At 46.3% G+C, this 72,089-nt stretch overlaps 1 pseudogene; it reads left to right on the top strand.

The window, feature by feature from the left end:
- Nucleotides 1-22,844: 22,844 nt before the first annotated feature.
- Nucleotides 22,845-40,544, top strand: LOC123158062 (GDSL esterase/lipase At1g20120-like; annotated as a pseudogene).
- Nucleotides 40,545-72,089: the final 31,545 nt, after the last annotated feature.

Raw genomic sequence — 72,089 nt, 5'->3', positions numbered from 1 at the left:
GGTGAAGAAGACACGCCGACCTTGAGAGGAACCCAAGGTGAGGAAGAGGATGCCCAAGGCGAGGAGTAAAAGCGAGGGAGGGTTGGGGATGCGGGGCGGATGTTACTGATGGAGGGAGGGGGAGAGGCGGGGGTGGAGAAGCGGAAGGAGTTATTGTTTCTGGATATCACGAAGGGAGGAGCCAGACTGACGATTCGTTGGAAAAAATAAGAAAAATAATTACTTAGTTGGCAGGTGTTATGACATGGAGTCTGCATGTTAGATGTGATAGGTTGCTGATGTGGATAGCTTGCATGTTAAGAGAAATAGGATAGTGGGGATGAACTATTTAGGTATTATAGATAAGTCTTTTAAGGTATTTTAATATAGACTATATACAGATGCATATAGACGTAGTTTAGAGTGTAGATTCACTCGTTTTGATCCGTATGTAGTTTATATTGAAATCTCTAAAAAAACTTATATTTAGGAATGGAGGAGTAGATCACGACATCGCACATGCGTGCTTTGTAACAAGCGTTTTGCGAGAGGTATCAACACAACACACATTTTCTTGTCATATAACCAAAATGTTCTATTACCAAAAGGACTTTTGCTCCATTTTATATATAAAGCAACAACCATCGACAATCCGATACAAACACACGCCACCCCAACACACGCATAGACCCAAGGTCAGATGCATAAGCTGAACGCAGCAACACCACCCCCTACCATTACAAGAGCTACTAGGGTCCTCGGCCATGAGCACGCCACTGTGAGGAGACGAAGCCGCATACGACGAATTGTGAGCTCCAAGGCGGCGCCTTCAGGAAGGTCACGACACCGGAGCGCAGCCACCGCCTGATCCGAGGATCAAGGTTTCCCCTGGAGCAACATGACGGGCAACGAGAACCGCGACGCCGCCTTGAAGAAGGGGATGAAAATAGCCGTCATTGGTTTGCCTAATACATAACAAGCTTTCACCTTGGCCACCGCTCACCGCAACCAGCATATTGTACAAACGCCGCACCACTGGCACCGGCCATGGCCACCGGGCAGCACCTGAGACACGGGTTCCGCCCACGAGCCCGCTCTGCCACCATCAGAGCCTCTGTCCCGACATCCAAGACCGCCTCACCACCCGCACCATGATCCACCGATGTTGCCCGGCCGGCCGGATCGGGGGAGGGAAAGGCCAAAGGCAGTTGCCGACTGAGGGAGACCGGGATTAAGGGGTCCTCGGGCGGCCCGCCTATTGACATAGGGCGGACTGATGGGCTGTGAAGATACAAGATCAAAAACTCTCACATGTGTCCGGATGGGACTCTGCTTGGCGTGGAAGGCAAGCTTGGCGCACGGATATGAAGATTCTTTTCTCTGTAACCGACTTTGTACAACCCTAGTGCCCTTCGGTGTCTATATAAACCGGAGGTCTTAGTCCGTAGAGACAATCATAATCATACATGCTAGACTTCTAGGGTTTACAATCTCATGGTAGATCAACTCTTGTAATACACATATTCATCAAGATCAATCAAGCAGGAAGTAGGGCATTGCCTTCATAGAGAGGGCCCGAACCTGGGTAAACATCGTGTCCCCCGCCTCCTGTTACCATCAACCTTAGACGCATAGTTTGGGAACCCCTACCCGAGATCCGCCGGTTTTGACACCGACATTGGTGCTTCCATTGAGAGCTCCACTGCGTCATCATCAAAAGGTTTGATGGCGCCGTCAATCATCTACAACAATGCAGTCCAGGGGGAGGTTTTCCTCCCCGAACAGATCTTCGTATTCGGTGGCTTCACACTGCGGGCCAACTCGCTTGGCCATTTAGAGCAGATCGATAACTACGCTCCTGGCCATCAGGTCGGGTTTGGAAGCTTGAATTATGTTGCCGATATTCGCGGAGACTTGACCTTCGCCGGATTCAAGCCCACGACAACCGCTCCCTATCACCACGATGAACATGACCTAAATCTGTCATCGTACTGTGCCTAGGAGATAGCGCCTGTAACTGCTCTGGCCCTAGATCCGGAGCAGATTGCGTTGTCCGAGGAGGGGAAGCTCAAGCCCGTCGCGGAAGCCGCGGACTCAGCGGCGTTAGAGCCGCACACAAATCTATCCTCGAGCGGGGCCTGTGTCACTGGAACCTTGGATTCGTCTCCGGCCATAGGTTCCGAACCATGTGCATCCACGCCCATCGAACCTGATCAGGCGCCGATCGTTGAATTCAGTTCCGCGGACATCTTCTGGCACTCACCTTTAGGCGATGTACTAAACTCATTAAAAGCCCTCTCCTTATCAGGGGACTCTCAGTCGAACTATATCCGGTTTGGATTGAAGGCTGATGACGGAGAATTCCGCTTCCCGCCCACCACCCACTTCATAGCCACTGTCGAGGACTTAACCAACATGCTCGATTACGACTCCGAAGACATCGACGGTATGGACAACAATGCCGGAGAGGAGCAGGCACAAAAACCACCGCTTACAGGGCGCCGGACAGCCACTTCCTCGTACGACCTATACATGGTGGATATACCCAAAGAGAACAATGGTGACAATGAGAAGGATCCAGTCGAGGATAAACCTCCTGAGATACAGCCAAAGCGCCAACGTCAGCGGCGCCACTCTAAACCACACCGTGGAAAAAACAGCAATATCGACACAGGAAAAATAATACTCCGGACGATGCCGAAGACAATGAAGACCCCGTTGAGCCAAGCTCCGAACAGGATGAACGGGAAGATGGGCGAGTTAACCCTGACGAACAGGCCATGAATGAAGACTCGGTGGACGGTAACTACCTTCCGCTCTCCGAGGACGAGTTGAGCCTTGGCGACAAAGACTTTATCGTGCCTGAGGAGCCCGTCGATCAGGAGCGCTTTAAGCGCCAGCTAATAGCCACTGCAAGGAGCCTGAAAAAGAAGCAGCAGCAGCTTCAAGCTGATCAAGATCTGCTCAATGATAAATTGACTAATGTCCTAGTAGCCGAAGAATACGGCCTCGAGCGCCCAACCAAAAGTTATCCGAAACGCAAATTGTTACCCTAATTCGATGACGAGGCGCTGGAGCCATCCTACCAGCGCATAATGCGGCTGACCGACCACCACGTGGCCGAGACAAAACGTCAACTCAAGCCGAACACCAGCCCGCACTACCTTGCCATAAAAACAGAGGCACAACAGCTCGGGGATATACATATGACCTACGGCATGAACTGGAAAACAGAGCAGGTCAGACCAGATCGATCTATGGATCGCGGCGGCGTGCCCTGATGCGCGATGATGGCCACCCATCCGAACCTGACAAATATAACCACGTCCGGGCCGAAACCCACAGACGAACTCCATACGAGCTACGTCACAACTTGGCTCGATATAGAGGCGCCACACACCCCCTCTGCTTCACTGATGAAGTAATGGAACATGAATTCCCGGAAGGGTTTTAACCCGTGAACATCGAATCATATGATGGGAAAATAGACCCCGCGGTATGGATTGAGGATATCCTTCTCCATATTCACATGGCCCGCGGTGATGATCTTCACACCATCAAATACCTCCCGCTGAAACTCAAGGGACCAGCTCGACACTGGTTGAACAGTCTACCCAAAAACTCCATGGGCAGCTGTGAGGACTTGGAAGATGCCTTCGTCGACAACTTAGAAGGTACATATGTCCGACCGCCGGATGCTGATGACTTAAGCACATAGTTCAACAGCCCGGAGAGTCAGCCAAGAAATTCTGGACTAGGTTCCTAACTAAAAAGAACTAGATCGTTGATTGTCCGGATGCCGAAGCCCTAGCGGCCTTTAAACATAGCATCTGTGACGAATGGCTCATCCGACACCTCGGCCAAGAAAAGCTGAAGTCCATGGCAGCCCTTACGATGCTTATGACCCGCTTCTGCACGGGTGAGGATAGCTAGCTAGCCCATAGCAATAACAATACAAGCGAACCTGTCACTTCTGAAGCCAGAAACAGCAATGACAAGCCCCGACGCAACAGGCACAAGCGTCGAAGCAACTGTGACAACACCGAAGACACGACGGTCAACGTCGGATTCAGTGGCTCTAAGTCCGGTCAGTAGAAGAAGCCATATAAAAGAAACAATCCGGGCTCGTCCAGCTTGGACCGCATACTCGATTGTCCATGTCAGATCCACGACACTCCTGATAAACCTGTTGGGGAACGTTGCAGAAAATAAAAAATTTCCTACGGTTTCACCAAGATCCATCTATGAGTTCATCTAAGCAACGAGTGATAGGAGTGCATCTACATACCTTTGTATATCACGAGCGGAAGCGTTCAAGAGAACGGGGATGATGGAGTCGTACTCGTCGTGATCCAAATCACCGATGACCAAGTGCCGAACGGACAGCACCTCCGTGTTCAACACACGTACGGAGCGGATGACGTCTCCTCCTTCTTGATCCAGCAAGGGGGAAGGAGAGGTTGATGAAGATCCAGCAGCACGACGGCATGGTGGTGGATGCAGCAGAGTTCCGGCAGGGCTTCGCCAAGCAACTATGGGAGGAGGAGGTGTAGCAAGGGGAGAGGGAGGCGCCAAAACTTTAGGTGCGGCTGCCCTCCCTCCCCCCTCCTTTATATAGGCCCCCAGGGGGGAGCTGGCCCTAGAGATGGGATCTCTAGGGGGGCGGCGGCCAAGGGGGGTGGAGTGCCCCCCAAGGCAAGTGGAGGCGCCCCCTCCCCTAGGGTTCCCAACCCTAGGCGCAGAGCGGGGCCCAAGGGGGGGCGCATCAGCCCACCAGGGGCTGGTTCCCCTCCCACTTCAGCCCAGGGGGCCCTCCGGGATAGGTGGCCCCACCCGGTGGACCCCCGGGACCCTTCCGGTGGTCCCGGTACAATACCGATGACCCCCGAAACTTTCCCGGTGGCCGAAACTGCACTTCCTATATATAATTCTTTCCCTCCGGACCATTCCGGAACTCCTCGTGACGTTCGGGATCTCATCCGAGACTCCGAACAACTTTCGGTTTGCTGCATACTCATATTCATACAACCCTAGCATCACCGAACCTTAAGTGTGTAGACCCTACGGGTTTGGGAGACACGTAGACATGACCGAGACGGCTCTCCGGTCAATAACCAATAGCGGGGTCTGGATACCCATGTTGGCTCCCACATGCTCCTCGATGATCTCATCGGATAAACCACGATGTCGAGGATTCAATCAACCCCGTATACAATTCCGTTTGTCAATCGGTACGTTACTTGCCCGAGACTTGATCGTCGGTATCCCAATACCTCGTTCAGTCTCGTTACCGGCAAGTCACTTTACTCGTACCGTAATGCATGATCCCGTGACCAGACACTTGGTCACTTTGAGCTCATTATGATGATGCATTACCGAGTGGGCCCAGAGATACCTCTCCGTCATACGGAGTGACAAATCCCAGTCTCGATCCGTGTCAACCCAACAGACACTTTCGGAGATACCTGTAGTGCACCTTTATAGTCACCCAGTTACGTTGTGACGTTTGATACACCCAAAGCATTCCTACGGTACCTGGGAGTTACACAATCTCATGGTCTAAGGAAAAGATACTTGACATTGGAAAAGCTCTAGCAAAACGAACTACACGATCTTGTGTTATGCTTAGGATTGGGTCTTGTCCATCACATCATTCTCCTAATGATGTGATCCCGTTATCAACGACATCTAATGTGCATAGTCAGGAAACCATGACTATCTATTGATCAACGAGCTAGTCAACTAGAGGGTCACTAGGGACATATTATGGTCTATATATTCACACGTGTATTACGATTTCCGGATAATACAATTATAGCATGAATAAAGACAATTATCATGAACAAGGAAATATAGTAATAATCCTTTTATTATTGCCTCTAGGGCATATTTCCAACAGTCTCCCACTTGCACTAGAGTCAATAATCTAGTTACATTGTGATGAATCGAACACCCATAGAGTTCTGGTGTTGATCATGTTTTTCTCGTGAAAGAGGGTTAGTCAACGGATCTGCGACATTCAGATCCGTATGTACTTTGCAAATATCTATGTCTCCATCTTGAACATTTTCATGGATGGAGTTGAAACGATGCTTGATGTGTCTGGTCTTCTTGTGAAACCTGGGCTCCTTGGCAAGGGCAATAGCTCCAGTGTTGTCACAGAAGAGTTTGATCGGCCCCAAGCATTAGGTATGACTCCTAGGTCGGTGATGAACTCCTTCACCCAAATTGCTTCATGCGCTGCCTCCGAGGCTGCCATGTACTCCGCTTCACATGTAGATCCCGCCACGATGCTCTGCTTGCAGCTGCACCAGCTTACTGCTCCACCATTCAACATATACATGTATCCGGTTTGTGACTTAGAGTCATCCAGATCTGTGTCGAAGCTAGCGTCGACGTAACCCTTTACGACGAGCTCTTCGTCACCTCCATAAACGAGAAACATGTCCTTTGTCCTTTTCAGGTACTTCAGGATATTCTTGACCGCTGTCTAGTGTTCCTTGTCGGGATTACTTTGGTACCTTCCTACCAAACTTACGGCAAGGTTTACATCAGGTCTCGTACATAGCATGGCATACATAATAGATCCTACGGCTGAAGCATAGGGGATGACACTCATCTCTTCTTTATCTTTTGCCGTTGTCGGGCATTGAGCCGAGCTCAATCTCACACCTTGCAATATAGGCAAGAACCCTTTCTTGGATTGATCCATTTTGAACTTCTTCAAAATCTTATCAAGGTATGTGCTTTGTGAAAGACCTATGAGGCGTCTCGATCTATCCCTATAGATCTTGATGCCTAATATGTAAGCAGCTTCTCCAAGGTCCTTCATTGAAAAACACTTATTCAAGTAGGCCTTAATGTTGTCCAAAAGTTCTATATCATTTCCCATCAAAAGTATGTCATCTACATATAATATGAGAAATGCTACATAGCTCCCACTCACTTTCTTGTAAACGCAGGCTTCTCCATAAGTCTGCATAAACCCAAACGCTTTGATCATCTCATCAAAGCGAATGTTCCAACTCCGAGATGCTTGCACCAGCCCATAAATGGATCGCTGGAGCTTGCATACCTTGTTAGCATTCTTAGGATCGACAAAACCCTCCGTCTACATCATATACAGTTCTTCCTTAAGATGTCCGTTAAGGAATGCCGTTTTGACGTCCATCTGCCATATCTCATAATCATAGTATGCGGCAATTGCTAACATGATTCGGACGGACTTCAGCTTAGCTACGGGAGAGAAAGTCTCATCGTAGTCAACCCCTTGAACTTGTCGATAACCCTTAGCGACAAGTCGAGCTTTATAGATGGTAATATTACCATCCGCGTCCGTCTTCTTCTTAAAGATCCATTTATTTTCTATCGCTCGCCGATCATCGGGCAAGTCTGTCAAAGTCCATACTTTGTTTTAATACATGGATTCTATCTCGGATTGCATGGCTTCAAGCCATTTGTTGGAATCTGGGCCCGCCATCGCTTCTTCATAATTCGAAGGTTCACCGCTGTCTAACAACATGATTTCCAGGACAGGGTTGCCATACCACTCTGGTGTGGAACGTGTCCTTGTGGACCTACGAAGTTCAGTAGCAACTTGATCCGAAGTGCCTTGATCATCATCATTAATTTCCTCTCCAGTTGGTGTAGGCACCACAGGAACATTTTCCTGAGCTGCACTACTTTCTGGTTCAAGAGGTAGTACTTCATCGAGTTCTACTTTCCTCCCACTTACTTCTTTCGAGAGAAACTCTTTTTCTAGAAAGGATCCGTTCTTGGCAACAAAGATCTTGCCCTCGGATCTTAAGTAGAAGGTATACCCAATGGTTTCCTTAGGGTATCCTATGAAGACGCATTTTTCCGACTTGGTTTCGAGCTTTTCAGGTTGAAGTTTCTTGACATAAGCATAGCATCCCCAAACTTTTAGAAACGACAGCTTAGGTTTCTTCCCAAACCATAATTCATACGGTGTCGTCTCAATGGATTTAGACGGAGCCCTATTTAAAGTGAATGTAGCTGTCTCTAGAGCGTATCCCCAAAATGATAGCGGTAAATCGGTAAGAGACATCATAGGCCGCACCATATCCAATAGAGTGCGATTACGACGTTCGGACACACCGTTACGCTGAGGTGTTCCAGGCGGCGTGAGTTGTGAAACGATTCCACATTTCCTTAAGTGTGTTCCAAATTCGTGACTTAAGTATTCTCCTCCACGATCTGATCGTAGGAACTTTATCTTTCGATCACGTTGATTCTCTACCTCATTATGAAATTCCTTGAACTTTTCAAAGGTCTCAGACTTGTGTTTCATGAAGTAGACATACCCATATCTACTCAAGTCATCAGTGGGAGTGAGAACATAGCGATATCCTCCGCGAGCCTCAACGCTCATTGGACCGCACACATCGGTATGTATGATTTCCAATAAGTTGGTTGCTCGCCCCATAGTTCCGGAGAACGGAGTCTTGGTCATTTTGCCCATGAGGCATGGTTCGCATGTGTCAAATGATTCATAATCGAGAGACTCTAAAAGTCCATCAGCATGGAGCTTCTTCATGCGCTTGACACCAATGTGACCAAGGCGGCAGTGCCACAAGTATGTGGGACTATCGTTATCAACTTTACATCTTTTGGTATTCACACTATGAATATGTGTAACATTACGTTCGAGATTCATTAAGAATAAACCATTGACCATCAGGGCATGACCATAAAACATATCTCTCATATAAATAGAACAACCATTATTCTCGGATTTAAATGAGTAGCCATCTCGTATCAAACGAGATCCAGATACAATGTTCATGCTCAAACTTGGCACTAAATAACAATTATTGAGGTTTAAAACTAATCCTTTAGGTAAATGTAGAGGTAGCGTGCCGACGGCGATCACATCGACCTTGGAACCATTCCCGACGCGCATCGTCACCTCGTCCTTTGCCAGTCTCTGCTTATTCCGCAGCTCCTGCTGGGAGTTACAAATATGAGCAAGGGCACTGCTATCGAATACCCAGGAGTTACTACAATTACTGGTAAGGTACACATCAATTACATGTATATCAAATATACCTTTAGTGTTGCTGGCCTTCTTGTCCGCTAAGTATTTGGGGCAGTTCCGCTTCCAGTGACCCTTCCCTCTGCAATAAAAGCACTCAGTCTCAGGCTTGGGTCCATTCTTTGACTTCTTCCCGGCAACTGGCTTACCGGGCGCGGCAACATCCTTGTCATCCTTCTTGAAGTTCTTCTTGCCCTTGCCCTTCTTGAACTTGGTGGTTTTATTGACCATCAACACTTGATGTTCTTTCTTGATTTCTACCTCTGCCGACTTCAGCATTGAAAATACTTCATCACAAAGCTCTTGTAGCTCGGTGGGAGCGACTGAAGGATTCTGTCAATGACCGCCTCGTCCGGGAGGTTAATGTCCAGCTGGTACAGGCGGTTGTGCAACCTAGACATTTTGAGTATGTGCTCACTAACAGAACTATTTTCCTCCATCTTACAATTGTAGAACTTGTCGGAGACTTCATATCTCTCGACCCGGGGATGAGCTTGGAAAACCATTTTCAGCTCCCCGAACATCTCATATACTCCGTGTTGCTCAAAACGCTTTTGGAGCCCCGGTTCTAAGCTGTAAAGCATGCCGCACTAAACGAGGGAGTAATCATCAGCACGTGACTGCCAAGCGTTCATAACGTCTTGGTTCTCTGGGATGGGTGCTTCACCTAGCGGTCCTTCTAGGACATATGCTTTCTTGGCAGCTATGAGGATGATCCTCAGGTTCCGGACCCAGTCCGTATAGTTGCTGCCATCATCTTTCAGCTTGGTTTTCTCTAGGAACGCATTGAAGTTCATCTTGACATGAGCGTTGGCCATTTGATCTACAAGACATATTTGCAAAAGTTTTAGACTAGGTTCATGATAATTAAGTTCATCTAATCAAATTATTTAATGAACTCCCACTTAGATTAGACATCCCTCTAGTCATCTAAGTGTTACACGATCCGAGTCGACTAGGCCGTGTCCGATCATCACGTGAGACAGACTAGTCATCATCGGTGAACATCTCCATGTTGATCGTATCTTCCATACGACTCATGTTCGACCATTCGGTCTCTGTGTTCCGAGTCCATGTCTGTACATGCTAGGCTCGTCAAGTTAACCCTAAGTGTTTTGCATGTGTAAAACTGTCTTACACCCGTTGTATGTGAACGTAAGAATCTATCACACCCGATCATCACGTGGTGCTTCGAAACGACGAACTTTAGCAACGGCGCACAGTTAGGGGAGAACACTTTCTTGAAATTGTTATAAGGGATCATCTTATTTACTACCGTCGTTCTAAGTAAACAAGATGCATAAACATAATAAACATCACATGCAATTATATAATAGTGACATGATATGGCCAATATCATATAGCTCCTTTGATCTCCATCTTCGGGGCTCCATGATCATCTTCGTCACCGGCATGACACCATGATCTCCATCATCGTGTCTTCATGAAGTTGTCGCGCCAACGACTACTTCTACTTCTATGGCTAACACGTTTAGCAATAAAGTAAAGTAATTTACATGGCGTTCTTCAATGACACGCAGGTCATACAAAAAATAAAGACAAGTCCTATGGCTCCTGCCGGTTGTCATACTCATCGACATGCAAGTCGTGATTCCTATTACAAGAACATGATCTCATACATCACAATATATCATTCATCATTCATCACAACTTTTGGCCATATCATATCACAAGACAATTGCTGCAAAAACAAGTTAGACGTCCTCTAATTGTTGTTGCATCTTTTACGTGGCTGCAATTGGGTTCTAGCAAGAACGTTTTCTTACCTACGAATAACCACAACGTGATTTTGTCAACTTCTATTTACCTTTCATAAGGACCCTTTTCATCGAATCCGCTCCAACTAAAGTGGGAGAGACAGACACCCGCTAGCCACCTTATGCAACTAGTGCATGTCAGTCGGTGGAACCTGTCTCACGTAAGCGTACGTGTAAGGTCGGTCTGGGCCGCTTCATCCCACAATACCACTGAAGAAAAATAAGACTAGTAGCAGCAAGCAAGTTGACAAGACCTACGCCCACAACAGTTTTGTGTTCTACTCGTGCAATAGAGAACTACGCATAGACCTAGCTCATGATGCCACTGTTGGGGAACGTTGCAGAAAATAAAAAATTTCCTACGGTTTCACCAAGATCCATCTATGAGTTCATCTAAGCAACGAGTGATAGGAGTGCATCTACATACCTTTGTAGATCGCGAGCGGAAGCGTTCAAGAGAACGGGGATGATGGAGTCGTACTCGCCGTGATCCAAATCACCGATGACCAAGTGCCGAACGGACAGCACCTCCACGTTCAACACACGTACGGAGCGGATGACGTCTCCTCCTTCTTGATCCAGCAAGGGGGAAGGAGAGGTTGATGAAGATCCAGCAGCACGACGGCGTGGTGGTGGATGCAGCAGAGTTCCGGCAGGGCTTCGCCAAGCAACTACGGGAGGAGGAGGTGTAGCAAGGGGAGAGGGAGGCGCCAAAACTTCAGGTGCGGCTGCCCTCCCTCCCCCCTCCTTTATATAGGCCCCCAGGGGGGGCGCCGGCCCTAGAGATGGGATCTCTAGGGGGGCGGCGGCCAAGGGGGGTGGAGTGCCCCCCAAGGCAAGTGGAGGCGCCCCCTCCCCTAGGGTTCCCAACCCTAGGCGCAGAGGGGGGCCCAGGGGGGGGCGCACCAGCCCACCAGGGGCTGGTTCCCCTCCCACTTCAGCCCATGGGGCCCTCCGGGATAGGTGGCCCCACCCGGTGGACCCCCGGGACCCTTCCGGTGGTCCCGGTACAATACCGGTGACCCCCGAAACTTTCCCGGTGGCCGAAACTGCACTTCCTATATATAATTCTTTACCTCCGAACCATTCCGGAACTCCTCGTGACGTCCGAGATCTCATCCGGGACTTCGAACAACTTTCGGTTTGCTGCATACTCATATTCATACAACCCTAGCGTCACCGAACCTTAAGTGTGTAGACCCTACGGGTTCGGGAGACACGTAGACATGACCGAGACGGCTCTCCGGTCAATAACCAACAGCGGGATCTGGATACCCATGTTGGCTCCCACATGCTCCTCGATGATCTCATCGGATGAACCACGATGTCGAGGATTCAATCAACCCCGTATACAATTCCCTTTGTCAATCGGTACGTTACTTGCCCGAGACTCGATCGTCGGTATCCCAATACCTCGTTCAGTCTCTTTACCGGCAAGTCACTTTACTCGTACCGTAATGCATGATCCCGTGACCAGACACTTGGTCACTTTGAGCTCATTATGATGATGCATTACCGAGTGGGCCCAGAGATACCACTCCGTCATACGGAGTGACAAATCTCAGTCTCGATCCGTGTCAACCCAACAGACACTTTCGGAGATACCTGTAGTGCACCTTTATAGTCACCCAGTTACGTTGTGATGTTTGATACACCCAAAGCATTCCTACGGTACCCGGGAGTTACACGATCTCATGGTCTAAGGAAAAGATACTTGACATTGGAAAAGCTCTAGCAAAACAAACTACACAATCTTGTGCTATGCTTAGGATTGTGTCTTGTCCATCACATCATTCTCTTAATGAGGTGATCCCGTTATCAACGACATCTAATGTCCATAGTCAGGAAACCATGACTATCTGTTGATCAACGAGCTAGTCAACAAGAGGCTCACTAGGGACATATTATGGTCTATGTATTCACACGTGTATTACGATTTTCGGATAATACAATTATAGCATGAATAAAGAAAATTATCATGAACAAGGAAATATAATAATAATCCTTTTATTATTGCCTCTAGGGCATATTTCCAACAAAACCAACCTATCATACCAAGAAAGAGTGTTGGGTTTTTAAACAGGCCGGCAAGCTAAATGTCGAGCATAAGGAGAAGGGGTCGCAAAGCGAGGACGATGATGAGGAGCCCCGGCCACTGAACATAGGGAGACAAAAGAAGTCCCCTCCCCAAGTTAAAACGGTGAACATGATATACGGTACCCATATCCCCAAGAGGGAGCGCAAGCGCGTGCTCAGGGACGTCTACGCGATGGAGCCAGTCGCTCCAAAGTTCAACCCATGATCGTCCTGCCAGATCACCTTCGAGCGCAGGGATCATCCGACCAGTATCTATCATGGCGGTTCGGCCGCACTGGTCCTTGACCCAATCATTGATGGATTCCATCTGACGCGAGTCCTCATGGACGGCGGCAGCAGCCTGAACCTGCTCTATCAGGATATAGTGTGCAAAATGGGTATTGATCCCTCAAGGATCAAGCCCACAAAACCACCTTTAAAGGTGTCATACCAGGTGTAGAGGCCCGCTGTACGGGCTCAATCACACTGGAGGTGGTCTTCGGATCCCCGGACAACTTCCGAAGCGAAGAGTTGATCTTCGATATCGTCCCCTTCCGCAGTGGCTATCACGCACTGCCCGGACGAACCGCATTCGTTCGATTCAATGCGGTGCTACACTACGCTTATCTCAAGCTCAAGATGCCCGGACCACGCGGTGTCATAACAGTCCATGGAAACACGGAACGCTCCCTCCGTACCGAGGAGCACACCGCTGCCCTCGCAACAGAAGCACAGAGTGGCCTTTTCAGGCAGAACCTTAATTCGGCGGCCAAGCTCCCGGACACTGGCAAACGAGTCCGAACTACTCTGCAGCAGGACAGTCCAACTCGTCAAGAGCTTGACTAGCAATTCAGCCTCCGTCCCAGTCCCGACCAAACGACGACATTCGTACCGCGCGTACATAACTACGCACTAAAAATACCATGGGCATAGACGGAGGCACAACTAGATCATGGTCCATAATACGGCTCAACTTGTCTGGGACCCACATACTTTTACTTTTTCTTTTTCTTTTCAAGTTTCTTTTTTTCCAGGCCTTTCCTGGTGGCCTGATTGTCGGACCTATCAAGGGACAGATACACCAAGACAGCAAGAAGCATTGACGTATAAGGGAATTTCCAGGTGGTCTCTTTAAACGATCGTTATGCCTGTTTTAAGGACCCGCACGCAGCTCTCCCTTGGTTGTGGCATGTTAAATAGACATGTTGCTTATCGCACTACTTGTACGAATATGCTTTGACATATCAATCAAACTATAGTAGATAATAGTTTGCGGCCCAATTTCTGCGGCATTAGCCTATTACTTCATTTTTCTTGATATTTTTATCAGTTGCACCCTTACACTCTGGTACGCCTTAATTCGCTAGGGGCTTCATTATGCTACGGCAACAAAGTCCGAACACTTTTTTATAGTACAGTTCGGCACCCCGAACTTTAGCATTATATGCATCGACTCCGAATCATGTCTTTGGTCAATAGTTGGGTTGTCCGGCTCCTGTGCTTACTACCTTATGTTCCGCTATATCAGCTAGGGTAGTAAAGGGAGAACTGCTGCGATTGTGTCCTGGTTTATCCGGATGAGCACCTCGGTAGAGAAAGCCGAAAACTGACTGCCATGATGCGGCATGAGCCGGTCAACTGTTCGAGAGGTCTTAAATCTTTCGCTATTTTTTCTGCATTATGTGATGAATCGGTTTTATCCGATCAGGTGTTTATAGCATCCCAAGTTCGGGCTTACGAATACTAGGGGCTGCGCCTAAATTTTTATTGTCAAACTTCTATGGCTAAGTGAGGGTGATAAAGACACATAGTCCGATTGCCTGGTTCATTGCGCTAAACAATCAGAACATCTACGGGCACCAAATTTCTATTTGCAACAATGAGAACATCATTGATCCTTCCCATTGGCTTTTTAATAGTGGAATCCGCAAGGTGCAAATTTAAAGAGCAATCATCAAGATCATGGAAACCTAGAATATCACATAAAGTGGTCGATTCCCCCTCTGGCAAAGCGCCGGTGAAGGCTCCAAGATGGGATCTTGCGGATACAGAAGGTTACAACGGTGGAAATAGTATTTTGTTGGCTCCCTGGATGTTTTCGGGGTACGTAGGCTTATATAGGAGGAAGAAGTATGTCGGTGGCCACCCGAGGGGCCCACGAGACAGGGGGCGCGCCCTATAGGGTGGGGCGCCCTACCCTCTCGTGGCCACCTCGGCTGCTTCTTGACTTGCACTCCAAGTCCTCTGGATCACGTTCGTTCCAAAAATCACGCTCCCGAAGGTTTCATTCCGTTTGGACTCCATTGGATATTCCTTTTCTTCGAAATACTGAAATAGGCAAAAAAACAGCAATACGGGTTGGGCCTCCGGTTAGTAGGTTAGTCCCAAAAATGATATAAATGTGTATAATAAAGCCCATAAACATCCAAAAGGGGTAATATAATAGCATGGAGCAATCAAAAATTATAGATACGTTGGAGACGTATCAACCAGCTGTTTTAGCTGATTGCTAAAGAGCATCGGATGTTCTGGCGCAAGGTATTGCGACCAAAACAACTTCTCCGTAGAGCTCCCCTCTTTGGCTTGGAAGAACTCCGCAGCGTATGAAACGCTGCGCGGCAGATCCGCAAATGCCTCTGGAGAACTCCAAATCCGGGTCAGTAAGAGGAACATTTTCTTCACATATTTGCTCTGCATAATAAAGTCCTTAGCCACCGCAATTTTTCTGGCCCCCTGGATTTCCTGGAGGGTGCCCTGGGCTTCAACCCGGGCATCGTGTGTGCTTTGGCAGGCCTTGGCAAGTCCGGACTCTTGATTCGTAATGTTGCGCTCCAAGGACTCGCATTTCTTGACGGTGTCCTGGAGCTCTTGCTGGACCTCACTGACCCTGGCCTCATGCTTTTCACGGGCGGCTTGTTCCTTGGCCGCTCTCTCCTCGGCCTCGGCCAGTGCCTACTTGAGATCCTCCACCTCGGTCGCCGCTCCTACAAATAAAATGGCACTATGGTCATTACAAATCATTCATCCTTCCTGAAAATTGACAAGGTTTTTGCATACCTTGATTGTCTTCCAACTATTTTTTCACACGGCCGAGCTCTTCCTCGGCCCGCTCCAAACTCTGCTTCAGTCCGGAAAACTCAGCAATATGAGAGGTCGCGGCTAGTAATGACGCGTGCTTGTTCACATTGACTCATCTGGTTAATCTCCTGTGAAACTTGTTTGATCCTCTGTCCGGCTTTTCTTTTCAAACACCGGACAGTGTCTCAGGGGCTACTGTCTATACTATGACATTCTTTTTACATAATTGCGTTGCTTACCTCAAAGCCTATTAGAAGGCTTGTGCAGGCTTCGGTCAGTCCGCTCTTCGCGGACTGGATCCTCTCAACCACCGTACCCATAAGGGTATGGTATCCCTCAACAATGGAAGCGCCTCGCAGCGCTTCCAGCAAATTATCCGGTACCTCTGGATGGACAAAGGTCACTGGTGGAATAGGCGCACCTCATTCTTTCAAAAGAGGCTACTTGCCTGATTCCGGAGCCGTATGGGTCTCCGGAATTGTATTCGGCTGGGGCCGAATTGGATATGGCTCCCATCGCCAGTATCCATGGGGATTTACTCCCCCATGTGTCCGGCGACCAAGGTTTCACCCTCTGGCACCGCCTTGACGGCCTCCTGAGTCTCTCCCTGGCCTGGGATCCTTCGGGACAACACCTCGGTGTCATCCAGGGCCTTGGGAGAGGAGACCGCCGGAAGGGACTCGCTGTCCATCGCCTTCTGGTCCAGCAAACCCCTCGAAGATGAGGATCGCTCGAGGTCGGACCGAGCCGGACCGCAAATGCATGACTCAACATGTTAAGACTATGAAGTAGAGAGGCCGGATATATGAATGCGTCTGGGTTTTTGAGTACTCATGATCTAGCCAGGGGCTTGTCCCTGGGGCGCCATTCCGAGTGCTGTCGGTGGCTGCCATGGAGTTGTTCGGGAGGGAAGCTTTCCCCTTCTTGGACGCCTCTGCCTCCAGATTTGTGGAGGCTGCCCTCTTCTTCCTTCCCCCCTCCGGGGGAGAGTTGCTTTCCTCCTCCTCTTCATCCTCGGCGGCGAAGGAGTGAGTCTTGGTGTCTTCGGACACCATGTCCGAAGCACCCTTGCGACGGAGGCCACCTCTGGTCCCCTTGGCCTTCTTCTCCGGCGCCTGATAGGGCGCCGGAACCAGCATCTTCGTCAGAAATGGAATTTCGGTGTCTTCGGGCAGCGGAGCCGGACAGTGAATCCGCTCCGCCTTCTTTGTCCAGCCCTGAGAGAATCAGTAGGGAAGCTTAGGCATCTTCCTTGAGTATGCAAGTAAAGGATATACCTTGAAAACATGAAAAAACTTACCGGACTAGCGGTATGGGCCAAGTCGTGCCCACGGTCCTCGGTCATAGCCGGCCACGTCTCATTGGACTTGAAAAGCACCTTCCAGATGTCTTCATGCGTAGTGCCGAAGAACTGCAGCAAGGTCTGGTGTTTGGCCGGATCGTACTCCCATAAATGGCAAGTACGGCTTTGGCATGGAAGGATCCGGCAAATTAGCATCACCTGGATCACGTCGACAAGCTTGATATTCTTGTCTATCATGCTCTTGATGCGCGTCTGAAGCACTGTTAGCTCGTTCGACGAAGACCAGTCTAGGCCTTTCTCTGGTCAGGAGGTGAGCCACATCGGGGCTTCAGACCGGAATTCGGGAGTCGCGGCCCAGGTGGTGTCGCGCGGCTCTGTGACGTAGAACCACTTCTGTTGCCACCCTTTGACAGTCTCCACGAAGGAGCCTTCGGGCCATGTCACGTTGGGCATCTTGCTCACCATGGCGCCTCTGCACTCTGCGTGTTGGCCACTCACCACCTTCGGCTTTACATTGAAGATCTTTAACCACAATCCGAAGTGGGGTGGGATGCGGAGGAAAGCCTCGCACACGACAATGAATGCCGAGATGTTGAGGAATGAATTTGGGGCTAGATCATGGAAATCCAGCCCGTAGTAGAACACGAGTCCACAGACGAATGGGTGGAGAGGAAATCCCAGCCCACAGAGGAAGTGAGGGATGAACACCACCCTCTCATGGGGGTCTGGGGTAGGGACGATCTGTCCCTTGGCCGGAAGCCGGTGGGCGATTTCCTTGGCCAGATACTCGGCCTCCTGGAGCTTCGTAATGTCCTTCTCCTTGATGAAGGAGACCATCCACTTGCCCTGCGCTCCGGATCCGGACATGGTTGGAGTCCTTTCTTGGGGTGGAAAAGATGAGAACTTTGGCGCTGGAGCTTGAGAATGGGGGAGGCAGAGAGAGAAGGAATGGGTGAAAGGGGTAAATCCTTATCTCTTTATAAAGGCAGTGAATATCAAGCCCCTCCCCACTCGCCTTAAAACTCGCCTATGCCCCAAGGGCCGTGCAGGCGGCATGGTTGGGTTACCCACGCCCGTATTGATGAGAATCCCGCAATAAGGGGACACGATCTCTGCTTTGACAAGACGTGCCAATGAAACCGCATCTCGAAATATGGAGCGGCAGGCTAAAAAATGGTTTGAATAATGGCGGGCGGCGACGTGATGTCATGCTACAAAAAGTTGTCAGCGGATTGGGCTCATGAAATATTATACTCTCTACGGTTGTGTGTGGTACTTGTTTTGCAGAGCCGAACATGTTTTCTATGTTCGAAGACTATTTTGGAGAATTCGGAGAAGGAACCCGCCTTGCAATGTCAAACACAATCTGCGCGCCGGACACCTCGTCATTGAAGCCTGGTTCAAGGGCTACTGAGGGAGTCCGGGATTAAGGGGTCCTTGGGCGGCCGACCTATTGACATGGGCTGGACTGATGGGTTGTGAAGATACAAGACCGAAGAATCTCACCTGTGTCCGGATGGGACTCTCCTTAGCGTGGAAGGCAAGCTTGGCGCCCGGATATGGAGATTCTTTTCTCTGTAACCGACTTTGTACAACCCTAGTCCCCTCCGATGTCTATATAAATGGAGGGCTTAGTCCGTAGAGACAATCATAATCATACAGGCTAGAGTTCTAGGGTTTTAGCCATTACGATCTCGTGGTAGATCAACTCTTGTAATACTCATATTCATCAAGATCAATCAAGCAGGAAGTAGGGTATTGCCTCCATAGAGAGGACCCGAACCTGGGTAAACATCGTGTCCCCGCCTCCTGTTACCATCAACCTTAGACGCACAGTTCGGGACCCCCTACCCGAGATCTGTCGGTTTTGACACCGATGCCGACCAAGTCGCAGCCACCGCGCCATTTGTCGAATCGGGTCCGGGCCGCCATCACCACCCCAGGCGACAGCAAGACCCGTATAGGCACCCCTGCCATCTCCCCGGAGCGCCCATGTCCCCATGGCCAGCCAAAGACGAAACACGTCGAGCCACTGTGCACCACCCATTGGGCCTGCCTCCAACCGCAGAACCGAGCACCCCATGAGGCAGGAGGAGAGGGTCGAACCTCTGCCACTTCGCCACCACCCCGACCAACCAAGATGGCCCGGTTGAGGCAGCCACCCGCGACTCATGCCGCCGCGAGGTCGGATCTGGCCGGGCCGCTGCGGCGCCGTCCCCGACCCCGGCCCGCACAGCCACCTCCCACCTCCACTAGCCAAAGAAGGCCATGGAAGAGGTGACTGCTTGCAGACCGCGCCGCCCACGGGCCAGATCCGCCTAAGGTTACCACATCCAGCCCCCGAGCATGCTCTGCCGCCTCACCCCGTCACACACCAGTCAGCTCTGCACCATCACTGCATCGCCCAGTCGCCGTGTCACCACGCCACACGCCTGCACGGCATCCCGGCCCGTCGACTCTAGCCCTTCCGAGCGAGAAGACAAGGAAGCCCCGCTGGTGTCGACCGGGCTTTGCCTGGCCGTGCCCTCTGGTGGCGGCAAGTGAGGAGGGGGGAAGGAGGAGAGGCCCGGCGGCGAGATCTAAGGATTCCTCCATGGCGGAGGATAATTCTTTTAAGGTGTGGCGAAGTCTGAAGCAAAGAATATTTTGATAAAAACCAAAAGAGTCAATACACACTAACAATGCACCGTGCAAATGAATAACCAAATAAAATGAAAATGTAGGCATCTTTCAATAAAAAAAGAACCTAAAACATATCGATAATGAAGCTTTTAATTGCGTGGCATGTGTCGAAACATTGACACTTTCGCGGGTGCTTGGATTGGAGTTGCTGGCACTACCAAGTACTTCAAAGTATCTTGTCGAATATGCAATTCACAACATTAATTTGTGACTAAAATCTGCTTGATTTCGAGCTGCTGTTGAAATTGCTACTAAAATTTAGGGGGAAAATGAGAGATATACCTCTCACCCTTTTCCATTGGCTCTGCTAGGCCCCCCCTCCCTTCTTTCCATCTTCTGGTGGGACATTGGAACGCCGACACGCTGGAACTGCGCCAGACTAAGGCCTCCTTTGGTTTGGAGGAATTTTATAGGATTTTCATAGGATGGGATTTCTATAGGAAAAATTCCTTCAGAGCTCTTTGGTTTGTAGGAATGAAATCCTATTCCTATGGAGGAATTCTTCCTATCCTCCACATTTCATAGGAAAACAAACATTAGCCTAGACTCAATGGAAAAAATCCTATGGTGTGAATCAAAGGGCATCTCTTTTTCTATTCCTATGCATAGGATTTGAGATGCATGTCATCTCATTTCCTATGACTTTCCTATTCCTATGATTTTCCAATCCTATGAACCAAAGGAGGCCTAAGCCCTATTGCCGTCGTCGGTCGCCCGCCTCCTGGCGACCTGGCCAGCTGCCGCGCTAGCTTAGGGTTGCTGGGCTTCGCGCGCGTGCGTGTGTACTTCTGTCTAGTGCGTGGGTGCTCGAAGCGTAGGCGACTGGTTTCTTGGCCCAACCAGACTGCGTCAAAGTTTGTGGCTGTGTGCATGTGCCGGCCCATTAGGCCAACCTAATAACCAGCGAGAACCAGACTCCCTTTAGCATTTTCTACCAGCGGTAAAAATGAGCGACACAACACACGCATAGGTATAATGCTCGGAATGAAGGTATGGCAGCCGCCATATTTTGGGAGTCATCTGCCTGTAACCACGCAGGGGCGACGGGAGGGGGGGGGGGGTTGTGTGTGTGTGTGTGTTTACATTTCAAGAAGGCAATTACCGCAACATGTTCTATTTTTTATATTTAATCTGTGTACCACCTCATCGCATGTGTTTCTTCTGTAGCATGTGCAAGGGCACCCTCCACTAGTAGAAAAGAGGGCTTTGGTCCAGGCTGGGTTAGCCCATTAGTTCCGGTTCAATCCAGAACCGAGACTAATGGGGGCATTAGTCCCGGTTCGTGAGCCCAGGGGTCCGGCCGGGCCACGTGGGCCATTTGTCCCGGTTCGTTTGAACCTTTTAGTCCCGTTGGTGCCACGAACCGGGACTAAAGGGTGCGATGCCCATTAGTACCGGTTTGTGGCACCAACCGATACTAAAGGTTAGACTTTTAGTCCCGGTTCGAGCCACCAACCGGTACTAATGGGGTTTGAGGCATTAGTACCGGTTCATGGCACGAATCGGTACTAAAGGTCCCATTTTTAAACTCTACCCCCCCTCTGTGGATCGCCTTTTCAGTTTAAAAAAAATAAAAAAAATGATGAAAATGTCAAAAAAAATAAAAGAAAATAAGTTTCCCATGTGATATATGGTCTAGTTATTGGGAAAATTTACAAATATGAATTTCGACTTTATTTGCAAAATCTCTCTAGAATTTAGTAAAATGGGCATAACTTTTGCATACGAACTCGGATTAAAAAGTTTTTTATATGAAAAATCATCTACTCGAGAAGTTACATCCAAATTTACCTGGGGAAATCCCGTTAAACATTTTCAAAATCCTCAAAAACCTAACATAAAAAAATTTACGGGGCTTTTAAGATCTGGAGGCAAAAAAATTCATCAAATTTCAGTTTTTTTTATTTTTGTTCAAGAAGTATTAGTGTTACTAAATAATTATTTCAGTTTTTTTGAATTTTGGTCAAATCTGGTCAAGCTATGGTCAAACAATGGTCAAACTAATTATTCAAGAAATATTAGTGTTACTAAATATTAGTGTTGTTTTTTAGACCAATAGTTCTAAACTCAAACAGTGAAATATGTGACTTCTTGCTCAAGCTAAATTCCTGAGGTTAATAGGATTGACATCTTACTATTGTTAGGAAAACAACAAGTGCAGACTTGAAAACGAGGGAGAATAGAACCCGGAAGTTAAGCGTGCTCAGGCTGGAGTAGTGAGAGGATGGGTGACCGTCCGGAAAGTTAGATGATGAGGGGTGATTAGAGATTAAATTGAGCAGTGATGATGGGTGATTAGAGATGAGAGGTTAAAATAATTCAGAAATTTAAAAATAAAAAAAATTCAAAATAAATTTCAAAAATAAATCATAAAAATTCCTTTAGTACAACCGGGACTAAAGGTGGGCCTCGAGGCAGCGGCCACGTGAAGAGCCTTTAGTCCCGGTTCGTATAAGAACCGGGACTAAAGGGGAAGGCTTTAGTAATGACCCTTTAGTCCCGGTTCACAGAACCGGGACTAAAGACCCTTATGAACCGGGACTAAAAGCCCTTTTTCTACTGGTGCTCCCCTTATCGCAGACCGACACAAGCTGACCGCTGAAGCGAGTCTCGCCGCACTAGTAGGCGCAGGTGGGCCATGGAAGGCGCTACGTGCACATGATCACAAAGAAGCCAGACTCGGACCTCCCATAATCAATCTTACGCCAGCGCGCGCACATTTAATCGGCAGCGAAACGGTGTATTCGGTGCATGCAACTAGCAACCAACCATCTGCATGATGTTCTGTATACCTTGCTATAAAACTTCCCCCTGCGTGATCCATGCTTCACCTTGTAGGCACTATACCGCTATAGCTGATAGGTGCACAGAACTATTAGTACGGAGCTAAGCAATGGCGTCTCTTTACCGGGGCGTCCTCGCTGGCCTCGCGCTTCTATTCATGAACCTGCTGCTGATACTGATGGCGCGTCCCCCATCCGCCGATGGATCAAGCACGGCGAAAAGCAAAATCTCTGCAGTGTTTGTGTTCGGCGATTCGATCGTCGATCCCGGCAACAACAACCACCGCTGACGGAGGCGAAGGCCGACTTCCCGCCTTACGGGCAGGACTTCCCTGGCGCAACGCCACCGGGAGGTTCTCAAATGGGAAGGTTCCCGGGGACATGCTAGGTACGTATGTAGCGACCGGCGACTGACTTTGCTGTTGCTTTTTTTAACCATCCTATATATTTTGATACAGAGGAAGTATTACGTAGTAGTAAAACTGATGGAGTGGCTTCTTTTACTACGTTTTATACTATGGAACTTTAGTTACACCAAGCTGAGAATATTTACGGAAATGTCTAGTTGAAGGCTAACTTTACCGCACCTAACACGTAAGGTAAGGAAAATGTGGCTTGCTAGAAAGTGTGGCCAAGGAAATCAGCGCCACGGCCCACACATGCAGCAAACTTGGGCAAGAAGCTCAATGGAAGCTGGTGATCAGTGCAACACACATACCTAAAACATTGCGACGAGCGACGTTCCTAAGACCAGCTGGGTCAAACTTAGATTTGGAGCCAAACGACCCGTAGTATCATTTTGCTTTTGGAGGGGGTAATTCCGTTGGAAGCTCCTCAAGTATTGATGCACGAGACATTTTGGCATCCAAATCAAAACACTGTACATGTCATGTAACATGTCCATGTAGGGAAAATATTAACATGGAAATCTAATGCCGGGAACATAGGAGCTGATAATGAAATGCAGTTAGCCTGCCTAAGAGAAACTCTGCTAGAGTTGCCATATCGGGCCTATCGGTATAATAATAATCCATTCGCACAAAAAGGTATAATAATAATCCATTCGCAAAAAGAGGTATAATAATAATCAATATTGTGATTTTGACCGAAAAGTCCATTCTAATAGACTCGCCATATGCCCTTTTGCCTGCAGATCTATGGAGTGCGCTTCATATCCAACCCGTGAGCCTTTATATTTTTGAGGTTGTGGGTGTTGGTTTGAAGTGCGCACCATCGGTCAACCACTCGTGTACGAAGGAAGTTCTGATGGCGCTGTCGCCTGTATGGCTGCCGATCCCACTGTCGTGGTTCTAAGTCTGACAGTAGAATGGGGGGTAAGTATGAGAAGGCAAGGTCCTAGCTATGGAGCAGTTGTACACGCGAGTGTTTAACGAGTTCAGGCCCTTCTCTGAGGAAGTAACAGCCCTACGTCTTGGAGCCCGGAGGCGGTCGACTGATCTCTGTGTATATGAGTTACAGGGGTGCGAACCCTTCTACCAGTGGAGGGGGGTGGCTTATATAGAGGACGCCAGGACCCCAGCCAGCCCACGTAGAGGAGGGTTAAAGTACATTAAGGCTGGGCGTTACTGGTAACGCCCTACATAAAGTGTCATCATGACCATTAAGACTATTTAATTACAGACCGTTTGGATGCAGAGTAGATCCTGAACTTCTGATAGTCGAGTGCATCTTCATGGTCGAGTGTCTTCTAGCCAGTCGAGCGGAGTCTCCCTTGGTCGAGTGGAACTTCTCTTGGTCGACTGGAAGGTAGCTTCGTATGATGATGTTCTTGGGCATGGTATCCTAGATAGGTCCATGACCCTACCCTAGGTACATAACCTCATCATTAGCCCCCGAATGGATCGAGGTTCGAGTGAGGAAGGAGTTGACGATTTTCTCCGACTTATTTACTGTACTTTGATTATGTCGTATCTTGGATCAGCGGTTCTTCTTTCGGCGTTGGCGTCGACTTTTACTTCAGTCGCCTTGATCCATTCTTAACTTTTGTCGAGTGAACTTTTGAACTCCGGTGGACTTCCGAGCGACAGATCGCGGGAAGGATATCGTCTGACAGATCGATCTGCTGTTAGCGGATTTTGCGGGATCTGAAATTTGGGAAGCGCGCGAAGCGGGGTGATGCGCGGCAATCGGGCGGGATAAGGCGTGGACGCCTCAATTTCCGTGCCGCCTTTTTCGCCACGTATCGTACGTGTGCGAATGTTTCGGGATGTGACAGATCTGCCCGGACCCACTCGTCAGCCACTCGGAAGCGCCTTTATATAAAGCGTTGGAGAAGAGTTTTTGAACAGTGCCTCCCCATTCTCCTCTCTTCCCTCTCTGCCTCCGCCCACGGCGTCCGCCCCTACCTCCGCCTTATCCACCTCTCGAGCGCTTCGCCGGCGATAATGGTGAAGGAGAAGACGGCGGCTCTAGAGCGCGCGAAGAAGGCGACGGCGACGGGGCAAGCGAAGGGGAGACCGTCCAGTCGGGGCGGATCTTCGTCGAGGTCCCGCCTGCCGAAGGGTTGGGTCCAAGGGGATTGGATCCGCTCGACCATCACTTGGAAGGACCTCGACGACCTGGCCGATGAGGGACTGATCCCCCATGGGTCAGCGAGGCTCCCGGGGTCTGAGTGTCAACCGCAGCCGCAGGAGGGTGAGTGCGTTCTCTTAGCCACTCACGTAGATCGTGGTTTTTCCCTGCCGCCGAGTGTGTTCTTCCGTGGGTTTCTGAATTTCTTTGGGTCGCAACTCCACCATTTCAATCCCAATTCCATCGCCTATCTTGCTGCCTTTGTGTCCATGTGCGAGAACTTCCTGGGTTGTCGACCGCACTGGGGTCTCTTCAAGCACATATTCACCTGTCGGTCGCAGACAGTAAAAAAGGCGAGTCCGGGTGATGAGAGGACCAAGGTTATACAGATGTGCGGGGGTCTTGGGATTCAGTTGAGGAATAAGAGGGTGGCAGTCGACTTGGTTCTACTGCCAAGACGAGTCGATGCCGGGGCAGTCGACTGGTCTTCCTCCGTTCTCCATGGTCCGAGTGGACAAGCCGTCTTCTCTGAAGGTGCTTCCTGAGGAGAAAGCCGAGGTAAAAATGTTGGTGGAGCGCGTGGTCCAACTCATTCGGGACGGAGTGGCGGGCATGGATCTTCTAGAAGTCTTCCTTAGGCAGCGTATCCAACCACTTCAGTACCGAGGTCACCCGATGTGGCTGTACTGCGGTACTAAAGATACCACTCGGGTCCATCCAGAGGCGGTCGACGACGCCACGCTGGAGAGGTGGGTGGCCGCCATCACAGGGAACAAGGACAACCCTCGAGGGGCGAGGAGGATCCCGCCACTCGACTGTACCTATACACCGGACAAGGTATGGCTGCTTATCTCCGAGTGTAAATTTGTTTTATCCATTCTGCTTTGCCGCGAATTGGTCGGTTGATCTTCATTTTGCTTTATTGCTTGTCTGACAGGCCACCACTGAATTGTACTCGATGCCCAATGGGGCGCAGACGCCGACTGAGGAGGGGGAAGGAAGTGGGGGCGAAAGCCCGGAGGAGTGGGATTCGGATGCTGACGACGACGACGAGGGTGACGACTCTGGTGAGGAGGAAGAAGAGGAGGAGGAGGAGGAAGTTGTACCTCCCCGCTCGGAAAGACGCTCGAAGCTTGTCCATGATCCAGCGACTGAGCGGGGTAAAGGGGTCGCAACCGCTTCCCAGTCGACCAAGCGCCCTCGGACCACTTCTCCGGCGCTGACTGAGAAGGCTCCGAAGCAATCTCGAGTGGTACCGTCGAAGCCCGCAAAGGTCTTGCCGAAGATGAAGATGGTGATCCCCACTATCTCAGGGTAATGGTAGTTTCGAGCTTTCCCTGCTTCAGGAACTTGTTCTTGGTCGACTCATGGGCCCATCGACTGACTTTTGGAACTGCAGCACTGCTACTTCTGATACTTCGGCCAAGGCTGAAGACCACGAGATGGAGGATGCTGCTACCTCGCAACCTGGTATGATTCTTGTGATGCCGTTCTCAGTCGACTGACTTATTGCCTCTAATTTTGATTCTTTCTGCAGCTTCATCTAACATTGTTATTGACCTTCCTAACAACGACAACGAAGAACCACCGAGGCAAAGGAGGAGCAAGAAAACGCCTGCTGGCAAGGTGACTCGGGATGTGCCAGCACTTGAGACGTTGGTCGTGGAGGGAGACAATGTCACTCGACCCACCGTAACCTTCGCGGTGCCGTTGATGAGTGCTCGCCCTTCGTCGTCGCGTGCTGCTCAACCCTCGCTTTTCTCCACCTACCCGTTCCAGAAGACCAAGCCAGTGTTGCTAGAGAAGCGATACGCCAAGCGGGGGTCATGATGGAGCAAGTGAAGGCAATTCGAGAAGCCAGCCAGGCAGCCTATGACGCCAGTTCGGCACTCCAGAGTAATGTTCAGGTCAGTCGGTCACTGCCTGTTCTTCTTTCTGAAATTCCTAGAGTCTGTCCTACACCCACTGGGTGTGTGTCGATTGAAATTCCGGGTTAGTGGGGGCACGCCGAGTGCACCCACTGGGTGTAGTCCCCAAGGCTATGGTGGACTGCTGGCAGTCGACCATAGTCTTTATGCTTTTGAGTTTTTCTTTACTCGACAAGGTCGAATAGATTCATAGACCGGTGGGGGCACGCTGAGTGCACCCACTGGGTGTAGTCCCCGAGACTGTGGTCGACTGCTGGCAGTCGACTATAGTCTAAAGAACATTGCCTCTTTTTTTTTGTTGGTCGACTGGTCGACTCTTGATGAAACTAGTGGGGGCACGCTGAGTGCACCCACTGGGTGTAGTCCCCGAGACTATGGTCGAATGTTTGCATTCGGCCGTAGTCTTAGAAACGCTATGATTTTTCCTTACTCACTCGGAAGTGAATTGACGTCTGTCGATTGGTTCTTCGTAGAAATCCTGTGACCTTGCGGCTCGTTATACTGAGTTGGAGAACAAACACATTCAGCTCGAGCTCGATCTGAAACTGGCCCAAGAGAACTTGACGAAGGCGAAGGAGGAAGCTAAAGGTATGCTTGGTGAGGCCTTTGACGACTGCCTTTGCCTCTCACTTGTTTCCGAATCTAATCTTACTGTAACTTTGTAGGCAAAGTGAGGGACGCCCTGAAGAAACAAGAGCTTGACTTGGCTGAGATGCAAAAAACTGCCTTAGAGAAGACCAGGCTAGCGGATGAGAAGCTGGCTTCAGTGACTAAGCTTGAAGAAGAAAACACCAATCTGAAAGCTGCTCTAGATGCTGCCAACCAGGAGGTCACTCGACTGAAAAGCGACAAGACCACCCTGAATGACAAGGCCAGCGAGTTGGAGAGAAAGAAGAATGATCTAGAGGCTTATCTGGGTGGACTCGCCAAGAAGTTGTTCCTCATGCTTGAAGGTAATCCTTTGTATCAAACAAATATTTCAATTGTAACCTTTGACTGTTTGTCTTGACTCGGTGGTTGTGCTTGCAGAATTTTGTCAGAACTTTGAAGAGGAGACTGGTCGACTGGAAGTAAACCTGGACCCCATCAACTCTCCTGTGAAAGATGAAGTCGCCATGAACGTGCTCCGACTTGAATCTCGTGTTGCTGCCGTCATCGATTATCTCGCAAGGCTGAAGGTCGCAACTTCCCGCATCGACACAACACTCTGGCCAAGAGAGACACTCCGGAACGACCTCGAGTCTCTGATGACTCGACTGAACGAGGTCCCAAGTCGAGTGCAAGAGTGGAAGAAGTCTTCGGCCAGGAGCGGCGCGGATGTTGCTCTGTCTCTGGTCCGCGTTCACTGCAAGGATGCATGAGAGGACAAGCTGGTGGCTCTCAGGGTGGCCAACACCAAGAAGCACGATTTCAGATCTTTCATGGAGACCTTCATCACCGCTGCCACTCGGATTGCAGATGGAATTGATCTGGACGAGTTTGTGGCACCTTCTAGCCCTCCACAGGAGGGGTAAAAAACTTCTGAACTTGATACTTTAAATTTGCCTCGGTATGCCGAGTGGGTTTTGTAACCGATAAACCTTAGCAGGCTCAGCGCCTGAGCACTTTTGGTTCCGTTAGGTATTATCCGAACTTGGGTTCGTCACTGAACATGCTTGCCTTTGGTTTGAGGCATCCTTTGCAGGTTGAAGCAAAGCGCTTATTGCCATCGGCTTGCATCCTAGTTCACTTAGGCGAGTACTGGCCTGTAGCTAAGTCCCCGAGTGAGAGGTTTGTCCTCCACTCGGTAGGATTTTAGATACTTAGGGGAGCACTGGGCTGCAGCTAAGCTCCCCGAGTGGGAGGTCTGCTCTCCAGTCGGTAGGGTTTCAGATACTTAGGCAAGCACTGGGCTGCAGCTAAGCCCCCGAGTGAGAGGTCTGCTCTTCACTCGGTAGGATTTCAGATACTTAGGCGAGCACTGGGCTGCAGCTAAGCCCCCGAGTGAGAGGTCTGCTCTTCACTCGGTAGGATTTCAGAGACTTAGGCGAGCACTGGGCTGCAGCTAAGCCCCCGAGTGAGAGGTCTGCTCTTCACACGGTAGGATTTCAGATACTTAGGCGAACACTGGGTTGCAGCTAAGCCCCCGAGTGAGAGGTTTGCTCTTCACTCAGTAGGATTTCAGATACTTAGGCGAGCACTGGGCTGCAGCTAAGCCCCCGAGTGAGAGGTCTGCTCTTCACTCGGTAGGATTTCAGATACTTAGGCGAACATTGGGTTGCAGCTAAGCCCCCGAGTGAGAGGTTTGCTCTTCACTCAGTAGGATTTCAGATACTTAGGCGAGCATTGGGCTGCAGCTAAGCCCCCGAGTGAGAGGTCTACTCTTCACTCGGTAGGATTTCAGATACTTAGGCGAACACTGGGTTGCAGCTAAGCCCCCGAGTGAGAGGTCTGCTCTTCACTCAGTAGGATTTTTGAATTGGTGGCGTAGCTCGGAAGGAGAGGGTAGCAGTCGACCTGCACCTCGTCCTCCTTGCGGAACGCATGTTGTACTTGTTCTTAGGCAAGTACTTGGACTGCAGCTAAGCCTCCGAGTGGGAGGCTGGCTTACCACTCGGTAGGATTTTATTTATCTTAGGCGAGTACTTGGACTGCAGCTAAGCCTCCGAGTGGAAGGCTGGCTTAACACTCGGTAGGATTTTATTTATCTTAGGCGAGTACTTGGACTGCAGCTAAGCCTCCGAGTGGAAGGCTGGCTTACCACTCGGTAGGATTTTATTTATCTTAGGCGAGTACTTGGACTGCAGCTAAGCCTCCGAGTGGAAGGCTGGCTTACCACTCGGTAGGATTTTATTTATCTTAGGCGAGTACTTGGACTGCAGCTAAGCCTCCGAGTGGAAGGCTGGCTTACCACTCGGTAGGATTTTATTTATCTTAGGCGAAACTGGATTTCGCAGCTAAGCCTCGAGTGGAAGGCTGCTTACCACTCGGTTAGGATTTTATTTATCTTAGGCGAAACGGATTTCGCAGCTAAGCCTTCGTGTGGGAGACTGACTCACCACTCGGTTAGGATTTGTTTTTACAGACTTAGGCGAATCGGATTCGCAGCTAAGCCACCCACTGGGGGATTGTTTTATATGGACAAAAGTAATAACAATCACTGGGAAAACTATAAAGCTCTTGTCTTTGATAAATAAACTACAGGAGTACTTTTATTACAACTCATCCGAGTGAATACTTAAGTGTAAAAGGGGCGGAGAAGCTCCGCGTTCCAAGCTCGGGGCTCGTCGATCTGATGCTCGACATTGTAAAGACGGTATGCTCCATTGTGGAGAACCTTGGTGACGATGAAGGGACCTTCCCAAGAAGGAGCAAGCTTGTGTGGTTTCTGCTGGTCCACTCGGAGAACTAAATCTCCTTCCTGGAAGGCTCGACTCTTCACGTTTTTGGCGTGGAAGCGACGCAAGTCTTGTTGATAAATGGTCGATCTGATCAGAGCCATCTCTCTTTCTTCCTCTAAAAGGTCGACTGCGTCCTGCCGCGCTTGTTCTGCTTCAGCTTCGGTGTAGAGCTCGACTCGGGGAGCGTTGTGGAGAAGATCACTCGGCAAGACTGCTTCAGCTCCGTAGACCAAGAAGAATGGAGTTCTTCCAGTCGACCGGTTGGGTGTGGTCCTTAACCCCCAAAGCACCGAGGGAAGTTCGTCAACCCATGCACCAGCCGCATGCTTGAGATCACGCATCAAACGGGGCTTCAACCCTTTGAGAATCAAACCGTTGGCTCGTTCTGCCTGTCCATTCGTCTGCGGATGGGCGACTGAAGCATAGTCGACTCGCGTGCCTTGAGACGTGCAGAAAGCTCTGAATTCTTCAGAATCGAAGTTTGACCCGTTATCAGTGATGATGCTGTGCGGGACTCCATATCTGAATATCAGTTCTCGGATGAAGCTGACAGCGGTACCAGCATCGAGGTTCTTGATGGGTTTGGCCTCAATCCACTTGGTAAACTTGTCGACTGCTACCAGCACATGTGTGAAACCGCTTCTTCCTGTTCTCAACGGGCCAACCATATCCAAACCCCATACAGCAAAGGGCCAGACGAGTGGTATAGTCTTCAAAGCTGACGCGGGCTTGTGTGACATATTGGAGTAAAATTGACATCCCTCACACTTGTCGACTATCTCCTTCGCCATTTCATTCGCTCTGGGCCAATAAAAACCAGCTCGGTATGCTTTGGCCACGATGGTCCGAGAAGACGCATGATGGCCACAGGTCCCCGAGTGGATGTCGTTGAGAATCATTCGACCTTCCTCTGGTGTTATACATTTCTGGCTGACTCCAGTCGCACTTTCTCTGTATAATTGACCTCTCATGACGGTGAAGGCTTTGGACCGGCGGACGATCTCTCGAGCTTCTTCTTCATTCTCGGGGAGTTCCTTCCTCAAAATATAGGCGATGTAGGGCACTGTCCAATCGGGAGTGATGACCAAACTTCCATGATCAAGTCGACCACCGCTGGGACCTCGACTTCAGTCGGATCTGTGGCGCTTTTAGGCTGCGGGGCTTCTTCAGTGAAAGGATCCTCTTGAACCGATGGTGTGTAGACATGTTCCAAAAACACGCCACTCGGAATGGCTTCCCTCTTGGAACCTATCTTCGCCAAGTCATCGGCCGCTTGATTTTTCAGTCGGGGAACGTGATGGAGTTCTAACCCTTCGAATTTCTTTTCAAGCTTCCTCACTGCATTGCAGTATCCAGTCATGGCTGGGCTTCTCACGTCCCACTCCTTCATCACCTGATTGACCACCAAATCTGAGTCGCCGTAAACCATAAGGCGACGGACGCCGAGTGAAATGGCCATGCGCAACCCATACAACAGTGCTTCATATTCTGCTTCATTGTTGGAGGAATCAAAGTGGATCTGGAGCACATATCTGAGCTTATCTCCTCGGGGAGAAACCAAAACTACCCCAGCACCAGAACCATTTAACATCTTAGAGCCATCAAAGAACATGGTCCAATGCTCCGAGTGAACTTGAGTCGGCTGCTGCTGTTCAATCCACTCGGCAAGGAAATCTGCTATAGCCTGGGACTTAATGGCTTTCTTTGCCTCAAATTTGATATCAAGGGGAAGGAGTTCAATCGCCCATTTAGCCACTCGACCAGTTGCATCTCTGTTGTGCAGAATCTCTGACAATGGTGCGTCGCTGACGACTGTAATGTCATGATCAGAGAAATAATGGGCAACCTTCTTCATGGTCATGTAGATCCCATATACGAGCTTCTGATAATGAGGATATCTTTGCTTCGATGGGGTCAAAACTTCAGAGAGATAATACACTGGGCGCTGAACTTTGAAGGCTTTCCCTTCTTCTTCCCGCTCGACCGTAAGTACTGTACTGACGACTTGTCCTGTGGCTGCAATATAAAGCAACAGAGGCTCTTTGCTGATTGGAGCAGCAAGCACCGGCTGGGTGGAGAGCAGAGTTTTTAACTCGGCAAACGCTGCATCAGCTTCTGGAGTCCACTCGAACTTGTCTGCCTTCTTCATCAGTCGGTAAAGGGGCAACGCCTTTTCACCGAGGCGAGAGATGAATCGACTTAACGCGGCCAAGCATCCAGTAAGCTTCTGGACATCGTGCACACGCACAGGGCGTTTCATTCGGAGTATGGTGCCAACTTTTTCTGGGTTAGCATCGATTCCTCGTTCGGAAACGAGAAAACCGAGTAACTTCCCGCCAGGTACTCCGAATGTGCACTTTGAAGGATTGAGCTTGATATCATACCTCCTGAGATTGGCAAATGTTTCAGCTAAGTCAGTCAACAGGTCGGAACCCTTTCGCGACTTGACCACGATATCATCCATGTATGCTTCCACATTCCGACTGATTTGAGTGAGTAAACACTTTTGAATCATTCTCATGAACGTGGCTCCGGCATTCTTGAGGCCGAATGGCATGGTGATATAGCAGAAGCACCCGAATGGGGTGATGAAAGCTGTTTTGATTTCGTCGGGCCCATACAGACGGATCTGATGATACCCGGAATAAGCATCTAGAAAAGACAATCTCTCGCACCCTGCGGTCGAGTCGACAATTTGGTCGATGCGAGGGAGAGGAAAATGATCTTTCGGGCAGGCCCGATTGATATGTTTGAAATCAATGCACATACGAAGGGAATTGTCCTTTTTGGGAACCATAACGACATTGGCGAGCCACTCGGAGTGGTATATCTCTCGGATGAACTCTGCTGCAAGGAGTCGAGCCACCTCTTCGCCAATGGCCTTTTTCTTCTGAACGGCGGACCGTCGAAGATGTTCTTTAACAGGTTTTGCCTTCGAATCGACTCTAAGGCGATGCTCAGCCAGTCCCCTGGGAACACCTGGCATGTCAGCTGGCTTCCATGCGAAGATGTCCCAGTTCTCACGGAGGAACTGGATGAGCGCTTCTTCCTATTTAGAGTCGAGTGTAGTGGAAATATGGGTCGGAGCTGCATTGGGGTCAGTCGGGTGGATGTGAACTGGCTTCGTCTCACCGGACGACTGAAATGCTGATTCTGTGGCGGGTTTCTTGGCCCGCAGTAAATCACTCGGATCTGCGTTCTTCTTGTATTCCTCTAGCTCTATCACTGTTATCTGGTCATCCGCAATCTTTGAGCCTTTCTGGAAACACTCTTCTGCTTTCTTCCGGTTACCAGTGACGGTGATCACGCCTTTGGGGCCAGGCATCTTTAACTTGAGGTACACGTAACACGGCCGAGCCATGAAGCGGGCATAGGCTGGTCTGCCCAAGATAGCGTGGTAGGCGCTCTGGAAATCCACGACTTCAAATGTCAGCTTCTCTTTGCGGAAATGCTTCGAGTCGCCGAACACCACATCCAGAGCTATTTGGCCGAGTGACTCAGCCTTCTTTCCTGGGATGACTCCGTGAAAACTCATGTTGCTGGAACTGAGCCTGGACATCGGAATGCCCATTCCCTTGAGCGTCTCAGCATACAGAATGTTCAACCCGCTGCCGCCGTCCATCAATACCTTCGTCAGTCGAGTGCCTTCGACGACCGGGTCGACCACCAGTGCTTGCCTCCCAGGGGTGGCAATATGAGTAGGATGGTCCGACTGGTCGAAAGTAATGGGAGTTTGCGACCATCTCAGATAGTTTGGTGTTGCCGGTGCGACCATGTTGACTTCACGGTTGATCACTTTCAGTCGACTTTTGCTCTCTACATCAGCAAAAATCATCAGAGTGGAGTTGACATGAGGGTACTCTCCATCACTGTCCTGCTTGTCCTCAGCCTTGTCCGACTCCTTCTCTTTGTCCTTCGGCTGTTTCCCTTGGAACTGTTGGATTAAGAGCCGGCACTGGCGAGTGGTATGCTTTGGGTTGATGAAGTTACCCTCTTCGTCTTTCTTTGTGTGGATATGACACGGCAGGTCCATCACATCATTACCCTCCTTATCTTTTATTTTCTTGGGGTTCCAAGATCCTTTGGGTTTCCCTTTAAATTTACCCTGTGTCACGGCCAGAGCCTCTCCAGGAGCTGCTGGCTCGGCCTTCCGCTTTTGCTTCCGACTGGAGTTTCCTTTATCCGACTGACTCGGCTTGTACTTGCTGCTCCAGAGTCGATCCTCTCCTTCTCCGTTGGCCTTGGTGGCTATTTCCATCATCTGACTCAGGGTCATGTCTCCGGTTCGACCAAACTTCAGGCTCAACTCTCTGTTCTTGACGCCCTCTTTGAAGGCGCAGACCGCTTGATGGTCCGACACATTCTCTACAGTGTGATGCAAAGTGATCCACCTCTGGATGTAATCCCTCAGTGTTTCACTCGACTTTTGTACACAAACTTGTAGCTCAGTCAGTCCAGCAGGTCGCTTGCAAGTTCCCTCAAACGTCCTGACGAACACTCGAGAAAGATCTTCCCAGGTGTAAATGCTGCTGGGAGCTAACTGATTCAACCATGCCCTGGCTGAACCTCCTAACATAAGTGGCAAATGTTTCATGGCCACTTCATCATTACCGCCACCAATCTGAACAGCCACTCGGTAGTCTTCGAGCCAAGTTTCAGGCTTAGACTCTCCGGTGAACTTATTCACCCCAGTCGCCAACCTGAAGTTGGGGGGTATCATTGCGGTTCTGATCGCTCTGCTAAAACATTCTGGACCTGAAACATGGACTCGGCTGCTTGTGGGCACATCTCTGTCATGACCACCTCTATGAGCTCTGTTTCGGTCGACCAAACCTTGCACGATGATGGATCTCGCGTCAAAGCCTGGCCCTCTGGGGTCGGTTGGAGCTCTCCGCCCGACACTGAGCTGGCGTCTGTCATCTTGCTGCCGATGGGCGTTAGACCCACTTCTCGGAGGAGGAGTGGGCACTCGACGCCGGTCATCGCGATCAAATCGGTCATCATAGTGGTCCCGCCGGCCTTCACGTCCCATGCGCCTCGGAGGCGACCTTGGACTGTGAGCCGACTGAACAGTATTCGCAGCGACAGATCGACTGTGAATCCTGTTACGTGACTGCGACACAGCTGAATTCTGATCTCCTGCCGCCCGGAGCAAATCTCTGATCTGCATCAGGCCTCTTCCAGCCTCTGACTGAGAGGGCTGAATCGACTCCGCTATGCGGGTTGCAGCTGCCAAATTCTGAATTGGGGTTCGATATACCTGAGTTGGTTGCGGAAAGAGCTGACGTCGATTGGAGTTAGTCGCTCGCTGACGCGCACGCTCGTCGAGTGCTCGCTGAAGATTCTCCAGTCGAGTGCGTTCAGCCAGGTTGGCTAAACGCGCCTCTTCCAGGGCGCGAGCCTCGGGTGTTTCTCCTGCAATGGGAGTATGCAGAGCATCCATGTTCCGGCGGCGAAGTTCTTCCCTCTGCTGGGAAGTGAGCGGCTCGGGTTGGTACTCTTCATGGGCTTGAGCAGGGTCGTCCTCGTCGTCCACCCCGTCGCCGCGGGGGAAACCGGGAGGACTACGGGGCCCGTTGACCATCAGGACTTCCGCCGCCGGATCACTGCTATCGCACTCGGATGCAGTCTCTACGGAGCCAGTCGACAGGTCGAACAGGCCGTAGAGAGATTCGTCGGGCTCGATCGCCGCGACTTGGGTGGTGGCCGATTGGCGAGCCACTGCGTGTCTCACCCATCGCTGGAGCCTCGACCGACCGGAGCGCTTGCGCTGGCGGGAGACAGGGAGGGAGGATGGCGCAGGAGTCGACCGGTACGGGGTCGACGGTTGTCGCAGCAAGACGCCGCGGACACACGCCCGAAAGTGCGTCGCCCCGCGGACGGGGAGCGCGTCGATGTCGAGTGGTGCCTCCTGGAGCCAAGCGGAGTCGTCGGCGATGAAAGTGAGCGCACCGAGACGGATCTCGCGGCCCTCGACCTGAGCTCCACCGAAAACCATGATGAAGGCGCTCGGACAAATTGCAACTTCTCCAAAAAAGTCGCTAAGACACCAGCCCCACGGTGGGCGCCAACTGTCGTGGTTCTAAGTCTGACAGTATAATGGGGGTAAGTATGAGAAGGCAAGGTCCTAGCTATGGAGCAGTTGTACACGCGAGTGTTTAACGAGTTCAGACCCTTCTCTGAGGAAGTAACAGACCTACGTCTCGGAGCCCGGAGGCGGTCGACTGATCTCTGTGTATATGAGTTACAGGGGTGCGAACCCTTCTACCAGTGGAGGGGGGTGGCTTATATAAAGGACGCCAGGACCCCAGCCAGCCCACGTAGAGGAGGGTTAAAGTACATTAAGGCTGGGCGTTACTGGTAACGCCCTACATAAAGTGTCATCATGACCATTAAGACTATTTAATTACAGACCGTTTGGATGCAGAGTAGATCCTGAACTTCTGATAGTCGAGTGCATCTTCATGGTCGAGTGTCTTCTAGCCAGTCGAGCGGAGTCTCCCTTGATCGAGTGGAACTTCTCTTGGTCGACTGGAAGGTAGCTTCGTATGATGATGTCCTTGGGCATGGTATCCTAGATAGGTCCATGACCCTACCCTATGTACATAACCTCATCACCCACCACTACCAATGTTGCGCCCGCTTATCCAATTGAAAGAGTGTCAAATAAAGGTCGCCGAGTCTTTCGTATTTGTTTCCCATCGCATGCAGCAAATCCACCCTCGTTTCCTGTCGGTATGTGCCCATTATGGGTATATACCCATATACCATTCACCATTGCCACCACATTCTCCCTCTCTCCCTCATCTCCATCACTAGCGCACTCTATCCTAATCAGCCACCTCGGACGGCCGCCACCCCCTCCCCCCATCTTCCCACTTCGTCGTTGCCATAACCCCATCGACCATGTCGGTGCAGCTACGCCCTCTCCGTGGACCTTCCGACGGCAAGACCAAAGATAACCATGCAATTAGTACTTTGTGTTAGATAAGTAGTCAAAATGGATGAAAGTGTCACAAAAGGAACAAAATTTAGACTTTGTGTTAGATAAAGAAGAAAAAGTTTTCCAGTGTCGAATAAGGAAAGAAAATTTAAGACAGTGTTAAATAAGGAATTCTCTCTTGATTAAGCCGTTGGTCACGATCGCCTACCAACCACCCTTGAATACTTCGATCACATGTTGATGGCTGCCATGGCAAAAATGAGCGTCGCTCTCACGCCGACCTTTAAGACTGTGGCCTTATCCCGCATCCAGGATGCACAGACGTTTGTCGACCGCGTGACCGCGGAAGTCGAAGCCTCCAACACTTGCGCGGTCACTTCAAATAGGAGAAAAATACTGCGATTCAATTAGGACAGAATCTTATTATTGATGTCGTTTAAATTGTATTTGTAATCCTTACTGAAATTCATTTTGTAAATAGGTGTTGAAATCCAAGTACGGAAAAACTTTCATTGTTGAGGTGAGGAAGGGAAATCTTATAGCTACTGATAAACAGTCTCACATTGGAAAAAGTTTTTAGAAAACTATGTTTATGGGACTCTATATTTACGTTTTGTCTCAGCAGCCTTCATATCCATTCGGAGCGCGTTATGAGGCTGCGATATGGATGTTGCTCTAAGCCTCTAACCTCGGATGTTTGGTCGTACTGGTCCGTCGTTTGTGTTTTTCTCCATTTAATGCAAACCAACTAGTACTAATCTATATCAATAATACTATCCAATTAATATACTAATTAAGCTGAAATAACCACTATTATGATGACAACTCCATCAATGGGTTGCACTAATTAAGTTGCATGTTGAGCAACAACCAAGCACAGACGTACAGACGTGATACCAAGGCCAAACAGATGACGGAGTATATCCATCTTCATTACTACTTAAATGATTAATTACTATTTCAAAAACTCTATGTCTTTTCACTTTATAATTTTAAACTTTTGAATGTCACTTTATCTATACACCAACCTCTTAGTCTTGCACCATGTGAAAACTGAAAACTAGAAGATCTACTGATGTTATTTTTCTTGATTGAGCAGCTTCTAGGTTAGGAATGAAGGAACTATTGCCACCGTACCTCAGAGACGATCTTCCAATAAGTGAGCTACTCACCGGTGTCGTCTTTGCTTCTGATGGCGGCGGATATGATCCTTTTACTTCGATACCCGTGGTAACAGAACATATCACATGCATCTCACACAATACAGTTATCGTGTACTAGTATATTTCATTTTGGTTTCACCTGAAACTAAGAATATTACTAGAGATTCCTAATGCTAACTTCCTACTATGATTAGGAATGCTAGATCGAGCACTGAGCAACTTGGATTATTCCTCAAATATAAGGGGAGACTAAAAACTTCAGTCAGAGAAGATGAGATGACACGTGTTATATCTGAAGGCATATACTTCACAGTAATGGGGGCAAATGACCTTGTAAACAATTATTTTACATTTCCTTTGAGGCCCTATCAATATAATCTTCCTTCGTACGTGAAATTTCTTGTCTCTTCCGCCGTCAACTTTACTATGGTAAGAGTATTCATTAAAACTCTAAACCTGCTGGGAAATAGTCAATGTCATAGTTTCTTAAAAAAACTTGTTTGGCTCCCTCCTTTTCAACAAAGTTCTCGTGCTCATTTAGTTCTTCGGAATTTTGAAGTTTTGCGTATTTCCCTCAAACTCAAACACTATGACCCATTCGTTTCGTAAGGCATTTAATAGATTCCTTTAGTTGACACAAATACATTTTATGTGTTTGAAAATTTAGTACATTACTCAGTCTGTACCATCGAAATCTCTGGACAAAGTTTCAGCATAAGGATATTTATAATTATCATGGTACTTACAGTCACCTACTTTTATTTACAATCCATGTATATGTTGTTTAATTAGCATTTGATCAGTAAACCAGATATTTATAAAATTTAGTATGTTCATATATATTCTTATAAACAGAAACTAAATGAGATGGGTGCAAAGAGGATTGGATTCATTGGCATTCCACCAATTGGATGTTGTCCCTCGCAAAGCAAACTTGGATCAAGAGAATATGAGCCCATGAGAAATCAAGCGGTGGAACTATTCAATTCTGAAATAGCAACGGAAATTCATCGGTTAAATGCTGAAAAAACTATTCAAGGCTCCAAGTTTATTTATCTTGACATATACTACAATCTGCTTGAGCTCATTCAGCATCCTGGTTTTTATGGTGAGTACACATTTTATCCTTGATTTTCATTTTTAGGGCATGTTAAATGTAACAGTAGAGTATCGCTGCAATATAAATATATTGACAGATAACAATGAAAACCTATTTAGGCTGGTCATAGGGAGACTAACATAGCAAGTAACATAACACATCTCAAGACAATTTTGCTTGGCAAATAGTTAATGAGAGATGTGTTTGTGCTAACATAATATGTTACTGTAACATAGCACACCCCAAAAGTTAAATGAGTCTATATCTAAATAAATGAAGGCTTGCATGACACTACACATATATTATGAAGGTAATAATATAGACTAGTAACATATGCATATTACTTCTCTAAGTTACTTCCCACTATGACCAACCTGAAACTCCAAAATGCAATAAATCTTACAAAATTATGGACAAACTAAAGTATCAAGAACAACTACTATACTAATATTTACATAGTTTATATACTTGGCTTAGGAATATGTGACTTTATATGGTGTTTAAAAATACAAGTTGGTTGACATGTTATCATCATAATTATTTGTTACTAAATATTTTGAAACTTCCTGTAATATAGGATTCAAGGAGGCAACCGAAGGATATTGTGGCAGCACCCTGCTAAATGCAGCAATATTTGTTAAAAATCAACATGCATGTCCAAATGGTTATGATTATATTTTCTGGGACAGCTTTCATCCTACTGAAAAGGCCTACAACATTGTGGTTGATAAACTTTTTGAGACAACGGTGCAGTATTTGATGTGAATAAATTCACTCTCTATGGTCGCATGAACAAATATTATTAGACTTGAACTATGAAATTTGTAAAGGATGGACCATTCATGCAAACTTGTATTGCCAATGAAAGTTTGCATGCCGTCCAGAATGGGAAAACCCTAGAGGTCCATGAATATATAAGAATTTCGTTCTTTAGAAGAACAGACATGATGTGGTGCTAAAGTACTTCCCGTTTGTGCCAAGACGTCCGTGGTTCGACGTGGCCTCTCTTTATTTCATTGTGCAAGGATAAGGCTTGCTTTATATAATCTTTGCCTAGACTTCACCTAGTGTGCAAGCTTTTAGCACTGGGTCAGTGTAAATTATCGCAAAACTTATTCAAGGGATAGCATGTGCACCAAAGTTTCATCGGTTGCAAATTTGTTGTTCATTGGAAGTGGTTGAGAACTTACTGATTTGAGAATTGTCCTTTAGCAAAATGATGTGTTGATCTTTAAAGAATTAACGTACCAAATAGCTTGGCATGACATATTCATGTGGTATATTCTATCTGGTTCTGGTTGCAAATTAGGTGTCATGTATTGAGCTATCACATGCAAACTCGCCCTGATTTGGTGATTTGTTTGTTTGCAATGGCCAACACACACACAAAGGATCGCGCCGACAAATATCAACGCCATAGAAGAGAAAAGCTATGCCTGAGGGGGGGGGGACAAAGCAATGAACGCAACAGTCGACGAAATACTAGAATGGCCATTTCTTGACAACACAAACACATGAGAAGGATTCTCCAAAAGTAACGACTCGATGAAGGGAACGAGATGCAAACGCCGTTGTTGGATCCAACCACCGAGTGCCAGACCGTGGGTTATCATTCCAAAGGTTAAGTTCGAGTAAACTCCAAGAAAAGCATTCTATAAGCAGGTGACAATGGAAAAACATCATTATAGCCAAGTATAAAAAATTGTGACTTGACCTAGGATTTTCACCTAAAGCTCAAGACTTGGCACTCAAGAAGCTAGCAAACCAAAGTCATCATTTGGTTTCGCCTCCACTTTCTGATCTCAATAGTTACATATGCGCACAGTCATGACACGAGGTGCCACACGAGTGATGACCATGTTTGCACAAGTAGGCAATCGAGCCGCTCGCCACAAAAAGCATTGGATGGAGAAAGCTTGCCAGCGCATACGAGACGAAGTCATTGATGTGGGAGGAAGGGCACCGACACTACCAAAATCTCCATTTCGGGACACTCCATCTATCCTGCACGGTCCTCACATGTGGTAGCCGGTGGTAGATCTACATTACACAACACCACCACGCATTGCTTTCACTCCACTGCCCTCGGCTATGTCAGAAGATCATTGATGGACCATCATACAAAGGAGAAGCCATCTTCGGTACGAGTCCAGCCGATACCCTCCACTAAAAAAGACATATCCGTGATGATACGCTTTTGTCATAGTAGGTCACATTTTCTGTCACCCATGTACATCCATGATAGTTTTATGACAAAATCAAGATAGTCATACCCCTATGCTTTCGGGGGTGTATTCCATGACAATAGTTACTTTTTCATCACGGATGTATCACTTCTATGATGATAAATGTTGTCATGGAACGGCTTTTGTCAAGGGGAACCGACATAATGGGTCACCGTTAAACTATCGGGTGCGGGTTACGGATTCGATACCCATTATCATCTTTGATGAATGACAATTTTCCACGTGTTAGATTCTCATTCGCCAATGGAGCCACGCGTCAGCTCTAACTTGTGACAATTGTCGCTCATCTAATGGATGATGTGCGCCTATGAACTGACAACACATGTCTCCCATACAACGGGCGATGTGCGCCTATGAACTGATAACACATGGAATGGCCCAACAATGGCATGTTTAGTTAAAAAGACCAGCCATTGCCTTACGAAATTACTCATAAATCACAGTCGAATCACAAGAATAAATCATTTAAGACAACATAAAGATGAATGGTTGATTTATAAATAATCTTACAATGTTACCAATTGGCGATGCATCGATTACAAGTATGATGGAGATGATTGAGATGGAGATGAGATGAGAAATGGCGACAACTAGGGTTTGTGAATAGCTTATAGTGGAATTTTGTCGCCCTGTGTCTATGGATGTCACTCCTTCTAAAATAGGCATGCCCTCTTTATAAACTGTGATGAGGTGGATGCCACGGTGCTCCTAGCGGATAGTATGACCATATATGAGTGGCCAAGGTCATACAGAACTCCGTCTTTTACTCTTTTGCTCCTGGTGCGCCTCCAATTAACCTGACTTGGTTCCCACACTTGGTATTTCCATATATATGATCATTTTCTTCCATCTTTTGGTTCATTTTCTATGTGAACACATTAAACAAGGGATTTCACAATTTATTGCATTCATTAGTCATTAGTGGCAATATCAAAGCGATTCTCTCAGAAAATACTGGATTATACAATTCAAACTATGGTGTAATCTATACCAATATAAAAAGACCCAAAGGGGCAGATCCAACACATCTTGGCCATCCAATCATGTTAATCTAACGGTCTTTATTATCCTAATGGTGAGTGATTAAACACATTTAGCGCTAAACACTCTTTCCATTAGCTGATGACGTTCCTATCGCACAAAAGGAAACTCACAGGGGACCGCCGCACCATCGTGGACGCCTCCTCTCTCCGCCTCGATCGCATCGATCCACTTCCCCCATCGCATCCAGTTGCCCACCGAGCCGTACCCATCGCCTCGCCTGGCCTCGGCCATCGTCGGCAACGCCGTCCGTGAAGTCGCCTCCTACACCGCCTGGCTGACCGTCCATTAGGGACGCCGCCTCCTACATCGCCTGGTCTGCAGACCGTCGGGGACGCCGCCTGGCAAAACCATCCGGGAAGGGGAGGCGTCGCCTAAACCTCCTCGCGGGCCGTCGGGGACGCCGCCTAAACTACCTTGCCATCCATCACTGCCTAAACCGCCCTATGTTCACGTCTCCCCCTCATCGAGCCGCCTTCAAGCACACAACCGCTAGGCTGGAGGTCTGTCATCTCTGTTTTCTTTCGTTCATCTTATTTTTCCAGTGACGTGTTGCTTCACATTTGAAATTTTTCTTCATGTGTGACATATTGATTCACGTTGACAAAACTAAAGCCAGCCAAAGCAAGCTTGTTACTAGAGTTCTAAATAAATCTTCCATTGGTTATTCGAATGCAGACATTCAGCTGTTAAGCTTCATTACCAATATGACTTGCATTGCTTGTGTTTTTGGCTCACCAATGATCATATTATATTGATTTCCCTGATTTTGTACACACATCAAGTAGATGAAAAAATAGTCATTCGGGGTGCTTCTCCGTCGCGATTAGGGAATTGTTCCCAGTTTTTGTTGCAATGTAGCTATCCTGGATATGCCTCTTTTCCATTCATCCATCGGTGGAGATGTGAAGTGGTGAACCACACATGGGAAGCTCGCCGGTTGGAACTATCTACATCTCAGATGCCTGGCAAAAGATGGACAGAGCGGCAGATGCGGCGGCAGAGCAAGCAGTTAGGGATCCACAACGAGTATTCGAGTTAGACATGCTAGCCCTGTCCAATCATTCATTTTTTGGCTTCTCTAATATTGGAAGGGGATCATTGTGACAAGAGATTGTCCAACAATTATGTTTGCCGTTTTTCAGCTGGCATAGAGGGGATCAAGCATTCCTTTGTTGTCTTGTGCAATCAGCCTTCAGGAAGGAACCACAGTTGATCTTGTGCAGTTCAAGACTCGCCTCAAGCGTTGCTGTAACAGTTCCTAGGCACTTGGCAGCTGCCCCAACTATGATGCAATGCAACTCAGCATATAGCTTCCTGGATACCCACAGACTTAATTGTTAAGGCTGTTATTACTGTAATCAGGCACTACGTACGACCATATGGGAATGCTTTTTTTATCTTCTTTCTTTGCTCGCAGATTTGGTCATTTGGATAGCACATTATCAAGTGGTCTTATTTAAAGTTTAGTATAATATAAGATACAAGACGTGGTCGTTCAGAAAAGTGCTTTCACATGACAGTAACAGTATGGACGTAATACCGTAAAAAAACAATATGGAGGTAAGGAGGAGTTGTTTGTTGGAATCCACAGTGGACCGTACGTACAGAACGTACAATTCAGTCATGTTAACCTGCCATGTTATTTGCTATTAGCCAAAGCTTAGACAATTTTGTTGAGGTTATTTCTTTTTTCATAAGTTGCATTAGTTCTCAAGGCACCCGGTTCTTTTGTCTATCTATATATCCACTCAACTTTGATGCATTTTTTTCTTAGCTCTGCTTTTCATTGGTGCCTTAACATTCACACTCATATAACAAGTGTTGAAATTCTAACATGCAAGGTTCTTGATCGGTTGACTGGGAGTCCTTTCCTACATGTTCTCTTATGCACAATTGTACAATTGGCTAGCTAAATGAGTGTATGGTAAATTTCAGATTCTTTTGTAGTTTCATCTACTGGGATTTTAAGGTAGTATAAGCTTTGGTATTTTGTATAGAAAAGGGTGTTTTTTCCTAATGTACACACTTTAGTCTTCGTGTTGTTGATGCAAGTAAACAGTTCGCGTAGGATATGAACCAGATACGCGGCCTTGCACCTGGTCAAGGCTAGCTTCTACAAATTCATTTTTGTTGTTTTTATGCATATTACCATACATGACTGTATGTTTTGGTATACATTTGTATTTATTCAGATCTGCCACGTGTTGTAACTCTATCTAGAAGAACTCTTGCAGAATTTTTTTGTTTGATCTTCACGTGTGTTGCGTCTTCAACCATCAAAAGTATAGCTGGAACTACTGGGAGATACTAAACAACCACCTGGAATTACGAGCTTAGCTATGTTCATTTTAATATCTGGTATTTTTTATTTATGGAAGGTATGCACTGCATGGTAAAAAGAATAAGTTCATGGTGTGTCATGTCACCTCTATTACACACTTACATTAACTTGTATACAAGTTAGCACATTATATTTGTTTTCACAATGCAATCTGAGATACATTATGCTCGACATTTTGTTTTGTTGACTTGTGTGTTAATCCCATCCCGCACACACCTCTGAATTGAATGAATGATTGATCTCACTGCTTTAGGCCATTGTTTTGAACTACATGGACAATCTGGAGCTATATCTCTGATGAAGCCACGTTAATATTTACGATTCACAGATTCTGATTCTTCAGAAAAACATTAAGTTATGGCTCATGCGAACTTAATCTAGCAGTTTGCTTTCCTGAAATTGAATACTTGAGAGGTTTCTCTTTTGTTACACAGATGAAATGGATTTTCTTTTGTGGTACGATATAATCAGTTTGTCGATGTTGGAATTTGCGTGAAAAAATAAGGTATATGTATCACCTGCTATTAAGTAAGCATTCATGGATCAAATATAGTGACTATTCCAATTTGGAAAAATGACGGGATGATTGAAAGTGGCACATATGTAACAGTTATGGCACTTGCAATATGCCATTTCCAAGCGACACAACCATGGAACATTCTGTCAAGAAAAGATTGAACAACCACGATACATTGTTTTCAACAAAATTTCATGGACAAAGAGGGCATTTTTCATGAAATGTTTCCTTAGTCATAAGACGGAGGAAATAAACTTGGAGACAAGGGGTGGAGAACGACATGAGTAAACCATTAAAGTTTTGTTCTGGATGCAAGATAGACAGCTAATATTTTTCCTAAGGATACACGTGCATTGCACGTGCAAACTTACTAGTAAGTGCAAAAATATCACCCATCATTCTCCTTTGGAATGCAGAGGCGTCTCGGCATTGCATCGATATGAGCAATGGTTTGAGCATTGCTGATCGTACCACACCCTCTCTTCTCCTCTGGTAACATGATATAACACTAGCTTCATTTGGGTACAAGCGTTGGTATGACCGCACATGGTCGTACCATGCGTCGTCTTCTCCTGTGAAGTGCTTGTGACATTACCTCTTCTCCGCAATAACTTCTAAGGTGAAAGGTTAGTCCCATATCCAAACAAAGCATATCTAAAGAGAGAAGTTTTACCAAGCATTAGTACCACATATTTAATTTAAAGAGATGAAACATTCTACCTATTAAATATTAGTCCCAAACCAACTTTAATATAAATTCATGCAAAAAAAGTGCCAATGCAAAACATGAATGCATCCTAGACTCAAAGACAGAAATCTAAGAAAGACACATACTGACTTCCGAGTTTCCTCTCGCAATGTTTTCTTCAAGGCCATGTAGATAGTCTTCGATGCTCCATATATATTCATCTAACCGCGGTTTGGTGCACCTCATAGCAAGGGTTGGTCGGAGTCGTACCCGCTCACGGTGAATTGACATCATATATTTAAAGAAGTCCTCGGTCTTAAGCAGGAACTGATGCACCAAGAATGGTAAGCATGTCTCATTATTAATCTACAAAGGGTTAAAGGATCATATATAAACTTTAAATTTTCACCTTGGATAGCTTCGATTGTGTCTCACACGTGAGTATGTGAAGCTTTCCATCATCTTGTCCCTCCCCGTGAGTTGCATATATTCATGTATAGTCATCTAAGAAGACATTATGAGTAGGTCTTTTACCTTCTATACAAAAAAGGTAAGAAAATAACAACAAACAATACATACTATATGCAAGTGGGAAGGTAATCAACAAGCGCTATGCTCCCTGACAACGGTGCCAGAAAAGATTGATGACCTGCAAGTGCACAGGGTTGTTGCAATTTGTGATAATTAGATTTATTGAACCCATGGGGAGTGAAGCCGCACGCAACTACCAGCCCGCAGCTACATTGTCACGGGTGCAACCAGACGATGGTCTAGAAATAATTCATTTTATTGGTTGTTATTGAAACGATAAAAAAAGGTTCTTTTACTAAACTACGAATGACAAAGTCAAAGCGAATGAAACTAAACTGACTTAGGAGGTGCTTGAGCAATGAGGGCGTTGTCAAGGGGTTTGAAGTCATCATTACTGGTACGATGTATGTAATGTATGCACAAGCATACCCCTACGTTGCAGATAACTAAACCACTTCACATTGTTTTTTTGCAGTGAGTGAAGGTCGGTACTACATATGTGCTATAGTGTAGTCTCTGTATCACACATGCCACCACCGTTCCTCCCCACAATAAGCTTATGGCAACGGCGTGATTAAGGTCCAATGGGCGGTCTCCGTTATTCCCCTATCAAATGACCAGAGAAAAGGAAGGGAGGACATTACTACCACCTCTTTGCCTCCACTTCCAACCATCAGATGGATCTCACCTGAGGCCACTCACTTTGGCCCTCGCTTCCTTACGATAGTAACATCCTTGTGTCCAAATAGAAAAATGTTGGAAGGTGCACTTCATCCAACAACATGAAGAATATAACAATAAACATGCAAAAGGGGATTTTATATCTCGTAAAGGTGTTCACCTAAAGTAAAACTAGAGTTCATCCTTATTCCCAGAACTAAGAAAATTACTAAAACATATGAATGGAGAACATAGCTAGGAGTGAGAGACATATTAAAAGTCTGCATCAATTCAAGGAAGGAGAGCATCATGGGTGCTGGTCAAGAAGGCACCAACTGAAGGCCGGTGCAGAGCTTGGAAGAGCCTCCTTCCTTCTTCCTTGTCTTTTCCCTTCTTCTATGTTGGAGTTGCCATGGAGGTGTGGTGGCACGTGGTGGAGTTGATGAAGATTGATAGTTGATGAATGACTGATGCTAGGGTTGGAGGTGCATATATAGGAGGATCTCCTCGGGTCTCCTCGTAAATCCTTTACCAAACCCTTCATCCAAGGGCTCTGGGGGAGCGTTATCCTATCACAATATCTCCTTCGGTCACTAAGGATTGCGTAGGAACAACCCGGCACAAAATCGGTCAAGAAATGCCAAACTTATGGGTGATTTCGCAGCCTTCGGAGGATGGTACGAGCACTGGAGCGACCATGTGCAGTCGTACCAGATGCCATCTTTTCCTCTAGACTTGCAGTTTCGTATTTTAGTGGTCATTTCTTCATACGAACTCCAATTATGGAGTCCTTGGGCTTGTTAGAATCGTCTCCGAAAGCCTGATATACACATGGTAATGGATATTCAATTTGCACACTTTTTAAAATGTCATAATATCAAACTCTCCACAGGGCCCAAATCTGATTCCTGGAACTTCTTTGGTTTTGCCAGGTTGGGGACATATATGCCATAAACATGTTCACCCATCAAATATGTTGGGGATGTATCATGGATCTAAAACTCTTTTTTGGCTATTTATGTTGGAGGTAATTCTTCGGCTAGTCAATTTCCTAGGCTATATAACTTAACTTTACTAAGTTTGTTACTCTGTAGCTGGTTAAAATCAGAGGTTGGGATATGTTTGTTTTCATAAGGATTTAATTTGGTGAGACTCAACAACAATGGAGTACTTTGAAGAATTTTTTAATGAAGTGGAACTGACTGGTGACAAAGATAGAGTGAAGTGGATCCTTTATTCTAGAAACAAATCATTGTGAGAGACTTGTATCTACACCTGGAAGCTTCTTCTTTGGTGGGTTATAGGTTTATTGGGAAACTCAAGATGCCCAATAAAATTAAAAGTTTTTATGGTTAATGTTGAAATACAACATCCTAACCCAAGATAGTTTGCTCAAGAGGGGTGGACAGTAATGATTGGTGCCACTTCTGAGGGCAAGGAAATCATTGACAATTGTTCTTCAAGTGTAGTTTGGACAAGTTGGCTTATCAAATTATGATGCGGACCTTTAACTTTATCAGACCCCCACACAATGTTGATGATCTGGTTGGGTAATGGGCTCTAATCTTTCCTTAGAATTTGAGGGCTTTGGGGGTAATATGGGGGTTATATTTGCTAGACTTTCTGGAAATCTAGAAACAATTTTTTTTTGAAAAGAAGTAGTTCCCTAAAGATCCCGGTGTTGTGAGTTTTCACTTGTTTTGATTTTTCACATTACTAGTTGGGGCATCCTATAAAGAGAAGCATGTCGAAGAAGAACTAAGGAAGCATGCATAAAGATCAAGGTGGCGTTGGAGGAAGTGTATGCCATATTTCATTGTTGGGATCCTCTGAGGAGGCGCCTGGAAGCTTAATGAAGAGGTATGTGATATCTGGAAGCTTCTTTTCTGGAGGCCTTCTGTTTTCCTTCTTATGAACAACCCTTGATCTCCAGGCATTGTTTAGCTCGCTCTGATAAAAAAATGGTGTTAAAACTAGGGGCAAATAACCAGAGGACGGTACCCCTGGAAGGGGCTACCAATGGGGAGGGGCGTGGTGCGCCCAGCGACTGCCATGTGTCGCATGGTGGGTCCACCCCGCTGGAGCACATGTTTTTCTGCACACGTTCTTGAGTAATTTTTAGGGTTTTTTGTGGGGTGGATTTTGCTTGGTTTTTTATAGATTTACTTGCAAGAAATCATTTTCCCCTCTTGTGAAGCATACAATGTGAAAGAGCACAATTGTGCTTCTCAAAAGTAAAAAAAGGAATGGTATGTTTCATGGTGAAGCATAGTTATGCTTCCCGAAAAAGTGAAAAGCACAGTTGTATTTCATGTTGAAGCACATCTGTGCTTCTCCAAAAGTGAAAAGTACAATTGTGTGTTCAATTTTCCCCCCTTTTGTGGGTTTTTTGTTTCTGGGTTTTTTGACAAAAAAAATCATTCAAACCAATTAGTGTGGGATCTAGTTTCGAAGATTTCGACGTGAGAAACGCAACAGTGGAAACTATTTGTGGTCTGGACGTGCATAGTTCATGAGATAAAACATTTGAAAAAGATACTATGAAAAAGCACAAAACACCCGGTTTGTGGCAAGTGTTGCACATAAAGCGCGACATATCTCTGCAAGAGGATGTTTTTTTGACTTTTGGAAGGAGTACCCTTTAACTAGTTATTTTGGTCAAACATTAGGATGGTTTTGTTGCTCTTGGACGTGATGTTGGCCTTGGTTGGGGTAGTTTTGGACAACAGTTATTAATTGCAATGTTGTCTGGTCTGCATCATGTCTACCAAGATGTAAGCATGTTCGATGGTATCCCTTTATTTATTTCTTTGTTTTGTTAAGATATTTCATAAAACAGATGTTTTGTGAAAAATATGTTGGCGGTTTCTTCAACAAAAATTCCACAATATTGCTTGCTATTTAAAGAAAATATGTAATGTCTTTACTTTCAAACTAGAAATTTCTATTATCTTAGCTTTGCTAGAGGACCTCCTATTTGGTGTGCTAGGCCTGGCGAATGAGCCAGCTCGTACCAGCAGAGCTATATCTCGCTTAGTGTGAGACTAGGATTTTCTGTCCTACCTAGACTAACAGGTTGGCCTGTTTCTACGTGCTCTCGGCTTGCTCGCTCAGGTTCGCTCGTTCGCTCCCTGTGTTTTGCTCGGTTTTTATCTTTTCGTTTTTCTTCTATTTATTGTTTCTTCACTTTTTTTTTCTCAATTCCTCATTTTATTCTGTTTTTACTGGGTTTTCTTTTTTTGGTTTACTTTTTTTTATTTTTTTATTTTTTCTCCTCTATTCTATTCTTTCTTTGTTTTTTTATTCCTTAGTTTCTTAAATGTTCTATTGTTTTTCTTGGTTTCCTCATGGGTTTGCACGGGTTTCTTCGTATTTTCAGTTTTGAGGGTTTTCGTTCTTGATTAACATTTTTCATATAAAATATTAACATTTTCTTAATACATGGTCAATAATTTCTTATACACATTTTTAAATTTTTCAAATGCTTCATTAACATTTTTTGAATATAATATTAAAAAACCTAATGCATGGTCAACCTTTTTTTATACACAGTTAACACTTTTCAAATGTTTATTAACATTTTTTGAAATGCAATATTAACTATTTTTGAATACATGGTTAACATTTTTTCTTTATACTTTTAATATTTTCAATTACAAATTTGATATTTTTATAACACAAAACAGGATGAAATATTTTTTGAATACATGACAACATTCTTTTATACACAATTAACATTTTTAAATGCTTCCTCAACATTTGTTTCAAATGGAAGATTAACAATTTTTGGGCCGGCCCGTGTGAGGGGTTGCACGTCCCTTGTTTTTTTTCATTCATATTTTTATTTTCTATTTCTTTTGTTCTTTAAAATCACTGAGGATTTCCAAAAACTTCAAATTCTGGGAAATGTGAATTTCTTTTTGAAATGTTTTCAAGAAATCATAAAATGTTTTTGAATTCAAAAAATATTCATGATTTTGAAAATTACTCACAAAAATTAAATAAAAATTGTGATTATGATAAAATGTTCACTTATTCAAAAATAAAATTTTCTTTTGAGAGCTTACCTCCCACATTGCCCCTCCTGTGGTGACACGGGGGATAACCCTAGCCGCCGCTACCGGCCTCCTTCGCGACCTCTCCTTGCGTCACCATCACCGGAGGGATAACCGGCGAAGCCGAGCGGAGCCCAGGGATGGTGATGGCGAGCGGGTCTGTTCCCCCATGGCGCTGGAGCTGCGCCTCCCCCCTCCTCGAGATCCGACCATGCTGCTCGGGATGTGCCCTCCGACTGCTGCTTTCCCCTTGTCCTCGGGTGTTGCTGCAGAATGGTAGTGCTGCCCTGCTGTCCGGCTTCGGCCCTGCTGCTCCTCCGCTGCAGTTCCCCCGACGGCACATCCTAGCTCCTCTACTGCGTTTGTTGCTGTTGGCCGGGTGCAGGCACAACTGTTGCGCCCGAGATGGATCCTTGTTGGCCGGGCGCTGCGTGCCTGCCTCGATGGAAGTGGGTTGTTTCATCCATGGGGGCGCCTGCCTCCAAGCTATGGCGTTGGCTTCGTTTTGGTGGTTTTGAGGTCGTGTGGTTTTTCCCATCTGCGGCTGCCCTTGGCGATGCGCCGGCCTGGTGGGGTAGTGGCTGCATGTGACCTCGCAGTGGGCATTTTGTCGACGCTGCTCCAGCCCAGAGTAACAGGTCGGCCTGTTTCTACGTGCTCTCGGCTTGCTCGCTCGGGTTCGCTCGCTCGCTCCCTGTGTTTTGCTCTCTTTTTATCATTTTCATTTTTCTTCTATTTATTGTTTCTTCACTTTTTTTTGTTTTTTCTCCATTCCTCGTTTTATTTTGTTTTTACTGGATTTTCTTATTTTGATTTTGTTTTGTTTCTTTTTTTATTTTTTCTTCTCTATTCCATTCTTTCTTTCTTTTTTTATTTCTTAGTTTCTTAAATGTTCTTTTGTTTTTCTTGGTTTCCTCATGGGTTTGCACAGGTTTCTTCGTATTTTCAGTTTTGAGGGTTTTCGTTCTTGATTAACATTTTTCATATAGAATATTAACATTTTTTTAATACATGGTCAATAATTTTATATACACATTTTTAAAATTTTCAAATGCTTGATTAACATTTTTTCAATATAAGATTAAAAAAAAATCTAATGAATGGTCAACAATTTTTTTATACACGGTTAAAAATTTTCAAATGTTTATTAACATTTTTTGAAATGCAATATTAACTATTTTGTAATACATGGTTAACATTTTTTCTTAATACTTTAAATATTTTTCAATTACAAATTTCATATTTTTTGAATACAAAACAGGATTAAATATTTTTTGAATACATGACAACATTCATTTATACACCGTTAACATTTTTAAATGCTTCTTCAACATTTTTTTCAAATGCAAGATTAACAATTTTTGGGCCGGCCCATGTGAGGGGGTTGCACGTCCCTCGGTTTTTTCATTCATATTTTTATTTTCTATTTCTTTTGTACTTTAAAATCACTGAGGATTTCCAAAAACTTCAAATTCTGGAAAAAATGTGAATTTCTTTTTGAAAAATGTTCAAGAAATTATGAAATATTTGTGAATTCAAAAAATGTCATGATTTTGAAAACTGCTCACAAAAATTAAATAAAATTTGGGATTATGATAAAATGTTCACTTATTCAAAAATAAAATTTTCTTTTGAGAGCTTACCTCCCACATTGCCCCTCCTGTGGTGTCACGAGGGGTAACCCTAGCCGCCGCCAGCAGCCTCCTTCGCGATCTCTCCTTGCGTCACCATCACTGGAGGGCTCACCGACGAAGCCGAGCGGAGCCCAGGGATGGTGGTGGCGGGCGGGTCCGTTTCCCCATGGCGCTGGCGCTGCACCTCCCCCTCCCCGAGATCCGGTCATGCTGCTCGGGAGGTGCCCTCCAACTGCTGCTTTCCCTTTGTCCTCGGGCGTTGCTGCAGAATGGTAGTGGTGCCCTACTGTCCGACTTCGGCTGTGCTGCTCCTCCGCTGCAGTTCCCTCGACGACACATCCTAGCTCCTCTACTGCGTCTGTTGCTGTTGGCCGGGTGCAGGCACAACTGTTGCGGCCGAGCTGGATCCTTGTTGGCCGAGCACTGCGTTCCTGCCTTGATGGAAGTGGGTTGTTTCATCCACGGGGGCGTCTGCCTCCAAGCTATGGCGTTGGCTTCGTTGTGGTGGTTTTGAGGTCATGTGGTTTTTCCCAGCAGCGGCTGCCGTTGGCGGTGCGCCGGCCTGGTGGGGTGATGGCCGCATGTGACTTTGCAGCGGGCGTTTTGTCGACGCTGCTCCGGCCCAGCTTTCCAGGACCTACGTCTTCTAGTGTCCATGGTTCTGCCGACATCCTCTATCGGTGCAGTTTCAGCCCCGACGACCTGGTAGCAACGTTCCTTCCAGCTTCATCGGCTCATCGGTGTCCTGATGGCTATGGCGTCGGCGGCTCAATGTGCATCACTTCCAATTCCTTGCTCGCTTGCGTTGTTGGCTGTTCTCGCTTTCCTTACGTTGGTTTTCTCTCTGCCCATTGCCTCCCCGGCCACATCCACCTCCATGCCTCACATTGCGCCAGATCCATTGCTCGTGGTCTGGCGGCGCCCGATGCCATCCTCTGACGACAAGTGCAGCCCCAACCACCTTCCTGAGGTGGTGGTTCCGACCGGTGGCTTGACTTCCTTATCTTTGATTTTCCACCTGACAGCTATGGGATTGCTCGGACACATGTCAGGGCGAAATCCATGCTTGGCTTGCCGATGCTGGTAGCGGCGACATCCGCGGGTGCCATTTCCCTTCTTGAAAGCGCTGTCATAGCCCTCATCAACGCCCCTCTTCGAGCATAGGGGGAACCCTTGGTCTAGTCCCTCGGATCGGATGGCGACAATGTCTCGGCATCGTTCTTCTTCCTGTAGGCACCATCTTGTTTGCTCGCGGTGTCCCTGTGGTTGGCTTTGGTGATGTTAGCTTTAATGGCGGCTTTGGCCCGCCCTTCTACTTCTGAGCCTGTTGGGTTTAGTTGTGTTGTACCCTTGTTCGAGCTGAGAATCCCCCTTTATTTTTGCTCATGGCATCACGTATGCGCCATCTTGCATCCGTGTATTGTGTTGTATCCTTCCTTGTACTCATCATCTTTCCTTCTATCAATAAACGATAAGCAAGTGTTGCGTATGCACAAATAATATATTCAAAACAAATTTGCGAATATGATAAATATTCAGGATATCATAACAAATGTTCACACATTTTTAGGAAGTGTTCAAAAAATACAAAAAATGTTAATTTAAAACATTTTTCTCAAATTTATTAGAAAGTGCATCGACTCAAAAAATGTTCACACAGTCAAGAAATGTTCGTCAAAAACAAAAAAATGCTCATGAATTTCAAATATTGCCACCAAATTTACAAAAATGTTTGTCGATTTTTTTTCACCAATTAAAAAAGTGTTTGTGGGGGTTCAACAAAATGTTCACAATTTCAAATATGTTTTCAAAATTTTCAAAAAATGTTCGTGAATTAAAAAAACAATTAAATATTATTCATGGTTTCAAAAAATGTTTATGATTTCAATAAATATTTATGTATTTGAATTTTTTCATGATTTCAAAAAATGTCCACAAATTTGAAAGATGCTCATAAGAATGAAGAACAAAAATGAAAAGAAAATAAAAGTAAAAAGCTTCACATGAAAGAAAGAAAAACAAAAAAACAGAATGAAGAAATAAAAAGGAAATAGGAAAATAGAAAGAAAAATAAAAAAAGAAAGGGATAAAAGAAAAAAAATTAAACCCAGTTCAAGGAATGTTCTAGATGCTTCCCAAAACCGGTGGAATAGAAATGAGTATGGGTCGGCCCATATAAAGGACATGCACACAGAGATGGTACGTGTTGCGTCGCTACTTGGAAACCTGTGCACTAAATAGGACTGGCCTTTTTTTACCGTCTAAATAGGATTGGCCTTTGCTAGACGTGAGGAATACGATTGCCTTACTACAACCCAAAACGAGTCGTCAACCCCCTCCTTGGGCCATTCGTTCATGGTTGTCGTGCATTTAGCGATGATTCTGGTCGATGTCGTAAAAAAACTCAGAGAGCAACTAGTTAAAGTGTACTTTCTGTCAGATGTTGGGTTTCGGCAGACCCTTAAGGTTCGAATTCTGGAGTGCGCGCAAAGATCTTCCCCTTACCACTCCACGTCCGATCGCCTCGCGAGAATCTAAGCTAAACGATGAACAACACGAGGGACACAAGATTTATACTGGTTCGGGCCACCGTTATGGTGTAATACCCTACTCCAGTGTGTGGTATGGTGGATTACCTCAGGGGCAGATGATTAACAGTACAGGGAAGAACTGCCTCGCGAGAGGTGTTCTTGAGCTGGTGCGATGAACTGCTTGGATGAGTTCGATCGCCTCTTCCTCTAATGATAACTCTCCTCTAATGTGGTGGCTAGCCCTATATATAGAGGCCCTGGTCCTCTTCCCAAATATTGAGCGGGAAGGGCGCCAACAACGGCCATTTTGAATGGGAACATCTAGTACAAGTTATCCTAACTAAAGTTGGTCTTCGGCTGCCAAAGGCATTGGCGATGATGCCGTCTTGGGCTCCACGGTGACCTCTATCCTGCCGCTCTGCTAGTCTTGGTCTCATTGCACCAAAATGACAACCTTTGCCTGATGCCTCGGTACTCCACGCCTGTGCTTGCCCCCTTTGCACCAAAGAGGAAACAAGGACACTGCGCAGGCCGGCGCCCGCCTGGTCTCGATCGTCATGGCTTGCGTCACGAGCACCTCGTGAGGTACCCCTACCTTGATCTCTCCTCCTCCTCGCGAGCCTGCCTGGAGAGGCCACCCCTGAGGAAGCCTTGCGTCGTCCGTCCCGCAAGGCTTGGCCCCTCGCGAGGGTCTTGAGTTTGCGTTGATGAAGATGGGTCGTATTGGGCCACCACTCGAGCCACGCCGCAGGCCGCAGGCAGGCAAGTCTAGGGACCCCCGTTCCCAGAACGCCAACAGTAGCCCCCGGCCCAAGGCGCGCTCGGACTTGGCTTAGCGGAGAAGCGAAGGGGCAAGTGCGGAGCGCCGCGGGCCCTATCAGCCTGCGGCCTTGGGCGCCGCGTGGCGGTTGATTGGACGTGGGCGCCTCCGCTTTCCCACGCTCCCTCATTACGCGCCTGGCTAGGCGGCCACGAGGCTTGTACACAGTTATTCTCCCTTTGCTGCATGCACGTTTCTTGTTCCCTTTTCCTCCTCGAGCCTCTGCTTCCGCCTCCAATCCATCTTGAATTCTTCCCCCTTTCCATTGCATTGGCGCCAACAAAAAAGGAGAAGGGGAAGAAACCTGTGCCTTCATCCAGCGCGCCTCCGGTGGCTGCTCCCGCCGTTGACAAGTCACTCATACTCAATCTGGAAGCCCTGGAGAAGGTCTGCTCCGCGCTCGCCTCCAGCTTCAATGAGTGCGGGAAGACGACGGTCTGGCCCGCGTCCCATGCCTCCTTCGACAGGATCGTCGCGGAGGTCCGATTCTTTGCCAACGCCTTGGGGGCGGGCCTGGTTTCCCCCTTTTCCACTTTCTTCAATGCGGTGCTTTCCCATTACCAAATCCACATGATGCATATTGGCCCCCAATCCATTACTCTGCTTGTTATCTTCGCCTTTGTCTGTGGGGATTCCTCCTTTCGTTGCCCTTCTGTGCCACTTCTTCTCTCTGCACTTGTCTGACCCTTCTTGATGTTCGGGATGCGTGAGCATCCAGGCCGTGCCGGAGACGGCCGCCTCAGGGATCGATTTTGGCCTCACACCTTCTGCGAGTGGGTTCCGGGAGCGATGGCTGTATGTGGACGTTGGGCTGCCCAGCCCCCTGCTCGCGCACCCGACATTGCCTGCTATTCCCAATCCTGGTTAGGGTCACGAGGAGCTTATGAGCCCCTAGCTTGCTTTTGCCTGGCATCGGTTTGATAGGCTGACGAAGATCGGGGTGCCGGCGCCCCAGGTGGTGAAGGAGTTCCTCCAGCATCGCATGATACGTCTCCAACGTATCTATAATTTATGAAGTATTCATGCTATTATACTATCCATCTATGATGTTTTATAAGCATTTATATATCATTTTATATGATTTTTGGGACTAACCTATTAACCTAGAGCCCAGAGCCAGTTTCTGTTTTCTCCTTGTTTTTGTATTTTACAAAAAAGGGATACCAAACGGAGTCCAATTGACATGCCAATTTTTGAGGATTTTTTCTGGACCAAAAGAAGACCACGGAGCATCGGAGTTGGGCCAGGGGAGTCCCGGGCTGCCCACGAGAGTGGGGGGCGCCCCCCCCTAGGGCGCGACCCCCTATCTCGTGGATAGCCCGGAGGCCCCCTTGACGTGAAACCAACACCAAAAATTCCTATAAATACTGAAACTTTCGGGAATTAACCTAGATCGGAAGTTCCGCCGCCGCAAGCCTCTGTAGCCACAAGAAATCAATTTAGGCCCTCTCCAGCACCCTGCCGGAGGGGGCCATCATCACCGGAGGTCATGGAGGAGGATCTCGGAGGGCCCATCATCTCCATGAAGGCCAAGGACCAGAGGGGGAAAGCCATGGAGGAGGAAGCACAAGGGGGAGAACCTCTCCTCCTCTCTCTTGGTGGCACCGAAGTGCCATCGGGAGGGGAATCATCGCTGCGGTGATCGTCTTCATCAACATCACCATCATCATCACCATCCTCATCTCTTTTACGCGGTCCACTCTCCCGCACCCCGTTGTAATCCCTACTTGAACATGGTGCTTTATGCTACATATTATGATCCAATGATGTGTTGCCATCTTATGATGTTTTGAGTAGATATCTTTTGTCTTTGAGTTGATTGATGATCTAGATTGGTACGAGTTGTATGTTTTATTTTGGTGCTGTCCTATGGTGCCCTCCGTGTCGCGCAAGCGTGAGAGATTCCCGCTGTAGGGTGTTGCAATACGTTCATGATTCGCTTATAGTGGGTTGCTAGAGTGACAGAAGCTTAAACCCGAGTAAGGGGGTTGTTGCGTATGGGATAAAAGGGGACTTGATGCTTTAATGCTATGGTTGGGTTTTACCTTAATGAATCTTTATATTTGTGGATGCTTGCCAGGGTTCCAATCATAAGAGCATACCATCCATGTAGGAAAAGTATGTTAGTTTATGCCTCTCGCTCATATGAAATTGCAATGACGACTATCGATCTTGTTAACAATTGCTTAGGACAATTTCGTACACCGATCCACCATTATTCCACACTCGCTATTTATATTATTTAGTAATATATTCTAACTTTATGATAACAGCACCTACTTTTATATTTTATCTCTCCGATATCATACAAAGTTATCCTCTTTATACCCACAACACAATTTTATTTCTTGTTTCTAGTTGGAAGCAAACATTCGGTGCACGTAGAGTCGTATCAGTGGCTGATAGGGCTTGACAGAATATTGATCTTACCTTTATCTCCTTGTGGGTTCGACACTCCATACTTATCACTTCCACCTTTGGGAATTGCTACGATGATTCCCTGCACTTGGGGATTATCAAGCTCTTTTCTGGCGCCGTTGTTGGGGAGCAATAGCGTGGGGTTGATATTCTCGTGTGTGCTTGTTTGCTTTCTTTACTTAGTAGATTTTGTTTTTATTTTTTGTTTCTGTCTAGTTGTGGGTGAAACATACAAAAAAATTCAAAAGAATGAAAATACCAAAAATATTTACTTGCCTCTCATGCCTAAAAAAAAGTTTTTCAAAAAGAGAAGTGATTGGAAAGTTATGCATTGAAGAAGTGAGGGTCGACCTTGAGCACTTGTGTTCATGCTCACGGAAACAATGTAGAATTTTTCATGGAATTTTCTCTGTAAATAATTATTCCCTCGTATATAGCCATTGTATTATAAAAATAATGTGCCAAACTTTGGTTGTAGGATGATTAGATTGCTTGTTTACTATGTGCAGAACAAAAACAGAAACTTTGGCTGTAGTGCATGAATTTACATTTTTTACTGGAAAGTCAAATGGGTCTGAAACTTCTTGAAAATTACTTCTGTTTCGAATTTATTTCATAATTTTTTGAGTTACAGAAGTTTACTAAACTTCCAGATTACTACAGACTGTCCTGTTATTGACAGATTCTGTTTTTCGTGTGTTGTTTGCTTATTTTGATGCATCTATGGCTAGTATGTGGAGGTATGAACCATAGAGAAGTTGGAATACAGTAGGTTTAACACCAATATAAACAAAGAATGAGTTAATTACAGTACCTTAAAGTGGTAGTTTGCTTTATTACACTAACGGATCTCACAAGTTTTTGTTTAAGTTTTTGTGAATGAAGTAATTGAAGAACGAGGAGTTACCGATGTGAGAAGAATAAAGAGAGACAAGAGTTCAAGCTTGGGGGTTCCCAAGGCACCCCAAGTAAATATTTCAAAGGGTACTCAAGCATCTAAGCTTTGGGATGCCCCGGTTGGCATCCCATCTTTCTTCTTCAACAAATATCGGTATACCTCGGTTTTTGTTTTGTTCACATTGTTTGTGCCCTTTGTGTTTTTCTTTTTCTTTAAGAATCATGCTAGTATGAGATAGCTCTTCATTTATTTATAGAATACTTCATGTGCTTCACTTATATCTTTTAAGTATGATCTTATAGAATTGCTCTTTGTGCTTCACTTAAATCGTTTAAGTATGGTTCTATAGAATGCTTCGTGCGCTTCACTTATATATTTTGAGCTTGGACATTGGTTAGTCTATATTAATTGTAGGATGCTCCATGAACTTCACTTATATCTTTTGGAATATGGATAATACTATAATTTAAAGTGGGTTTGGAAGAGTGTCAACTTTAGGAATTAGTGATCGCACTATCTTGGAGGGTGTTGAATCTTCGTACGAAATTTATGAAAGTGGATTTGGAAGAGTGTCAACATTAGTTAGTATTCCACTATTTCAGAAGAGGTTCCAATTGAGTATGAGAACAAAGTTGCTATCCATGATGCTACTGAAAATTATTATGAGGGAGGAATATGTGCTTGTAGGAGTTGCAATAATATTAAGTTTCCTCTCTATGTGCTTAAAGTTTTAAATTTATACTCCCTCCGTCCGGAAATACTTGTCGGAGGAATGGATGTATCTAGACGTATTTTAATTCTAGATACATCCATTTTCATGCATTTCTCCGACAAGTATTTCCGGACGGAGGGAGTACTTGTTTTGCCTTCCTATGCTAGTTGATTCTTGTTCCTATAATTTGTGTACTCACAAAATCCCTAGACATAGGAAGTGGGTTAGATTTAAATGTGCTAGTCATATTCTTCATGATGCTCTTTTTATGTTTCAACTCCTATCCTTTATGCGAGCATCATTGAAATCATCATTAAAGAAAAGCGCTTGTTGAGAGACAACCCAATATTTACCCTTATTGTTTTTGTGTGTACACATGATTAGGCTACTGTATTAATCATGTTTTATAGCTTTTGTTTCAATAAAGTGCCAAGTAAGACCTTTGGGAAGACTTGGGTGAAAGTTAATGTGATCTTGCTGTAAAAAACAGAAACTTTGCGCTCACGAGATTAGCTGTAATTTTTTTACATAAGAGTGTTTTTGAGTTGATTCTTTTTGAAGAAGATTAATAGAAAAATTACTCACGTCCACCAATTTATTTTATAATTTTTGGAGTAGCAGAAGTATGGTTATTGTTCAGATCATTACAGACTGTTCTGTTTCTGACAGATTCCGTTTTCATTGCATAGTTTGCTTGTTTCCTAGTTTCTATGGCTTATATTTCTCAATATAAATTGTAGAAATGATATGTTACAGTAGGCATTATTTGAAAACAATTATGAACCTTGTCTTTTACAGTACCAAAGTGCATGATTTACTCTTTATCATACTAACCTATCTCATAAAGTTCCATTAAGTTTTGTGTGATTGAAGTTTTCAAGTTTTGGGTGAGATATCGATACGAGGAGAATAAGGAGTGGAAAGACCCTAAGATTGGGGATGCCCAAGGCAACCCAAGGTAATATTCAAGAAAGACTCAAACGCCTAAGCTTGGGGATGCCCCGGAAGGCATCACCTCTTTCGTCTTCAAAACTATCGGGACACCTTACTCGGAGCTATATTTTTATTCGTCACATGATATGTGTTTTACTTGGAGCGTCATTTTATTTTGTTAGTATTAGCTTTCTGTTATTTAGAACAGTGTTTTGCATCTTTATTTTCAATAAAAATGTCAAGGATAGCCTTTGTCATGTTTATTTTGCTAGTATACATGTTGCTGTTTGAAAACAGAAAGTTTACCGCTGTTGCAAAAATTCCCTAGAAAATTCAGAGAATGATATAATGTTGAAACTTTTTGCATAATGAGATATGATAAATATACTACAGAGGGAATTTTCTCTAATAATTTTTGGAGTTAGGGAAGTATTCCTACTCTTGCATTCTTTACAGGCTGTACTGTTTTGACAGATTGCTGTTATGTTTGCATTGTTTGCATATGTTTGCTTGTTTAATGATTCTATTTGAGGATAGGAGTATTAAATATGCAGAGGCATTTAGTATGCAATGTTGAATAATAATTCTAGTGATTTGTTACAGTAGAAAATGATAAGGTTTTGCATTGGTTTATACTAACCTATCTCACGAGTTCTTGTTGAGTTTGGTGTGGATGAAGCTTTTGATAAAAAGAGAAACCATGATATGAGAAGAATTAAGGAGACACAAAAGTACAAGCTTGGGGATGCCCAAGGCACCCCAAGATAATATTCCAAGAAGTCTCAAGCATCTAAGCTTTGGGATGCCCCGTTAGGCATCCCACCTTTCTTCTTCAACAACTATCGGTTAGTATCGGTTGAACCTAAGTTTTTGCTTCTTCGCGTGAGTTGTGCTATCCTTGCAAAGTCATTTTATTTTGTTTTACTTGCTGTTTGAATAAAATCATTGGATCTGAAATTTTGAATAGAAAAGGAACCCTCCCATGGCTAGTTAATTATTTGCCTACTCAGCATCCTTCACTCATATCTTTTGGAGTAGTTTGTCATTTACTCTTGTGCTTCATGTATATCCTATGAGTAAATGGGGGAATGAATTGAATGTCATAAATCTGAATTTATATATGTTTCATATGCTTATAACATGGTTAGTGATGACTTCACACATAGAAAGTATGAGGCATAAAAGTTGTTGAGAGTTGGCAAACGTAGTTTTGGTCATCGTTGCAATTAATAGGAAGTAATAAGGAAAGAGAGGTTCACATACAATTATATTATCTTGGAAATCTTTTATGATTGTGAAGCACTCATTAAGTATGACATGCTAAAAGAGTTGACGTTGGACAAGGAAGACAACGTAATGGTTTATGTTTTCCGACATCTCAGTTAAAGTATATTGTCATTGACCTTCCAAACATGTTGAGCTTGTCTTTCTCCCTCATGCTAGCCAAATTCCTTGCACTAAGTAGAGATACTACTTGTGCTTCCAGTTACCCTTAAACCCAGTTTTGCCATGAGAGTCCACCATACCTACCTATGGATTGAGTAAGATCCTTCAAGTAAGTTGTCATTGATGCAAGCAATAAAAATTGCTCTCTAAATATGCATGACTTATTAGTGCAGAGAAAATAATCTTTGTACGATCTTGTTGTGGAAGTAATAAAAGCGACGGACTGCATAATAAAGGTCCACATACAAGGGGCAATATAAAGTGACGTTCTTTTGCATTAAGATTTTGTGCATCAACCCTAAACGCGCATGACAACCTCTGCTTCCCTCTGCGAAGGGCCTATCTTTTACTTTATGTTTTTACTTTATGCTTGAGTCAAGGTGATCCTCACCTTTCCCTTTTTCATTTTATCCTTTGGCAAGCTCCTCGTGTTTGAAAGATCATGATATATATATATATATCCAATTGAATGTAAGTTAGCATGGGCTATTATTGTTGACATCACCTAAAGGTGAATGCGTTGGGAGGCAACACAATAAGCCCCTATCTTTCTCAGTGTCCGGCTGAAACTCCATAACCACAAGTATTTCGTGAGTGTTAGCAATTGTAGAAGACTATATGATAGTTGAGTATGTGGACTTGCTGAAAAGCTCTATTCTTGACTCTTTCTGATGTTATGATAAATTGCAATTGCTACAATGACTAAGATTATAGTTTGTTAGTTCTCAATGAAGTTTCTGAACCATGCTTGACATTGTGAATAGATTGTTACTTGATCATGAAAAGTTTTATGAGATAAGCTACTATTATGACACATTTTGATGCTAGAAAAGGTGATTGAAATTATCATTGATCAAACTTGTGCACCTTCTAGCATTCACACTTCATAAATTATTTCTTTTATCATTTACCTACTCGAGGACGAGCAGGAATTAAGCTTGGGGATGCTGATACGTCTTCAACGTATCTATAATTTATGAAGTATTCATGCTATTATACTATCCATCTATGATGTTTTATAAGCATTTATATGTCATTTTATATGATTTTTGGGACTAACCTATTAACCTAGAGCCCAGTGCCAGTTTCTGTTTTTTCCTTGTTTTGTATTTTACAGAAAAGGGATACCAAACGGAGTTCAATTGACGTGCCAATTTTTGAGGATTTTTTCTGGACCAAAAGAAGACCACTGAGCATCGGAGTTGGGCCAGGGGAGTCCCGGGCTGCCCACGAGAGTGGGGGGCGCCCCCCCCCTAGGGCGCGGCCCCCTATCTCGTGGACAGCCCGGAGGCCCTCTTGACATGAAACCAACGCCAAAAATTCCTATAAATACTGAAACTTTCAGGAATTAACCTAGATCGGAAGTTCCGCCGTCGCAAGCCTCGTAGCCACGAGAAATCAATCTAGGCCCTCTCCGGCACCCTGCCGGAGGGGGCCATCATCACCGGAGGCCATGGAGGAGGATCTCAGAGGGGCCATCATCTCCATGAAGGCCAAGGACCAGAGGGGGAAAGCCATGGAGGAGGAAGCACAAGGGGGAGAACCTCTCCTCCTCTCTCTTGGTGGCACCGGAGTGACATCGGGAGGGGAATCATCGCCGCGGTGATCGTCTTCATCAACATCACCATCATCATCACCATCCTCATCTCTTTTACGCGGTCCACTCTCCTGCACCCTGCTGTAATCCCTACTTGAACATGGTGCTTTATGCTACATATTATGATCCAATGATGTGTTTCCATCTTATGATGTTTTGAGTAGATATCTTTTGTCTTTGAGTTGATTGATGATCTAGATTGGTACGAGTTGTATGTTTTCTTTTGGTGTTGTCCTATGGTGCCCTCCGTGTCGCACAAGCGTGAGGGATTCTTGCTGTAGGGTGTTGCAATACGTTCATGATTCGCTTATAGTGGGTTGCTAGAGTGACAGAAGCTTAAACCCGAGTAAGGGGGTTGTTGCGTATGGGATAAAAGGGGACTTGATGCTTTAATGCTATGGTTGGGTTTTACCTTAATGAATCTTTAGTATTTGCGGATGCTTGCTAGGGTTCCAATCATAAGAGCATACCATCCATGTAGGAAAAGTATGTTAGTTTATGCCTCTCCCTCATATGAAATTGCAATGACGACTATCGATCTTGTTAACAATTTCTTAGGACAATTCCGCACACCGATCCACCATTATTCCACACTCGCTATTTATATTATTTAGTAATATATTCTAACTGTATGATAACAACACCTACTTTTATATTTTAGCTCTCCGATATCATACAAAGTTATCCTCTTTATACCCACAACACAGTTTTATTTCTTGTTTCTAGTTGGAAGCAAATGTTTGGTGCACGTAGAGTCGTATAGCTCCTTGTGGGTTCGACACTCCATACTTATCACTTCCACCTTTGGGAATTGCTATGATAATTCCCTCCACTTGGGGATTATCACCGCATCACTCCAGTCCAGTGCCATTCCCGCCCAATGTGGGCTTTCTTCGGTTGTCAGGACCGTATGAGGCTAGGAAGGGGATCTCGCGCCTGAGACGCTAAAGAAGGTGCTACAGGTTCTGACTAGCGACCCTCTCCTGGCAGCGTCCGTCATGGAGGCGCCCTGTTGTATCTTTGCACAAACAGGGTCGAGTTCGTGAGGCAAATGCCCCGCTTCGACGAATGGGGGTTGTGCCCGGCTGACCTCGCGGGGCCCCGCGAGAACCCGGTTGCTGCAGACCTTCCCCCAGTCGCCCGCGCCGACCTTGCCTCAGGAGTCGTTGCAGGGAGGCAAGCATTGGCTGGAGCTTGGGGGCCTGATGTCGAGGTGCTGATGTCGCGCGGGGCTCCCGAGGTGTGATCCTCCGGAGCTTACGGAGCCCCCCTCGAGGTGGTGGCTGATGAGGGGGGCGCAACTTGCGGCTCCCAAGGCCGAAGCCCCCGAGGCTTCGGCAGGCCACCAAGGGGTGGCACCTGATCGCTCCTCTCAGGCTGGTGCCCTTGATGTAGGCCGCCCTGATCTTCCGGCTCCTATGCCGCGCGCCGGCCCTCATATCACGAGCTTGGGCCGGTTCCGCATAGATTTCGAGGCCCTTCGCAAGAGGAAGGAGGCTTCCGGTGGTGGTGATCGCCCGTGCCGCCCATTGAAGCACAGGAAGTACTTCGCCGTGGATGAGTAAGTCCCTCCTTCTTATAGCTCCTTGTTTGACGTTCCCTCTGCTGATTGAGGCCTTTCATGATCCCCCTTGTCGAGCTCGCGAAGCCAGCCGAGGAGCCGCTTCCTCGGGCTTCTCCTCCACCACCGGTCTTGATCGCCCCAACTCTGTGTGCCACCCATGACGCGAGCTCGGCTGGAGAGGTAGGACGGCCTGCGATGCGTCTTGAACCTGTGGACGTGTCGCTCCTCCTTCGCAAGCTCTCCCTAGACACAACCAGCTTGCCCCGGGCTCCTCCACTGATCATAGGCGGCGAGTGGTTGAAGTCGATCTTCGGTTCCTCATCGGGAGGTGGATCGGCGCCTGGCTGGGTCCCTTGCGGGGCCCGGCAGGGAATCGTGGGGGCGCCAGCCCCCAGCCCCCTGCCGAGAAGGGGCGAACCACTCCAGGGTCCTCCGCTAGCGTCGGTGGCGGAGGATGACGTTGATGACGTGCTCAAGCGTGCGCGGGAGCGCAGCGCTGTCTGACGAGAGTTCCTCCAGAAGGCGACAGACGCAGTGAGCCAGCTTGGTGCAGAGCTTGCAGGCGAGGACGTGCGTCTTGAAGCTGAAGGCTTGCGGCTGATCGAGGAGCGGCGCAAGATGAAGGCGACTGTCGGTCTCGCGCGCCATCAGCGTGATCTCGACAATGCCAAGGTCGAGGCATCTCTGGTGGCCTCTCGGGAGGCCTGCGCCCGGGCCATCGAGGAGGCTCAGGAAGCAGATAGGCGATGTGAAGCCTCGGAGGAGCGCACGTGGGAGCTCCAAGACTGGTTGAAAGAACATGCGGTGCCCCCATGTTTGGTTTTGGTAATTGATGACAATCTCTATGGACTAATGGTTGGCTTGAGTTATATTTGAAGGTTTTGTCCATAGGCTTTTCTTGAAGTCCATGTGTTGGTTTCAAGGAGTTTATGAGTTGACCAAGGTGCTATTAAGGAATTATCCAAAGATTGGTCATGTGAGTGTTGAGCTTATTGCAAGCATGTTTTGAAGAAGAAGATTGTGTGATCATTCATGTTTACCTTCAAGACATCATCCAAATGAAGAGAGTTGGAAAGATTCAAGGTTGATCAAGACTAAGTCAAGAGTGAATCAAGTTGATCAACTCACAAAGCGTAGAAGATGTACCAAGCGGGATCAAGTGATCCCATGGTATGGTAAGCATTGTCAATTACGCTCTGTGTACTAACCCATGGTCTTCGTGAGAGTTCTTTGTGGGGTTAGGATGCGATGTGCAAGTTCAAGTGATGGATCACGAAGAGATCAAGTGCTTGAAGCTTGCCGCCCATTGTGGTGACAATGGATTTCTGAAGATGAGCCGAAGAGTGGCTCACCCATAGTGGACTATGGGGGAGTAATCATCTAGTCTTCATCGAGCCAACACAATCAAGAAAGGTCGTCCAACTTGAGGGAGTCAAGATCGTCATCATCTAGCTCAAGTGGACCATGTGCAAGGCAAAGGTTTTCCCTTGATAGGTTTTCTATTTTACCAGTCTCATGGTGGTAGTTGGGAGACCGGGTTATAGGATCGTTTGTCGTACTATCAAGGGGGCTCACAAGTTGGTAGCTTGATCGTATCGTTAGTAGAGAGCTCAAACCATTGCATCCTTGCATATTGTTTCTTGGTTCTTGTTTAGTTCTCTTTGTGAGTCTTAGATCTTATGGTCATCTTGATGACAAGCTTGAGTTCATCGAAAACGGAGTTCGCATGCATCTTCTATGATGTTTTTGGTGTTGAAGGTTTTACCGGTCTTATCTGAGGAAGGGTTCTCACCATTTTCTTATGGGCCTTTTCTAATTTTCTTCTTATTGACATTTCTTTAAAGATTGTGTTAGCCCTTGTCACCAGCTTTCCAACAAACTTGGTTTCATCGAATTCGGAGTCCGTTTGCAAAAGTTATGGCAGTTTTTGTGTTCTGAAAAGGCTGCAGCGGTACTACCGCAAATTGGAGCGGATGTAATTTTTTACTATCGCTCCAGAGCGGTACTACCGCGGCTCCTATAGCGGTAGTACCATTCCAGACCAAAAACTCGTCCCAAGTCCTGCGGTGGTAGGCCCGCATGTAATTTTTTAGTACCGCTCGCAAGTAGTAGTACCGCTACCCTTAGCAGTAGTACCGCTACCCCTAGCGGTAGTACCATGAGGTCAAGTGGTACTATCGCTCCGACGGTTCTTCTAGCCTTTTTGCCTCCTCGCTGTTGTGTTTCAAAGGGGTACTACCGCCCTAGCGGTAGTACCGCTCTGTGCGGTCTATGAAAATAACGGTTGGATTTTTCCCCACCTATAAAAGGGGGTCTTCTTCCCCAATGAACCTTATCCTTTGAGATCGTGTTCTTTCCCCATTGTTGACCTTCTTCGAGCTTGCTAACTCTCAATCCCTCCACGGATTCTTGCTAGTTTTTGAGGGAAAAGAGAGAGGAGATCTAGATCCACATTTCCACCAATCACTTTCTCCTCTATGTGAGGGGAACCCCTTGGATCTAGATCTTGGAGTTCTTGGTGTTCTCCTTATTGTTCTTCCTCTCATCTTCCTCCCTAGCATTAGTTGCTTCTGTGGGATTTGAGAGAGGACTTGGGCACTCCGTGTGCCCTTGCCATTGCATTTGGTGCATCGGTTTGAGTTCTCCACGTGATACGTGGAAGTTACAAGTTGAGAAGCTTATTACTCTTGGGTGCTTGGTACCCTTGAGCTTGTTACTCTTGGGTGTTTTGGACACCCTAGAGCTTGTTCCTCTTGGGTGCCTTGGCGCCCTAGACGGTTGGTGTTGTTCGGAGCTCAATCATTGTGGTGTAAAGCTCCGGGCAAGCGTCGGGGTCTCCAATTAGGTTGTGGAGATCGCCCCGAGCAATTTGACGGGTACCGGTGACTGCCCCCAAGGGTTGCCAAAGTGTACGGGTTCGGTGACCGCCCCCAAGGGTCGCCATTTGTACGGGTTCGGTGACCGCCCTCAAGGGTCCCTTAGTGGAATCACGGCATCTTGCATTGTGCGAGGGCGTGAGGAGATTACGGTGGCCCTAGTGGCTTCTTGGGGAGCATTGTGCCTCCACACCGCTCCAAACGGAGATTAGTATCCGCAAGGGCGTGAACTTCGGGATACATCGTTGTCTCCGTGTGCCTTGGTTATCTCTTACCCAAGCCCTTTACTTATGTACTTTACTTTGTGATAGCCATATTGTTCTTTGTCATATATCTTGCTATCACATAGTTGCTTATCTTGATTATCATAAGTTGTTGGTGCACATAGGTGAGCATAGTTGTTTTAGGTTTTGTGCTTGACAAATTAACCGCTAGATTTATTCCGCATTTGTTCAAGCCTAAACCGTAATTATTTTAAAGCGCCTATTCACCCCCCCCCCTCTAGGCGACATCCTCGATCTTTCAATTGGTATCATAGCCTCGTCTCTCTTTGTTAGGCTTAACCACCTAGAGAGTAAATATGTCGACTAGGGGATTAGGATTCTCTGACACTCTTAGTTTCGATGGCACAAATTTTGATGTTTGGGTAATTCGCATGCTTAACCTCTTTAAGGTCATGGATCCAAATTTAGAGCGAATTGTAGATATGGGGTTTTCTCCTCCAAATGATCCCCAAAGATTATCTTTAGAGGATGAGAAAAACTCTTATCTCAATGCTCAAGCTTCTAATGTGCTTTTCGATGCTTTGAGCAATGTAGTTATATTTCAACTCATGCCGTTCCGGGATGCTCATGAGTTATGGACAAAGCTTCAAGATAAATATGGTGTGTCCAAGATTTGTCGGGATGATTGTTCTCCCTCCTCCTCCGGCCGTGTTGCCTTCTCAACTTCTTATACTTCACCTACATGTGGTTTGCCACAAGGTAATGACATGGTGAGTAGTGGTGTTCATTGCAATGATGATAGTGGGCATACTGTTGATAATCCTTCATCACTTTCTTATTGCAATGCTTCATCTTTGGACTTTAGCACTTCGAGCACTCCAAATGTTTCACATGCTTGTGTTGATAGTCCTTGCATATCATGTAGAAATTGCTTGACTAAATCTCATGATGATATGCTTCCTATATCTTGTTGCCATGATAAAAATGCATGTATTTCCTCGAGTTGTTGTGCTAACAATGTAGAGGAAACCCATCACTCCATGGAACAAGATGTGGTCTTGAATGGTGCTTCAAGGGATCCTACATCATCATATATTGCTTTTTGCCTTATGGCCAAGGCTTCAAAGGTATCTCCCACTTTGAATCCCAATATATCTTGTGATGATATTGATGATGGCAAGAGTGATGATGATGTCGATTATGATGAAGAGAATGATGATGTTGCCTCCTTAAAAATTAAGGGGGAAATGATTTTTAAAGCTCTTCTTAAGAATAAAATTGCTCGTTCCAACTTCACGGAAATCATGTCAATTGCTATTGAGAGCAAGAAATATATTGATGAGTTGTAATCTCGTTTTGAGGAGCATGAGGTCACCATTGATAAAATGGAAGGTCATGAGCGTGATTACGCTAATGAGATTGCGTACCTCTCTCAAGCTCTTGAACTTGAACAAACCACCAAGGAATCTCTTGAGGAGACTTTTCTCTAGAATTATCTAGAGTGAAGGAATCTAATGATAGAGCTCTTGAGGTGGCCAATGTTTTTGAAACTAAAAATGCTAAGCTTGAAGTTGCTCATGCTAGACTCCTTGAGGATTTTGAGCACCTCAAAAATGGCTCAAGGGTCATGAAGGGTGAGCTCATCAAACTCACCGAGTCTCATGCTCAACTTGAAGCTTCTTATTTAAAAGAGCTTGCCAAGTTGCATTCTCCTCTTGTTGTTAATGATGATGCTTGTGCTACTAATTCTATTACTTGTGAAGCATACATTTTGAAGGAGAATGTTGAGCTACGGGCTCAACTTGAGTTGCTATGTAGCAATTATGGGAAATTTGAAGAAAGCCATGAAAAGCTCTCAAACTCTCATGATGATCTTCTAGTATCCCATAATGTGTTAAAGATAGCTCATGAGGCAATGATTGCTAAGGTAACATCTAGTGAGCCTCATGTGGATACTAGCACTACTTCTAGTCAAAATAGTATATTGCCATGTGCTAGTCCTTGTAATTCATCTACTCACAATGTTGGTACATCTTCTGATGAATTGCTTTCCTTGCCTTGTTGCTCTAACGATGAAGCTTATACTTTCTCTAGTACTTGTGTTGAGACTAACCATGTAGAGGAAATCAAAGAGCTCAAGGCCCAAGTCACTTCTTTGAAGAAAGACTTGGAAAAGTGTCATGAAGGGAAGGCCACACTCAACAATATCTTGAGTGTGCAAAAATCCCCCAATGACAAAGGTGGACTTGGATTCAACTCCAATAAGAAGAAGAAGTCCAAGAGCAACAAGAAGAAGGGCAAAAAACAAGTCAAGAATTCGGCCAAGATCATTTGCTTCAAGTGCAAAATTGAAGGGCATCATGTTAGATCTTGCCCTTTGAAGAAGAAGGCCATTAGTGACAAGCAACAAGGGAAGCGGCCACAAGTTCACTCTCATTCTCAATCTCAAGTTGATAAATCAAGTGAGAAGAAAGTAAAGAGTAGACGTTGCTACCTATGTCGTGAAAAAGGTCACGTCGCTTCTTCATGCACAAATGGTACCTCATCCAACCCAATTATCATTGATGATGTCTAT

This window comes from Triticum aestivum, chromosome 7B (assembly GCF_018294505.1).
Source record: "Triticum aestivum cultivar Chinese Spring chromosome 7B, IWGSC CS RefSeq v2.1, whole genome shotgun sequence".
Lineage (NCBI taxonomy): Eukaryota > Viridiplantae > Streptophyta > Magnoliopsida > Poales > Poaceae > Triticum > Triticum aestivum.
The sequence above is the reverse complement of the archived record's forward strand: the minus strand, read 5'-3'. Positions and strand labels throughout refer to the sequence as shown.